Here is a 71,288-nt window from a genome sequence, read left to right as displayed (position 1 = left end):
GATGGGTGAACTGTCATGTAGAAGCTGGGAATTGAACCTTGCCTGTAGACGAGCAGTGCTATCTATCTCTCCAGACCCTAGACTTCATTTCTACTTTTTGTTTTTTCCTGAGACAGGGTTTCTCAGTGTAGCCCTGGCTGTCCTGGAACTTGCTCTTTAGTCCAGGCTGGCCTCGAACTCAAGAGATCTGTTTGCCTCTGCCCTGAGTGCTAGGATTAAAGGTGTGCTTGACCACCACTTAGCCAAATGGATTTTTAATGTTTTACCGAAGTGTACTATGTCTACAAAAAGTACACAGGCCACAGTGTACAGACAAAGATCACCCTGTTCATGGTGCCAAGACTGACCCACATCCCAGGTTCCCCCTTTGTGCTTCATTTTAGATGCTACTTACCAAGGGAGCAGCTTTTCTCTTCTGACTTTTCCCCTGCTTTATATTGTAGAGAAAGATAATCTATAGTATATGCCCTTAGGAGTCTGGATTCTGTAATCCAACACTGGTGGAACCATCCATAGTACATGTGGCCAAGGACCAGCCTCAGATTGAAGAGGGTTCCTGAGAGAAGGGGTATCTGGGAGCAGTGAAACAAACGACTCAGTCAAATCATGGGTTACAAGCTGATGGCCTATGTTCTGCTCGAGACAGCTTTCCAGAAAGCTCTCTCTGTGCTCTGCTTGGGACAGCCTTCTCTTCCTATTCTAAAAACTCCCTGCATAGCTCATCCCTTGCAGACCAAAAGCCCAGTCTTTTATTTACATATCAATTCAGTCATCCACCCCAGGTTCCCTTTTGATTTTCCCATGATCAGCATCCCATGACCCCAGCCCCTTGATTCTTAGAGACAGCAAGTACATTTTTTTTTAACATTGCATAAGAGTTCCGTTATCTGCCTTCCTTTGTTAAGCACAGACAATACACTATCTGGGTGGGATCCTGCTCTGAAATGACCATTCCTACCACCCCTGGACCTAGACCTAAACTCCCTCTGTCCCAGGCTGATCTTGAACTCAGGAATCTGCCTACCTTTGTAAGCATAAACAAACAAAAAAAAACCTCAGCTGGGTGGGATCTTGCCCTGTGATCATCACTCCCCAATCTCTTATCTCCTTCCTTAGTATCTCCCTGACAAGCTGGCTTATAGTGCAGCTGCCTCAGTGCCTTTAGATTGTGAAGCTCATTATAACTATTCATCATCTTATGCAGCCTTATATTTTACATAGTTGAGAAATTATATATTTTTGAACTCATGTATCCTATAGCCTTAAGGGCTATCTGAAGGTCCCAACATTTAACATTTTGTGAGATATAGACATACCCTAGACTCTTGGACTCATGCTGTTTCTAATTAATTTTTTTAAGATTTATTTTATATGTGTGTACACTGTAGCTATCTTCAGACACACCAGAAGAGGGCATCGGACCCCATTACAGATGGTTGTGAGCCACCATGTGGTTGCTGAGAATTGAACTCATGACCTCTGGAAGAGCAGCCAAGGCTCTTAACCGCTGAGCCATCTCTCTAGTCCCTGTTTCTAGTTATTATGGAGTCATTGTTAACAGGGAGAGTATTCCCCAAAAGAGGAACATGAGAATATGTACACTATTATACAAACAAACCTTATGCTCACAACCACCATCAACACTCGTGGAGGCCTATGCCCTGCTGGCTCTGTTCAGTGGCAGGACCATGGCCAAGTCGGACGGGGCAACAGTGATGACTACATCATTAGTTTTCATTGCTTTGGAGCAGTGGTTCTCAGCCTTCCTAATGTTGTGACTCTTTAATACCTCATGTGTGGTGACCCCCCCCCCAACTTTGTTACTGTTATGAATTGTAATGTAAATATCTGATATGCAGGATATCTGTTATGTAACCCCTGTGAAAGGGTCATTCAACTTCCAAAGTGTTCTCCACCCACAGGCTGAGAACCACTGCTTAATAGTATACTCCTTTAATCCCAGCACTTGGGAGGCAGAGGCAGGTGGATTTCTAAGTTTTAGACCAGCCTGGTCTACAGAGTGAGTTCCAGGACAGCCAGGGCTACATAGAGAAACCCTGTCTCAGGGCCTGGAGAGATGGCTCAGCAGTTAAGGGCACTGACTGCTCTTCCAGAGATCTTGAGTTCAATTCCCAGTAACCACATGGTGGCTCACAACCATCTGCAATGCAATCTGATGCCCTCTTCTGGTGTGTCTGAAGACAGCTATACATATACATTAAATAAATAAATAAATAAATAAATAAATAAAACATCTTTTTAAAAAATAAGAGAAACCCTGTCTCGAAAAACCAAAAATAAATAAATAAATAGATAGATAGATAGATAGATAGATAGATAAATAGATAAATAAATAAATAAATCTTCGGGTTGGAGTGATGGCTTAGTGGTTAAGAGCACTGACTGCTTTTCCAGAGGTCCTGAGTTTAATTCCCAGCAACCACATGGTGGCTCACAACCATCTGTAATGGGATCCGATACCCTCTTCTGGTGTGTCTGAAGACAGCCACAGTGTACTCATACAAAAAAATAAATAAATTTTAATAGTATTGTACATGTTCAGGCTCAGGTTTTCAATGCCACAGGTATTGAAATATAGCATTGTCTGCTTGAACTCCCTGCCGTAATGGAAATGTTCTATGACTGATACTGACGGCAGTTACTAGAGTCATCGTGACCATTCAGCACTTTAAAGTATGACCAGTATGGCTGAGGAGCTGAATTTTTGTTTGTTTTTAAATATCTTCATTATAAATAGCTCCACACAGCACTGGCTGCTTATTGGCCAGTGTCTTAATTGCTTTTCTATTGCTGCAACAAAACAACAAGGCCAAGGGAACTTATAAAAGAAAGCATTTAACTAGGCTTATAGTTTCAGAGGGTGAGAGTCCATGATGGTGGAGCAAAGGCACAGCCACAGGAACAGATGAGAGCTCACATCTTTATCTGCAAAAACAAGACAGAGAGTATACTGGGAATAACATGAGTCTTTTGAAACCTCAAAGTTCACTCCCCCCTCCCCCAGTGGCATGCCTCTTCCAAAAAGGCCACACCTCCTAATCCTTTCCAAACAGTTCCACTAACTGAGGAACAAGAATCTAAAGATATGACCCTGTGGGGCCATTTTCATTGAATCTGCCACATCCAGCATAGTCCTCATACCTGACTTAAAGGAAAGGCTCTGCATTTCTGTAGGGTGTGCATCCAGAAGCAGAACTGCAAGGCTGTGAAGTAGCCATCCGTTCAGCATTAGAAAAGATGTTGCTGTCATCTCTCTGACTGAACTGGGGCGGCAATTTCTGTTTTCCTAGGTGCTTAGTGATTAGGGGATAGAGAAGTGGAGTCACCATTTAGGGAAGATAAAAGGAAAGATTGCTTTGCAGTAGGCAAGAGGACGGCAGACTGCAGGCGTTCCATAGCACTTGGCCACTGGCTGTATTCCCTTGCTGTTTCTCTGCTGAACAGTCCCCAGATTCAAACCCAGCGCCATTTTTCAGGAAGCTCTTCCCTTATTCTTTTATTAACTTGGTTTGCATTTTTGACAGTTTTGACATGTATAGGACAGATTCCGATCACTCAGTCCTCTTTGCCCCTTTCATCTCCCCTCCCTGCCATCCCTATCAACCACCCTCCCAGCCCTTTCAGATTCATGACCTTTAGGCTGGTTTTGTGAGCCAGTTGGTTTCACCAGGCTCTGTGTGACCATTAGATTAGAACTGTGCATTGGAGCCTGGCTGGGTCATCAGTGTATACACAGCTGAGGACAGTGATCCCCTCACTCCCTGAATCCATCAGTGGCAAACAGTTTAGCAGTGAGGGGCAGTATTCATCTATCCATATCTGGCTGTTGATGGCCTATTCCACATAAGCGTCTACAGCTGCTGTAAGGTGACTGTTGCAATGGCTGTGTCTTGCCCATGACTGGTATTTTGAAGCCCTTCTCCCTGTCTGTCTTCCACAATGTTTCCTATGCCTTTCTGGGAATGATATAAATAACTTGTTTAGGGTTGAAGACTCATCTGTCACTTATTTGAAGCTTCTTGTGCAGCCATGTGACTGTGCATTCATTACCTTTCACTAGAAAGAGACTTCTCTAATTAAGGCCAAGACATAGCATTTACCCATGGGATAAACATTTAAAAGGCAGTTTGACACTGTTTCAATGACTTCATTTGTCATGGGTATTTGACCAGATTTACAGCACCAGGTATCAATTTCCTCCTATGGAGTGGGCGGGAAACACAACCAGAGCATGCATGGTTGTTTACCCCCATGACATTAGTTTCACTGTGGCACAAATGGACACCTCTTGCAGGACGGTTCATAAGAGTCATAGCTGGCAGCACCTTTTGTTCTTACATGTGTTTATACATGTTTCTATATGTGTATGCACATGAGATTGGCATGTATGTGGAAGTCAGAGACAACTATGGGAAACTGCTTTTCTCCTTCCATCATGTGGGTTCCAGGGATCAAATTCAGGCCGTCCAGCTTGCCAGCAAGTGCCATTACCCACTGTGGTGGTTTGAATAGGAATGGTCCTCATAGACTCGTGTGTTTGAATCCTTGGCCTATAAGAAGTGGCACTATTAAGAGGTGTGGCCTTTTAGAAGAGGTTTGGCCCTGTTGGGAGAAGTGTGCCGCTGTCGGGCATCATTGAGGTCTCTTATGCCCAAGCTACACTCAGTGTGGCACACAGTCTCCTGCTGCTGCCTGTGGATCGAGATGTGGCTGTATCTTGTTATATTCAGTGTGTGTATTAGAGGGGGACACACATGCCATGGCAAATATGTGGCGGTCAGAGGATAGCCTGGGGCAATGCCTTCTCAGCTTCTGCCATGTGGGACCCAGGATTGAACTCAGAGCATCAGGATTAGTGTGAATTGCCTTTCCTCACTGAGCCAGTTCATCAGCCCTCGTGGGACGTTAAACCATCACTTACTTTCATGAGTAAGCTATACTTGTGGAGAGATGGCTGATGTCACCTAAATAAGAGATCCAAGTTGACACCAGGGAAAGTGACAGTACCTGATATGTGTGCCTGTTACATAAGTTTCCACACGCACACTGTCACTGTGTATCATCACAAACATGTCTGACATCACCAGGCCCACGAGGAAACCATTATGCAGTCCAGCCTTGGAGCACAACAAGAGATCTGGACTAAAGGATGCACAACTGGATCTTGTACTAGGAAAATTGCCAAAGGTTTGGAGAGGGGTTCTGAGAGAAGAGGTGTCTGGGAGCAGCAAAACAAATGACTCAAAGTCATACCATGGGTTACAAGCTGGCGGCCTATGTTCTGCTTTCAGAGAGCTCTTTCTGTGTGTTCTGCTTTTTCTTGCTATTCTGAAAACTCTCTGGATAGCTCATCACTTGCAGATCAAAAGCCCAGTTTTTTATTTACATATCAATTCAGTCAGTACCTAGGTTCCCTTTTGATTATCCCATGACCCTAGCCCCTTGATTGTTAGGAAGAGACAGCAAGTTCCAGCTCATCCAGTAAGATAGCTGGGTGGGACCCTGCCCTGGAATTACCATTCCTACCATGCCTGGGACCTAAACTCCCTCTTTTCCAGGCTGACCCTGAACTTAGAAATCTGCCTGCTCCTGCATCTTTCTGACAAGCTGGCTCATAGTGCAGCTGCCTCTGTTTTTCTAGGTTCACAAAGCCCCTTATATAATTCATACTGCATCCTTATATTTTGCATAATTGAGAAATTATGTATTTTTGAACACAGTGTTTTCAGCATTCTTTCCCACAGTCTTAAGGGCTGGCCTGAGGGTCACAACATTCAACCATTTTGCAGAGACATTCGACACATCCTCACTGTCCTGGACTTATGCTGTCTCTGATTATCATGAAGTCATTAACCTTGGCAGAGAGGATATTCCTCAAAGGAGGAACATTAAAATATGTACACTATTATACAAACAAGCCTTATGCCCACAGCAACCATCAACACTCCTGGAGGCCCATGCCTGCTGGCTCTGTTCCAAGGATAAGACCCCCGTCATTCTGTCCCTTACATGGCCGAGCAGAACTCAGGATGGCCCCAAACTTGTGGTGATCCTCTTGCCTCAACCTCCCACCTGCTGGAACTACAGGTGCTCCCACTTTTAAAACTCATACAATATTCAAAAAATTGTGGAAAAGGGGGGATCTTCTTGGAGACACATACTGCCAAGCCTGAGGTAAAGCATCATGATAGCAGCAATTTCAAGTGGTTGAGGGGAGGAAAGGGGAGAGAGAGAGAGAGAGAGAGAGAGAGAGAGAGAGAGAGAGAGAGAGAGAATTTAAAAGGTAAAATAAACTACCAAAAGAACTTGGGAGCCCTCTTTAAAGTAGACAGAGTTATACCAGAAACCCTGGCATGCTGGTGCACACCTGAAATCACAGCACTCGGGAGATTGAGGCAGGAAGACCACAATTTCAAGTCTGTGTATCTGAAAAATGGCAAAATAGAACAAAAGATTAGAAATGTATCATTTCCGAAGGTTTCTTTCTGAACCAGGTTCTCTCAAGCAGAGAACAGACCCATGTGTTTTGTTTTTGCCCTGATTGTTCACAGAAGGCTGTTTGCAGCCGCGGCCCTTCCTCTCCCTGGCTGTACTTTGTGAGAGGCTGTTGGAATCTGGGTGCCACCACACTGGGCCCTCACCAAAAGGAAAGCTGGAGCAGGAGGCCGGGGCTCAGCCCTTCCTTCTTAGCAGGACAATGCCTGAGGCAGCAATGCCACTGCCAGCAGGAAATGCCTGAGAGAAGCCTGGTGGCCCAACGCCCAAGAGGACTAGAGCTTCAGGGCTCTTGTTAGGTTTTCTTTTCAGCGGAGTCTGAACCACGGCCAAAAGGCAGGGTCTAAGCTCCTGGGCTGCTGCTGGACTCTGAGTGGCCTGGAAAAGGGGTGTGTGTGTGGCGGGGGAGGGGGAAGCTTCCAGGGAAGGACGATGGTATGACGGCCAGTCTGACAGACTCCTGGCTGCAGGTGACAGGTTTTACCCTCAGCTGACACCAAGTGCTGGAACTTCGGGAGGGAAAACCAAGAGTTTGGCTTTTGGCCAGTTCAATTAGACACAAGCGGAAGTAGCACGTAGCCAGCTGAGCACATGAGTCCAGAGAATGAGAGAGGGAGGAGACAAGCTAGACAATGCAACCTAAGGTTGAATCAGGAAGAAACAGAAAGCCTGTGCAACAAAGAAATGGATGGGGAGCGGTTACAAACCCACTCAGAGTCCTACCGCATGCAAGAACCAGGCCAGCCTGGGCTACATAGTAACACCTTTCCTCACAAACAAGCCAAGAGTAAACTGGGATGTGGTGGAGCACATCTTTGAATGTTTGTATGTTTGGGGTTTTCTTGTTTTGTTTTTTTAAGACAGGGTTTCTCTGTGTAGCCCTGACTGTCCTGGAGCTCACTATGTAGACCAGGCTGACCTCAAACTCAGAGATCCATCTGCCCCTGCAGATGTGCTGGGATTAAAGGAATGTGCCATCACTACCTGGCAAAGGTGGAGTACATCTTTAATCCTAGCACTGGGAGACAGAGACAGGCAGAACTCTGAGCTCAAGGCCAGCCTAATTGAGTTTCAGGTTTGCCTGGGCTACACAGTGAGACACCCATGGGGAGAGGGGCAGGGGACAAGGGAGGAGGAGGGGGAGAGGAAGAGAGGGAGAGGGAGGGGGAGAGTGCATACTTGGTAGGAAGGTTTGACTGGAGATGAGCACATAGGAGACAGAAAGAGAGACAGTGCAAGAGAGGGAGGAAGGGAAGGAGGGAGGGAGGGAGGGAGGGAGGGAGGGAGGGAGGGAACAAAGAGCTGACCCCTGGGTCTTCCTACCATCACATCAGCTGAGTTTTCTCCACTGTCTTAGAGCCCTGCTTCGTTAGGATGGCAACAAGATTAACTTCCATCGGTGGTACGTGTCCCCTCTTGAACCGCAGGGTTTTTAGTGTCACAGGAGCATGAAGGCAGGTGCCTTTGTCTCATTTTTAAGTAGGAACATTTTAAGGATAGGTTCAGTTCTCTGCTCCAAGTCCCAGCTACAGGGAGCAGAGGGTGAATTCCAGTCCATGATGTCAGTGGGGATGTAGTAGATACAGTGCCACAGTCATGCATGTGTGTGCCTATTCGTGTTTGTGTGAGCCTGCCTGTGTGTGTTTGTGTGTGTGCCTGTGTGTGTTTGTGTGTGTGTGCATTCAAGTGTAGAGTTCAGACAATATGTTGGGTCAGTTATCTCCTTCCTTCCATCAGATGGATCCCAGGGATTGAACTCAGGTCTTCAGGCTTGGCAGCAAACACTTTCGCCTAGTGAGCCGTATTACTGGCCTGGTCTGGTTTTTTGTTTGTTTGTTTGTTTGTTTGTTGTTTTTGACAGGCAAATTGATTCATCTTTCCTCTTGTTTCCCCTCCTACTCCTGTCTGACAGAATTCCACTATGTAGCCCATACTGGCCTGGGACTTTTGATTCTCCTGCCTCAGCCTCCTGAGGACTAGGACTAGTTTTATGCAACCACACACCTTGGGTGACACTCCTCCTTATACCTATGTGTGCACACACACAATAACTACATTAAAGCAATTTTTAATTTGGTCCAGCCTTTTGGGCTAGGGGCGTATGCTAAGCCCGAGGGAAAGTGGTAATACAGGGGAAATCAGATTTAGAGCTGGATGCGGTACCCCATGCAGGCCTGTAATCCCAGCACTTGGGAGGTAGAGACAGAAAGATCCGAAGTTCAAGGTTCTCCTCAGCCATTTAACAAACTGCAGCTAACCTGCCCTATGTAAGAGCCTGTCTCCACAGCAGAAATAAACAGTGGTGGTGGGTAAGGATATGGAACCACAAGGCTTCCCTACCTCACTGCCTTGTATGATGGTTCTCTGAAAGAATGGAGGACCCCCGAGGGTGGAGCACCCACACCGGAGGAAGCAACTGTTTTATGTACATTTGGTTGGCCAGTTGGTTGGCTAGTTGATTTTGTGAGACACCGGTGTAGCCGAGGCTAGCCCGTAACTCTTGGCTTATAAAATAAGTAATTTTGTTTCTCACCAGAAGCCCAAAATCAAGGCAACTAACAAGTATGGTGTCTGGTAAGAGCTCACTCCCTGGGCCATAAATGGTACTGCCTTGATGTGTCCCGCACGCTCATGACCAAATCCCCTCCTAAAGATCCCCGTCGTGATACCACCAAGTTGATGATTATGTTTCTTCTCCCCACCATCATCACCCCTGTTGGGGGCCGACTTTTAGCAGAAAGCGGCTATCAGCTTTGCAGCCATCTTGAGCCATATACCCTGACATGTGACTTGGATTACAATAGCCTACAACAGCTGAGCACACTCTGATAACATCTTGCTTTAGATACCCAGGACTTTCCTTGGGTGTGTGAGATTAAAGGTGTGTGAGATTAAAGGTGTGTAACTTAGAAGTGTAGAGATCAGAGTTAGAGACAAGACCTAAGGGCATGATTATAGGTGTGACTTAGAGGCGTGGCTTAGAAGTGAGACATATAAAAGGCAGAGACAGAACAGATCAGAATCAGACTGAGGAGACAGAGAAGCAGGCACTTGGGAGAGAACTTGGAAGAAGTAACTTGGAACTTGGAGGCACTAGGGACTAGGAACTTAGGACTTGAGACACTTAGAGGAAGAGAGACTAAAGAATAAACGGGATTGAAACACACTCTGGTCTCCATTCTTCGAGTCTGTCCTCACTCTCTCTCTCTTGCTGAACCCCGACCCGCCGGAGCGGCAGCTTGGGCTGGGATACAGTGGCCTCCAAACGCGGGGCAGCCAGGGACTCAACATTTTGCTCGGGCCACGACATTTTTTGGCCGCCTGAACGTGGGGCTAGTGCGGGTCCCAACACACCCCCATGTGCCAGGGTTTCTCTGTGTAGCCTTGACTGTCCTGGAACTCGATCTGTAAACTAGGCTGGCCTAGAGATCCTCTTGCCTCTGCCTTCCCAGTGCCAGGATTAAAGGTGCACGCCACCACACCTGGATTTATGATTACGTTTCAGTATGTGGAACTGGAGTGTGCATGACCACAGCGTCTCTTCGCAGTAGCCATCCTTGTGGGTGGCTCTGACACAATCCCAATACCTGCAAGGCTGAAGCTGCAAGTCTTTGAGTTGGAGGCCCACGTGGGCTACACAGTGAGCTCCAGGTTAGCCTGGACCCCGTGACAAAACCCTGCCTCAAAAGTAAATAAACAGTGAAGCCACAGTCATGCTGTGCTTTAAACAAACTTAATGAAGTCGAAGACAATTTGAAAATATTCTGACGGTTTGCTTTAGTGAAACCTGAATTGTGAGACACCGGGGCTGGATGGGAGCGGCACAATTCAAATTTAACCCCTTTCTGGCAGCATCTAGGGAGCCGGGGTGGCGCAAGGCGTGCCCTTGTCAGCTTCAGCGGAGGGAAAGGAGGAAGCAGAGGCGATGTGTACCCCCTCCGTCCCCCACCCCACACTTCTGTACTGCACCTTTCCAACCAGGGACAGCGCGCCTCGGGGTTCCCTCCATCTCCCCACGAGCTCTGGACCACGCCAGAGTATTGTCTGGCTTGGGAAGCGGGGCGAACCCGCAAAGGGACCGGGTGCTGGCGGGGCTCTCCTTTGTGCGGCGGCCGCGCGTGGCTCCACCGCTAGGGGGCACCCCGCTCCCCGCAGAGCTCGACAATAGGCGAGGCTGGGGGAGCCGCGCGGTCCGGGAACTTTCCCGGGGGTCGGCGGACGCTCGGCCGGGCCATGGAGGAGGGGGCTAGCGCCGCGCCCCCGCTCTGGAACTGGGACTACCTGGAGCGCTGCTTCGCCCGCCGCCGCGTCTGCATCTCCTTCGGCCTGTGGATCTGCGCCGCCTGCTGCTGGATCGCTGCCCACACGCTGTAATGGGGACGGGGACCCGCGCGAGGGGTGGCGGGCCACCCGCGGGGGAGACCGGGCGCCACTCGCCTCGGCTCCTCTAGGAAACCTAGGGGGAGGGGCGCAAAGGGGACGTCCTGCAGGTAGCTCAAGTCCGGGTTCGGATCTGACATGGCTCTCTGGACTGGAGTGGAATCCTTTCTGGATTCCGCGCATCGGGGAAGCTGGGCTGAGAGCCGGCAGCAGGAGGCTGGGTGGTGCGGTGGATGTGGCTTGGATTGACTTCTATTGTCAGCCTTTTCCTGGTTGTTGGCGGTGTGAGGGGAGCAAGTGTAAGCCTTTGGGTCTCCTGTGAGTGAGGATATGTCTCATAAAATGAATGTGAGGAGTAAATCAGGCTCGGCAGGCAAAGGACTTAATAAGTGCTCATTAAACACCATTACCGCTCTGGCTCTGTCACCTACACGTAGGGACCCTAGCAAGTCCCTCGATGTTTTCTACTTTTAATTTATCCAAAACTGGCAAGAGGTGTGGCAGTGGCGATCCGACTCTGGCCAGTTTTTGCTTTTGTCTGGCTCGCAGTGGTTTGGCCAGATAATCCCTGTAGCCTGGGTTCTGTGAGAGTGTTAGCCCCAGGTCTGCAGCCACCCTGTCCCCAAGCACAGAAATTCAGAGACAGTTTCCAGGGTGGCGCCACCCAAGTATACCCAGGTATACCCAGGCAGGAGAGAGTGTATAACATCCCTCTAACCCCACTCCTTGTAACCGGCTCACCTTAGCGCTCAGTGGACAACCAACCCCCTCTGACTGTCCATAGTGGTTCAGAGAGTGTGCAGTGCACTGCTCTAGAGATCGGAGCCCAGTACAGACACCCCAGGCCTGAGCTGCATGTCTTGCTCCCTGCCTGCCCCAGTCCCTAAGGTAGGTTCTGATATGGATCAGATGAGGAGCCTGCTTCCTGAGTGGATAATAATCCTGCCTGTCACACAGGCAGGCTTCAGGGATTGAGCTCTCTGAGGTAGAGGCTACAGAGTAGGAAGGCTCTGCACGTATGCCTCCTTTGTTCCTTAGCCACCCTATGCAGCCAGCGCTGGTAGGCATGCTCACCCCTGGAACCAAGGCTTACAGAGGTTAAGCAGTGCACCGAGAATGCCTGACTTTCACCCGGCCTGAGGCTAGACGTGCCTCTCTGTTCTTAGGGCACCACCACTCTTGAACCCCTCTCCCCATGTCTGTCTGTAGAGAATGGCGAACTTCAGGGGGTGGAGTGGGTGCTAGGTTAAGGTCAGTTCGGGAGTCCTGGCCTCTGAGAACTTGACTGAGAGCACAGGGCATAGGGCAAAACTCCCAGCGAGAAGCCAAAGGCCTGCCACCCGCTCACATCATCACCCCAGGCTGCAAAGGTTGAAATAAAGTATGCTAATTTGGGCCCAAATCTCTTACTCCTTGAGCTTGCATTGGTTTTAACAGCCTAGAGCTTAGATTTATAGCTGATGGTTGACACCCTGAGCTTCAGGCTTGGGGAGCTGGCAGGCCCAGAGATGTTTAAGGTGCTGGGTACCAGCTTTCTTCTGTAACTATGATCCTTGGGACTGATGGTCAGAACCTAATCTACAGAGTCAGAACCAACCATTCTGCCTGAGCAGATGAAGCCGAAGTTACTCCCAGCCCATTTCTCTATAAAATTCAGCACGGTGACTGAAACTCAGTGTGGTGGTGACAGCATTGGTGATATTGCCAGAGAGGCCCCACCCTCTCTATGACCCAGGTGAAGGAAGCAAGAGGGGCTATAGCAGAAAAGCCCAGCAGTTTGGAGACCTAGGGGAGGAGCCCAGAGCACTGGCACCGGGCTGTGACTCAGCTTGGTGTCCCTGCTTTGTGAATATGCTCAAACTGCTCAGCTGGAAGAGGCTGCCACCCACTGCACAGATGGGTAAGGTTGATCTGACGCTAATTTAAAGAAACAAATCGCCTTTTAAATTTAGGTAATTACCACTATAGTTAGCTGTGGCGCTAGGGTGGTGTTTAGAATCTGTCTCCCTTTCAGAAGATCAAACCTGACAGCCAGCTTGTAAGGGAGGAGAGGGGTTGTTACATTGACCCCACCTGATTTGGAAGAGGAAAAGGAAAAGAGTCCCTATCTCTCCTTAAAGTGAATGCTTACTATGCAGTGCAAGCTGGCCTTGAACTCAAAACCCCACTGCTTCCATTTCTCAAGTGCTAGGATTAAGGTGTTTCAAAACATATTGAGGCTTGTAAGAATCTGAGGTACATACCCCTTGCCCAGCTGTCTCTGTCTCCCCTTTTGTAGAAAAGGATGACATCTCTGCAAGGAGATCTTCATTTCCTGGCAGAGCCTTGTCCCATAAACCAAGCCCAGAAACATGTGCTATACCTGTGAGGGGCTATGTTTTGTACAACAGAGGTGACAGCTGCCTTTTCTAGGTGTCTTCTCTGGCCTAGCCTCGAACTCACAGCCCCTGTGTTCTGTTCATGCCCCTATGACCTCAGGATTCTCTACCTGAGATGCACAAAGAAGTGTGTCAAAGACCAGTCAACACTGTACGCTGCATTCTGCCTCCTGACGAGTCTGTGTGACACTGTGGGGGCGATTCTGGCCAGACAGCTCACGATCCAGGTATGTCCTGTGCAAGCCTGGCTTGTTCCTCTGTTGCAGTCATGGACACCTCTGTCTTTCCCCTCAGCCTTCAGAGCAGTTTCCTCTCAGAACCTGTACCTGGTCCTTTCTGTTCTCTGAAGTGCTCTTTCTCTCAGTGTCCACATGGCTCAATGTCATCACCTCCTTCAAATACTTGTTCAAAGTCACCTTCTACAGCAAGACTTCTGGGGCTTAGAGCCATCCCCTGTGTGAAATTGCAACCCGTCTCTTGCAAAAGTACTCCAGTCTCCTGGTCTGTTTTTTCTTAGCTTACCACATGGCTAAGTTAATTTTCAATTGCTGTGACAAAACACCAGGACCAAGGTAACATATAAGAGAAATCATTTAATTGAGCTTATGGTTTTACGGGATCAGAGTCCAAGATTGCAAAGCAAAGACATGGGGGCAGGAACAGCTGAGAGCTCACTTCTTGATCAGCAAATAGGAGGTAGAAAGAGACACTGGGAAGGGCATCAGTCTTTTGAAATATCAAGACCCATCCCCAGTGACACACCCCCTCCAACAAGGCCACACCTCCCAATCCTTCCCAAATAGTTCCACCAACTGGGGACCAAGTGTTCAAGCATGTGAGCCCATGGGAGGCCATTCTCATTAACTCATTAACCACAGTGAGTTACTCTCAAGAACAAGGACTCACTGTTGTACTGTCACTTCACACAGCTCATAGTAGATGCTCAACAAATGGTCATTATCATTACTATTTACAGAGCTGAGACTCGGCAATGGCTACCCATTCCTTCACCGATGGTGATGTGGCATTTGGTGCAGGGAAACTAGCAGTTGCTAGTTTCTCCAAAGTGGAGGTCCTCAAACATAGGCTCTCTAACCCTAAACACATTCCAAGAAATATTTTTGAGCCTGGCTGCAAAAACTTGTGATTTTTTTTTTTTTTTTTTTTTTTTTTTTTTCTTTGCGGTCACACGGGCAGAGATAAAGGTGGGCAGCCTTGTGATCAGGACACAAGTCCAGAGGTTTGAACTTGCTTAGAACAGTGCTGTGCTGGATCTGAAGCAGACTCCTTTTCCCTTTGGCTTGTGGGATAGAAGGAGGCTCTGTTCATGCCCAGTAGAAATGGCTAGCTGGAACTTGGTTAAATATTTAACTGCATCCTTGACACTAAGGTCCCGCTGTGTATTAACTCACTTGCTCCTGAATCTCTCCTGTGATGTGGGTCCTGTCATCTTCCATTTGCTACAGATGTGGAAACTGAGGCACAGTGAAGGTTCTGTAGGGTCACCCTCTAGTAAGTACCCGGGCCAGGATTCCAAAGTCACAATGTGCACTCCTCCCGTCGCTGACACTCTTGTCTTGGGTCCTGTTGACTGTCTCCAGGCCTTGGTCCAAGCACTTGCCAGGAACTGTCTCCGGAAACCTACATGCCAGTCTCTGAGGCAGACCTTGTTGTGTGCCAGTTTTGCAGATGGGGAAACTAAGGCTCAGGGACCGTCGGTGTCTAGGATGTAGCTCCACAGAAAAGGCTGCCTGTATCACAGAGTGTAGAGTAGGAAGCAGAGGGGTGGATTCTCAGCCCATCTAAACTGCCTGACAACTGTGCAACTTAGAATCAGGCATTTGAAAATCTGTCTCCTGACCCATCATAAGATCCCTCTCCGGGTTGGTGGAAGGCATCGCCAAGCTAATAATATAGATAGACAGCCTTTGTGTAGCCCATGTCATAGACAGGATCCCAAGGCAGCAGTGTTGTGGTGTTGTGGTTACTGTGTGTGTGTGTGTGTGTGTGTGCGCACTCACTTGATCTCTGTCTCCATTTCTTCCAGGTGTTCACTGGGGCCTACCTAGCAGTTGTAGACTTCATGAACTTCATGTTTATTCTGTTTCCTGTCTGTGGATCCAAATCGAAGTCGAAGTCCGGTGAGTGTGCGTATGTGGCCATCCCTTTTGCCTTCATTCATTCGTTCATCCATATGCTTGGTGCCCATTCCTGAACCAGATCCCTCAAGACACAGGCAAAAGAATGAGGTACCTGCCCTTGGCCACATAAAATGATGGGGCCCTAAGCAGTCATTCTAGCGAGCACTTGGGAGATAAACTCTCAGGGAGAGATGAGCTTTAAAGATAAGAAAGCTTGTGACATCAGGCCGAGTGACACAGACAAGCAAACAAGAATGGACCAAGGCCAGGAGCAGTGATGGCTTCAGGGGACAGTGTGCAAGTCTGGGCGACCAAGCCAAGCTCCATAATTTCTGGAAATAAATGGCAGAAACAGACTGGATCACTTCTGTAGGAGTGGGGCTGGAGGCACTGAGACAGGGCGAACAGCCCTGAGAACGTAGCATTGGGGGTTCCTGAGAAAAAAAAGCAGTGTTCTTAGACTCTTGTCCAAAAACAGGATGGTCACATCAGTGGGTCATATAACACGTCCTCAACCCCAGTCTATGTAGTTCCGAAGATAAATATTTTTAAAAATGCTCAGAAGACTGTATTTTAAAGAAACCTGCAAAAACATCCTCTCTCTCACTGCTGTCTCTCCTGCTTACAGAGTAGGTGGCTTGACACAAGTCACTTATCTGTGTCAGGGACAGAAATGACTAGAATGTGGTCATTGGGAATATAAGTCTAGGAGAGGTCCTATTGTTTATCTACTAGCATTGAAAGATTCCTTCCAAGAAAGATAAGCAGCATCCTCTTGCGGGGAGGCAGGCTCTGGAAGAGGAACTTGACCATGGGGACTTGAAGGGGGTCGGGATCTGCTATAGCAAGACTGGAGAGCAGAGGCTGGAGTACACCAGTTCTTCCCTCACCGGCCATCTTGTGAGCTCTGTCTTCCAGAAGCATCATGGTATTTCCATGCAGGTCAGAGCAGCAGGGAGAGGAGGAGAAGAAGGCATCTTAGAGTCAGTGTGTTTGCCCTGGTTCTGCCACTGAGCCTGGGTCCAGGCTGGGCAATCTGGACTACTATCCCCAAGGCTTCAGCCCCAGTCCGAGGGCCACAACGGAGGCTTCTAGGAAGCCTTCTTCAGGTAAGGCTGAATATATGTAGGTATGGGGTTGTACAGGTCTCCTTTACTTCTCTCCTTGTGTGTTTACTTGGTGCTCTGGGAGAGGGTGAGGGTTCTTGACACTGGAAGGAGGAACCTTCTAGAAGTAGAAGAGATGGCATCAGATCCGTTGCTCCTTGGAATGTGTGCACAGTCTCTACACATCTGTTCTTTCAGGAAAACCCAGAAGTCTTCGGCTACCTGCTGGGTGCCATCGCTGCCTTTGGCTCCTGGGCATCCCGGATCCCTCCATTCTCCAATATCGTGAGACTGGGTTGGGGTTGGGGCTTTAGGACATCTTGGGGCATTGGGAGATCCTGGAGGTGTGATGTCCCTGTGTGGAGCACACATGTGCTTACAGGTTTTTCTGAGGAGCCAGTGTATGACAGCAGTGAGGGGCATATATGCATGTGTCTGTGTGTGTGTGTCTGTGTGTGTGTGTGTGTATGTGTGAGTGTGTGTGTGAGTGTGTGTGTGAGAGTGTGTGTGTGAGTGAGTGTGTGTGTGAGTGTGTGTGTGAGTGTGTGTGAGTGTGTGTGTGAGTGAGTGAGTGTGTGTGTGAGTGAGTGAGTGTGTGTGTGAGTGTGTGTGTGTGAGTGTGTGTGTGAGTGTGTGTGTGTGAGTGTGTGTGTGAGAGTGTGTGTGTGTGAGTGTGTGAGTGTGTGTGTGTGTGTGTGTGTGTGTGTGTGTGTGTGTGTGTGTGTATGAAGGGCCATGGCTAAAACAGAAGAGTCCTAGGACCTACAAGAACCTTCCAGGAAGGCTGGGCATTTCTCCTTACAGGAAAAGGTCACAGGGGTGGAACAAACTGGAGGCTCACGAGAGAACAAGAAAGGCAGGCACAGGAAGTCCAACAGGGTTAGCTATCCAAGGTCTTGTCGGCAGATATTTCCAAATATCTGGGCTGAGGGAAGACTTACCAGCCAGGCCTGTGGATGCCGAATGAGACCTGTCCCCAGGAGCTCCAAGTCCCATGGAAGACATAGATGGTGGTGAGAGGATTCCTTGCTGTCTGAATAGAGGAAGCAGGTGTTTGGGTTGGGAAGCAGGAGAGAAGGCCCCTGTGCTGTGACTGAGTGAGGGCAGAAACCATTCCAGTGTCAGGTGGTCTCTCATAGTGGTTCAGAGGGTGAGTGGGACCAGTGGAGGCAGCAGCTAAGGAAGGGATGTCTGTACCCAGGGGAGCCACCATACAGGGCGGTGCCTGAGTGAGCTCTGGGATTGGTGTAGAAATTACCCTACCAGGTTTTCTCCATAGAAGATTCCGATGTAATGCCCCTGCCTCCGTGACAGGACCAGTACCATCCCTGACACTAGAAAGTGAACCGGGCCTGTCATTTAGAAGAGAACCACTGAAGAGAACCACTTTCTCAGGAGCCCCATGCTTTAGTAGCAGGGTCAGAACAAGAGCTGAGAGGCAGGCAGCTTGTGACTGTGCATGGAGAGCCAGGCTATGCTTTGAGGTCTGAGCCTGGAAGTCCTGAGTCCTGTCTCCAGACTAAAGGAGGAGACAGAGATCCTGTTCTGGCTACAGCGCCTCTGGTTGAGCCTCCAGGAGGGGGATGGAGCATCACATGACAGGGAGACCTTCCACGGTACAAGGACAGTGTCCTGGCTGCCTGTTCCAGTTTCCTAGGGCCTTTGATGGGATGGTCAGGCTGGGGACCTCACAGGCCCTTAATGTCACTGAGAAGCTTCCCGTGTGCTGTGGGAGCCGTGCAGAGGCACCATTCGCCTCAGCCTCTAGGGCCAGGGACCAGGCCCACCCTCACATCCAGGTACTCCACAGTTAGGGGCTTGACTGGGTCTCTCTATTTAGGGGCCTTCAGCAGGTAGAGGCCAGAACAATGGCTGGGGGAAAAACTAGCTGAGATACATGGGATAGGTAGCATTCCTGACAGGCTCTTGTTTGTTTGTTCTGTGCTGAGCATTTAACCCCGGACCTCACATGTACTAGGAAGTCAGTCTACCATGGAGCTACAGCCCTAGTCCGTCTGAGTATTCCTTGGGGATTTAAAACCAAAACGAGTGAAAATCAGCCAAAATATACTTTTCTCCCAAGATTTGTTCTATTCCTTAGCCAACACCTAAATAGTTCTAAATAGTTCACTTAGCAAGCAAAATTTAAAAACCAGATCAGACATGTTTTATACTTGTGAATATATGTAAACTTAAATATATTATGCGATTTAGTACAGTCTTGTATATGCACATATAAATGTATATATAACATGACTTTAAAAATATTTATTAATTTATATTTATTAATTTATTAATTGTTGGAGACATGGCATATGTGTACCATGGCTCAGGTTTTACAACTACAGGACAACTTTCAGGAGTCCTTTTTTTCTTTCTATATGTGGGTTCCAGGCACCAGACTTAAGTTGTCAATAACAGGTGTCTTTACCTGCTGAGCCAGCTCACTGGCCCTAAAGTGACCTCCTGCCTACAGACAACTACTAACATCAACATTGCATACGTTCCTTTTGGTGAGCCAATGTCTCCATTGTTCATCCTCTCAAAATGTCCCCCTGGCTTCACAATTTCATAATGTCATTTCTCCCTTGACTTCCCTGTTTGGTGTGCTTCCACAGGGGAATAGCTGGGCAATGGCTCGTGGTAACTTTCTCCCTCACCTTCCCTCGCTGGAACTTGCATTTCCAAGTTCCTACCCCCTGTCAGAAGGGAGGGTCCCAGCTCTGCTCCCAGGAGTGCTCCGGATGCGGGAAGAGTTTCATGAATCCCTCCGTGTCACAGGGAGGCGCCAGGTGTTACAGGATCCAGAAGGGAGTCAGTACTCCATAGGCCAGAAACAGTAAGGAAAGGTATCCATGTTAAGATTAAGCCATAGTCTGAGGAGTTTGCCAGGCAAAAGTAGCAGCTTGAAGAACAGCTCGATGCCTAGCAGGAGGAGTGTCCTTTGTAGGTGGTCGCTTAAGAGGGCTTGCCATATGCCACTGAGAGATCCAGTGTCCTCCTGCCCGGCCCCTCCTCTCTCTGCACAGTGTCGGGGGAAGTCACTCTCCTATATCCACCTGTGGACGCGGTTCCTGTCAGCTCTGGCTGGTCTCCTCTACGCCTCAGCCATTGTGGCCCATGACCGGCAGCCTGAATACCTCCTTCAGGCCACACCCTGGTTCCTGATTTCACTGGGCCGAGCAGCACTGGACCTTGCTGTATCCTCCCAGGCGCAGTGCCCTGGAGGCTGGGTTACCTGCCTTCCTCGCACTTAGCGTGCCCTCCTTTGGTCTTGCTGGGCAACATGGTGGCCCAGCAGTCCAGTCATTAGAAGCCTGGGACATGCAGACACCACTTCAGTGATCCACAGTTCAGGGCTTGCCCAGTTCAATGACAATTCTTTGGCCTAGAGCTCTCTAAAATAGCAAGGGAAAGTGAGAGGCTCTGAGCCTTCAGAGCCAATGGGCCTAGCTCCAGGCTCCATTCTGTATCTTGCCAGGCTTCTCTGGGTGAAGCCTGCCCTCCCGAGGAAGAGGCCCTTGTAGAGATCAGAGCTGACAGCAGTGCCTTCAGCTGGTGGCTGCCGATCCTACTTGGCTCCCGGGGCCCCAGAGGTGCTGCCGGATATGCTGTCACCCAAGTGACCTTGCACAAGTGTTTCAAGCTGAGCTGGAGGCTGTCGGAGGTGCTGAATGTGACCCTGTTGTTGTGGTGGGAGACTTTAAATTACCCAGAAGTCCAAGATCAAAGCAGGCTTTTTTTTTTTTTTTTTTGGTTTTTTTGGTTTTTTTGGTTTTTTCGAGACAGGGTTTCTCTGTGTAGCCCTGGCTGTCCTGGAACTCACTCTGTAGACCAGGCTGGCCTCGAACTCAGAAATCCACCTGTCTCTGCCTCCCAAGTGCTGGGATTAAAGGCGTGCGCCACCACCGCCCAGCAAAGCAGGCTATTCTTAAAGGCTCTGCTGAGAGGCTGTCCCCCTCCCTTCTGATTACCTGTGACTTCCAGAATTCTCTAGCTGTGCTTTTTCTTTTCGAGACCAGTTTTTACTACATAGCTAAGTTCAAGGCTGGCCTTGAACTCCAGATGCCTCAGCCTTGTAAGTTCTGGGATGGTAGGTGCGTACTACCACATCTGGCCCAGCCTCGGAACTTCAGCGTCTGCTTGTCTTGGACGCCTTGCTCCTTTTGTGCATCTCTGTGTATGTCTTCCCATCTAAGAACTCCAGCCACTCCATGTAGCCTCACGGTAGTAATAATCCCCTTTGGCTCTCCTTTCAAATGAGGTCACAATCTGTGTTTTCACACGGACACTCTCCTCCCCACTGCGTGTGCTATCATTATAAGCCATGTTTTCCTAATGTTTTCATCTCACAAGCATTTAGCAGAGAACAAAAAGAGAGAAAAGTTGATCAGGCCCTGTCTTTAAGATAATCTCTGTCCGCCTGGGACGGGGCGACAGGGCAGTCTGCTCGGGAGCAGGAGTGTGAAGAGCGCCACCTGGCGGCTGAAACTCTTCACTTCCGTGTACCTTAACTCCCACATCTCAGATCATCTTTCTGTCCTGCGTGATAAAGAGCAGGATGAGCCGAGCCTTCGGATTTGCTACTTCGGAAGCCAGAGAGAGTGCTGACACACAAGCCCTTTTGACCTGTGCAGAGAAGGAAGAAGAAAACCAGGAGGCCAGGACTGAGGACAAGGTCTCTCTGGGTAGAAAATGTCTGGTTTGTTGGCGGGGTGCGCAGAAGCGGGAAGTACTGGGGACAGGGGCTTCTGGAAGTCTTTCTATACTTGGTCTCTTAAAAACTACTTTTTATGTCCAAAACTTATGCGATCCGAGGTACAATGGGATCCTCCTTTTTCCCAGTTGGCTTTGTGTTGTTGTTTCTGTTCCGGAAGCCATTCCTGTCTCTGTGTAGTTGGATCATCAAGTAGTCTTGTTATTCAAGTTACTCGCTCACAGACCCACATACTGCCGAAGTGAGCGTCTTAATTTTAAACATTGTGGGTTTTCCAGGCTTCGTTTGTAAAGTCGCTTTCCTACGCATCTCTGACATCATCACCACATCCTGACAATTCCAGAGCCATAGGCATGCTGAATGTTCATCCCTGCCTCTGCGTCTGTGTGACGCTGTCTCTGGAAAATTGTTCTAGGTCGTAAGGACCCATTTGTATCAGAGACCACGGCACTTTAATTATCGCTGCTTGGAGGCTGGTCTTGCTAACGTCTGAGGAAGTGTTGCTTGTGATTGTGTCCAACATTTACACCTACAACTCACCACTAGCGAGAGTCCATATGTCTGAGTCCATATGTCTGTCTCCTTAGGTTTTCAGGGTTGGGGTCCGCCCTGTACCCCAGCCTCTGGTCTCTTTATGCTTGATCCAAACTGGTGACTTCTAAGGTACCATATCCGATCCTAACTGGGTAGTGCATCTTCATCAGAAGACCTGCATCCAAGTCAGCGTGGAGGCTCATGGAAATTTTAAAACAAGCAGCTCCTCTTTTACTAATTTTGGTGGGCTAAAGTGCCCCAAACCAGGGGCTGCTCCTGGGCTCCTCTGCACTTCAGGCTCCTCGTACAGAGCGAGGACACAAAGGAGGCTGGGATTCCTTTTTACTTATATGATTTGAAAAGAGGAAAGGGGGGGGGGTCAGTAAACAAATAAAAAGTAAGACTGCTCCCTGGAGCATTCTAGGCTCAACAATGTAGCCTGAGCCAACAAAAATAGAAGGAATTGGTATACATAACAAAAACCAGGGTGGGTTGTTTGGGCTCCCGGATCTGAGTTTACAGTAAAGACCCACCCCTCGTATACACACACGCGTGCACACACACCTGGAGCAGAGAATGGGACGTTTAATTCCTCTACTGTAGCGACTGTGGTAAATTGTGCCTCCCCAGAGAGCTCACAGTACAGAGGTCTGTGTGACCCTGGACAAGCAACAAGAAGCCTTCGAGTATCTGCCATGATGCTTGTGGGTGTATCCAGCATGTTGACATTGTTACCCCCTCTTGTCATCCACAAAGTTCACCCTTAGGAATCATACAATTAAATTACAAACAAAACAATAAAACCCACACACAAAAATAAACCTACCAGTGTGTAGGTAAGGTCAGGACCCTGTGGTGTGTACTCATTCCCAGTTGTTGACCGTGCCCGGCTGGCTAGCTATGGACTGAACATACCTGCTGAGAGCAAGTCCTAAAAGTGCGGACCCTGGACCAGATGTTCCTCCCCTAAAACCAAGGGTGGCTTCTAGCAAGCTTTTCCCAAGCTAATACTCAAGTCAGACCCACTACCTTGAATCAGACTTTATTCCATGCCTGCTGCGGTGGCTCTCAAATTCTGAGCACGTGAAGATCGCTGGGAAGCAGCTTTTTCTGAGGCAGGGTCTCACTATATATCCCTAGCTGGCCTAGAACCCACTATGTAGATGAGGCTGGCCTTGAACTCATAGAGATCCACCTGCCTCTGCCTCTTGAGTTCAGGACTAAAGGCATGCACCACCATGTCTGGCTTAATGGTTCTTTTGAATGAGACTTTTCTTTTAGAAGGTGCCTTCTGGCTTTATAATTTCTCCTCCCCCTTGCTTCTCTGTTTCCTTTTCAAAGAACTCAGATTGGGTGCCTCTGACCAGCCTGTCACACTGCAAGCCCCTAAGGACAATGACAGCAATCAGTCGCTATATGGAGCTGACCATTGAGCCTGCACAGCAAGTGAGTACCTCCCGGGTCACTACTGGGTATCCAGGATGGTGAGAAGAAAGCCTGGCAGGCTCCCTGAAAGAGGTGTTACTTCAGCTGCTGGGATCCATTTGGGGTTCTCCAGAGTTGCAGTGGAGGGATGCTGATTGGAGGGAAAAGTTCTTTTCCCTCTGCTTTCTTGGTACCATGACTAAGAACTGTGACTCAAGCTGATAAAAGAGAAAAACTTTCAGTTACCTATACATGGGTGTTTACAGAGAAAATTGTGGTTCAAGGATGTGAGGCTTCTAAACCACTGCAGGCTCAGGAAAAAAAGCCTAGGGCTTTTGAAGTTGGGCCAAGTTAGGGAAGGAGAGAAAGGGCATGGCAGATCAGGGTTGTCTTCCCATGCACTGAGAGTCTCGGGTGACGACTGTCCTGTGGGAAAAACCCAAAGTTTCCTCGACAAATGTGAATTACTATACAGAAGGGAAAATGCACGCCGTCAGCCCATTTTTAAGATTTTTAGTTTTGCCACGCGGCTTTAGTCCCAGCACACGGGAGGCAGAGGCAGGTGATCTCTGGGTTCGAGGCCAACCTGGTCTACAGAGTGAGTTCCAGGACAGTCAGGGCTACACAGAGAAACCCTGTCTTGAAAAACCAAACCAGCTTTTAGTTTTTAACTTATGTAAATGTTTTTCGTTGTATCTTTTCCCCATAGATACTACCTTACTCCCTAAAGATATTTTCATACCAGTGTATACTGTATGGATGCTGTGTGTATCCTGTGAGTTCCCCATCCCCTGTATTAGTATTTGATGCATTGCTGAGACAAAAGTAAACAACTTCAGGTAGCTAGGGTTTATTTTGGCTTCGAGTTCGAGGATACAGGTCATCACGGAGCGGTTGAGGCAGCAGTGACTGCGCATGCACAGCCAGGAAGCAGGGAGAGCCAGATGCTTGTGCTCTGCTCCCTCCCTCTGTTCTGGGCAGTTCAGGTCCCACCCCAGGAATAGTGCTGACCACTCTCAGGGTGGAGCTTCCCACTGAGCTGACCTACCCTTCACATGCCTGCCCAAGAGACTTGTTTTCTAGGTGACTCTAGGTCCTGTCACCTCGTTGACAGTCAATATTAGCCATCCCACCGCCCCTTGCTCCCTGGCCCTACCCCCTCCCAGCCCCTTTTCCCTTTGTCTCCTTGGGCAGTTGTACTTTACTTCTATGGGATAGTTTTCTTTATATACTCATGTCATATACACATACATGACTATATGTGTCTTTATAAAATCAAGGAATCTCATAGAGAGGAAATGTAATAATTTACCTTTTTGAGACTGATCTTAATTCTCTTAAAGTGATTATCTCAAGTTGCCTGTTTTCCTGCAGATGACCGGATAGTGGCTTTCCTTACGCCCCTTCCACTATGTATATAAGCTACATTGTCTTTACTTATGCAGCTGTTCTTGGACACCTGGGTTTGGTTCCATAGCTTTGCATGGTGCTGCGGCAAACACTGATGTGCTGGCGTCTCCATGGCGTCTTTCAAGACTTAAGCACCAAGAGTGCTGCAGTTGGATATGTGCTAGATCTATTTTTAGTTTCCTGAGACTCTTCCACACTGACTTCCTGGTGGCTAGACTAGTTTAGATTACAGTGAATGTATACGGGTTCCCTTTTGTCTGTGTTTTTGTTAGAATTTGTTTTCTTTTTCATTCTCTCTCTCTGTGTGCCTCTCTCCCTGTCTCTGTGTCTCTCTGTTTCTGTCTGTCTCCCTCATCTCCCCGCTCTGTGTGTGTGTGTGTGTGTGTGTGTGTGTGTGTGTGTGTTTTCCTCTGAAGACAGGGATCCTACTGTGTAGCTGTAGCTGGCCTGAAACTTGTTAGGTAGACCAGACTGACCTGGAACTCACAGAGCTCCTCCAAATCCACCCTGTTCTACAGGAGGGACTTGAGCACCCTCGGTTTCTGTATCCATGGGAGTCCCAGAAGGAGTTCCCTCAGCTCTGAGGAATGACTGTACTTTGGGGCAGTTATAAGATGGCAAAGAGTTTGCCTTGTTTTTTGCTGGCTTTTACCTGTGTTTAATTTAAAATAATCTATATACAAAAGAGACATGTTTTGGTCCCTCCCAGAATGCAATGCGTGTGAAAGATGAAGAGACAAGGATAGGAGCGCCAGCTGTGGTATCTATCTAGCTGCCAGTCTAAGAGTGGAGGCTGCATGGGAGGCTTCGGGGCTAAGCTCAAGGTCTCCTGTGCGTGTCTGAAGCATCACTAGGCGGCAGATAGGCAGGGAGAAGTCACTAAAAACAAGGTGGTCTTGAGAAGAGGTGGAGAGATTTTGGGCTGAGGCAGACAGGGAAGCAAAGGGTTGTAAGTAGAGTTGGGGAAGGGACTGCAGGGCTCTGGCTTACCTTCTGGGTCCTCAAGGGGGAGAGGGTTGGGAAAGAGATGACAGGAAGTTCACCCCCTTATCCCACTATTCTAAGATTTCTTGGCCTGGTCACCAGCGACTTCCCATATGGCCCCTGGTGCTGATTCTGCAGCCCCAGCACTGTTTTCTGTCACTTCACGCTAAGGACAAGCTTTGTTGTTAGTGGGATTGCCTCAACCCTAACCGGAAGTGCTCCCTTCTCCCGGTGTGCTCTTGCAGACCCCAGTTCCATTGCCCAATCCTCCCTCAGGCTGATTCTAAGGAGGCTTCTGTTCCTCGCTCCTTACTTCCAGTCCCAGATGCCCAGATACCCCACATGGTGTCCCACATTTACCACATCCACACGGCCTCAGGCTTTCCCTGCCCAGATAGGCTCCCGCTGTACCACAGGAAGTGCTGTCCACACAGGAAGTTCTGTCCCTATCTATGCCGTGATTCAAGCCCCAGATTCCCCGCTCTCTTCCCCTTGCACCGTCCTCTTTCCACCCAGGCCCTTTGCTGGTCCCGCAAAGGCTTTTTTAAAAATAGCCAATGAGGGGCCTAGAGAGGTGGCTCCGTGTCTTTAACTGTTCTTGCAGAGCAATTCTGGGCATCTACATGGTGGCTCATAACGGACTGTAATTCCTGCGTAAGGGGATCCGATGCCCTCTCTGGCCTCCAGGCACACAAGCAGTACACACACAAATGGAGACAAAATACTTGTACCTATGAAATAATAAAATACATTAAAAAAAAAAAAAAACAGTTAATGAAACCTGTACTGGAGAGGAGAGGCAGAAGATTGCTCCAATTTCAAAGTCAGTCTGGGCTACACACTGAGTCCTACTCCGGGGACAGGTGAAACCCTGTAACAAGCAAAACAAAAATAATGCCCGTGCTATCTAGCAGCAATCCAGGCTGCACACACGCTGTCTCAAAAGGGAGGAGGGCGTGTTGTTAAGGCAAACAACTGGCCGCTATTTAACCCTGCTCCAGTCTGCTGTCTACACTAGCAACCAGTTTATATTATATTTATATTATATATATTATATATAGCTCTTGATTTATATTTTGGTTTTGCTTTGCTTTTGGGTATTTTGTTGCTGGTGGTTTGGTTTGGTTGTTGTTGTTTGTTTGTTTGTTTGTTTGAGTGTGGGGAGGGTGGAGGGTGTCTGTAGGCTAAGTTGTCCCGAAACTCACATCCTTCTTCCCCAGACACAGGGATTATAGGTGTGTGCCACCCTTTTACAAATATAACTTACATTTTTCAAAAAAAGGGTTTTTATTATTATTATTATTTTACGTGTATGTGTGTGCATCTGAGGTATGTATGTGCACCACACGTGAGCAGGATCCCATGAGGTCAGAAGAGGGTGTCAGACCTCCTGGAGCTGGAATTACGGGGTCGTTGTGAGTGTGACCAGTAGTGTGGGCCCTGCCCTACTATGTTATAGGCATGGTAACTTACGAGGACTTGGGGCCTGAGAGCTGGGCTTTACCCTTTGCTGGGTTATTTAGATGTTGGGTGTGAATCCCTCTGCCAATGATGGCATTCTTTCGGAGTGAATCAAAGAATGAATTTGCCGTGAGGAGCCCACTTCGGTCATGAAAGCATTCTTCTGATCAGAGGGGAAGAAGAAGGGGAGTGGAGGAGGGAGGGGGGAAGGAGGCAGGGGTGTGTGTGTGGCTTAGGAACGATGATTTTAAATCACAGCACTTATGAGGAGAAGAATTGCCGAAGCTTTTTCTGGTGTGGGCTGTGATTGACTTATTGCTGACTTAGCGAGCACCTGAAGACCTGGATTCCAACCCCAGAATCACAGAAAAAGAGGAGCGTGGAATTGTGTTCCTCTTCAGTCACCTCATACCTCTGTGTCTCGAAGGAACCACCCTCCCCAAATCCACTCACGAAGGATGTGTGCCTCCCTCATTCTCCCCTACGGAAGCCCACCCTTCAGCGAGTTTCACCCAGGCTCTTCCATCTGTGTCCACCAGAGGGCGAGAGGCCCTTCTGAGGCACTGGCCGTCCAGCCTGCGCCCCCGGCAGCTGGCTTGGCTGACTGGAAACAGCAAAACCAGCATTTTACCTGGTCTTTATTATGAGCTTCGACACTGGCCCAAGCCCTTGCCATAGATTAAATTCAGTGCTGACCCTTGACGTATTTTTCTCATTTTACAGCCTAGGAAACAGGCAAGGGGTAGGGATTGAGGCAATGCAGGGGAGAAGGGCTTCAGTAACTGCTCAAGGTCCTGTGGCTTGCCGGTGGTAGAGCCAGGACTCAGGAGGTTCAGGACAGCCTGGAGATGGGCAGAGGGGCCATGGCCATGAAGCCCAACAGCTCCACCCTCAACAGAGACGTTGGAAAACCCTTGTTCATCTGTTGATTCGGGTGTAATCCACCCTGGGAGACTCTAGGATTTATTCTGTTGCCAAGGAACCACCTGCCTCCCCCTGCCCCCACCAGTTCCACCCACAGGTTCTATTTCAGCTCTCTTCTTCTGAGGGCAACAGGGTGTCCTTTATCCATGTTCCAGGGCTGCATCCAGAACCCTGCCTCTGTTACTTTGCGGACTTCCTCCACCTGCCCCACTGACTCACGTGGAATATGGTGCACGCAGTCCACCTAGGGCTGAACCCTCATTATTTGGGGTCAGGGCACTTATATCATGTCCCTTTGTCATTGCTGTCACTGCCCTCTTTGACTGGCTCAGAAACTGAGACCCAAAGAGGACAAATCTACAGAGATGTAACACAGTTAGCAGAAGATGACCTTTCAGAAAGCTTTGGTGTAGGCTGTATGCATTGGGTTGTCATGCACATGACATAAAGGGGTCGGTTCTGTCCTTCTCCCATGTGGATTCTGAGGGATCAAACTCAGGTCATCAGGCTTGGTGGCAAGCACCTTTTGAGCCATGTCGGCAGACCCAAACTATAGCCCAGGCTGGCCTTGAACTCATAATCCTCTTGCTGCTTCCCCTTTAGTATATCCAACCAGCTGCGCCACCTCAACCCTTTGCTTTTCGTTATTGTTGTTGTTATTGTTATTCAGAGTCTCTTGTAACCAGTCTGTCCTGTAGCTCACTAAGCAGCTGAGTGTGAACTCCTGTCCTCCTGCCTCTGCTTCCCAAGTGCTGGGATTGAGGGCATTCTCCCCACCCTGGCCAAAGCCCAAGAGGTGTCATGGCACTGAAAGCCCAGTAGATGGCATTCTCCCGATCTCTGAGGTGTCTCCAGAATCCTAGTCTGAAGGATAGGTTAGGTAGGTTGAAGATAGAGAACAGATCCCACCACAAGTACCTTCCCCCCCACCCCACCCCCATGTCTCCCAGTTCCCTTACCACTCTCTTCAGTGCTCTAGTGTAAGCTTCAGTGGTATGTGCTTTGGGCAATAGCTGTTGTGGCTACAAATGCCCTCCCCCGCCCCCAAATCCAGAAATTCCTAACTATTCTCTGCGTACCCTGACATTTCAGATGTCTGGCTGTGTTTGTTACTTTTCTATTACTGCAAGAAAACACCATGGCCAATGCAAATTCGAGAAGGAAGGATTTATTTAGGCTTTCAGATCCATAATGGTGAGGGCAGCGGTAGCAGACTCGACGGCTGGAGTGGGCCACTGGAAACTGAGGCTCCCACTCGGACCTGCAAACCCAGGTGGAGAGGGAAAAGTGACAACAGCAGGAATCTTAAACCACCAAAGCTACCTCCAACCGATGCACTTCCTCCCACAGTTCCACACCTCCTAAACTGCCCCCAAAGTGTCACCAACTAGGGACTGAGTATTCAAAAGCCTCAGACTATGAGGAACATCTCAAACCACTGCACTGGTGGGACCTACCATAGTCAGTGTAGACTGGAAAAACAAGAGATTTCAAACCCCTGAGTACCCTTCAGTAAGGGACTGGCTAAACAGACTGTGGACATCTATAATGCTACTCTTAACAACCCCCTATAGCTTGTCATATAGAACCATATCTAAGGCATATTGTTAAGTGAAAATAAACCTGTAAGATACTATGGAGTGTGCTATACTGGAAGTAGGGGCACACATATGTGTGCCCTTGAGTGTGTCCATGTGGGATGTCTGGAAGGATACAGGGAACTTGAGTGCTGACACCTTTGGATGCTGAGGATGAAGGGTCCGGGGGACACTGCAGCCCTCACATTTGTGCCTGTGGAATACTGACGTGTAGGGATGCTTTGCACATTGAGAAGTGACGTAAACCAAGTACCACTGCCCACCCTTTCCTTCGCTCCTTGCAGGCAGGCAGTAGCGCCACCAGGCTACCCGGTGACGGACAGATGAGCACTGGAGATGCCTCCCTGCAGGAGCCTCCCTCATACCCTCCCATTCAGGTCATCCAGGCCAGAGTGGCTTCCAGCAGCTCCTCCGAGGTCTCTTCCATCAACTCCGACCTGGAGGTACAGGGGCTGCCTTTGGGTGGGTGCATGGGTGTGTCACCTGCCAACACTTGCTGGGGCCTCCCTCCTTGAGATCGAACTGCTTTGTAACCCTGCCTTATTAACCTCGAAATGGCTAATCATGAATGAAGTGCTCTGCATGGCTACATTGGAGCTTTGCAAACTTGGCAGGACTCAAACAGTTTTGTGGTTGGACTGGTCAAGGGAACGCTGAATATTGGGGTCCAGTCCTCATAGATGACTTGCACATTCAGGTCCTTCCTACAGAAAAAACAGAAAGCATGAGTAAGAGATCTCTTTAAAGCCTCAGTATTATACTTTAGGATTGACAGTTTAGGCTGTATTGCCAGGATTCATGTGGCTTAGGCATGAGGATCATGAGTTCAAATCCAGCCTGGGCTATATAAGAATGTGTTAGAAGGAAAGGAGAGAGGGAGGGGGGGAGAAAGGAAGGCAGGAAGCTTGGTACCAGTGTTTTTCCAGCCCATTTGACCATAGAAGAGTTTCTTTACCCCAAAGAGCAGAGGCGTGTAATGCTGGTGCTGACCCACTCGGGCAGGGCCCATGGGAAGCTGCAGGCCCAGCCTCCAACTTCTTTGTATCTAAACAAAATGTACATCACATCGAGGATGCACAAACTTGAATGCTTCCTGTCGCTCTGCGTGCCCAACCCCATTCAGCAAGGGAGTTTCCGTTTGTCTGAGGACAGAGGAGACCAAGGGCAACACAGGCTCACACATAAGCTGGAGAAGGATGCTGTCTGGCATTTTTGGTGAAGGAATGAGTGAGTTCTGTGTCCCAGCCTTTTGCCTGTTGAAATCCCGTCTGTGAAATGATGATAGTGAGCAGTACGTAATGTTGATCTGTGGTTTGGGTTCGGTTTGATTTTTAATGCCCTTATTTGGCAAAATAATCATTATCTACTCAGAGTCTGAAAATTAGTCAGACTTATACAGGATTCAAAAATTCCAAACCCAAGGAAAAAATTCCAAACCTCAGAACTTCTGACTAAGGGGTAAACCAGATCCCTTAGTGTGATTTTCCAGACATTTCCAGCCAGTGTACCATGCTATCTCTGCTCATATCTAGCATTCTGTCCTGGTCATTTTTTTTCTGTCCTAGGCCTCTGGACCTTCCTTTCTGGGGTCCCCTTTGGCCCCATTCCCATGGGTCAGAATTCTCTCCAGAGGCCGGCTTGTGTGACCCTCCCCTCAGGACCAGTGGCTCCCTCCTCCCGTTGCTCGTTTTCCTACCCACCCATCACAGGTGGCAGTGACCTGGTGTACCACCTCGTCTTCATCTGTCCCTTACTCCCTCAACAGCTGCTGGTTGCGAGCTGGGTTGGAGTTAGGACTTGTACACCTGTTGAGGCTATCTTCCTAAATTGAGTCTGAGAATGTGTGGGACACCAAGAAGCCTGGAGTGGCAGTCTCCACTGAGGCCTGTGGCTAAAGGGATGTCAGGGCATAGCAGAGACACAGAGGCCCATGGGGGAGGAGTAAGGAATATTTACTCTCTGGAAAGGGAGGCACCTTGCTCCATCCATTAGTGCCTGGTGGCGGCCGTGTCCAGCATCACTGGAGCCTGTCCTTGCTGCTGGTCCTGGCTGTCCCTCTGCTCTGTGGTATTCATTCTTCCCTCATTTATAGTCTCACTTTTTAAAGAAAACCATTACTTGAAAATATGTACATCCAGGGGCTGGAGAGATGGCTCAGTGGTTAAGAGCACTGACTGCTCTTCCAGAGGTCCTGAGTTCAATTCCCAGCAACCACATGGTGGCTCACAACCATCTGTAATGGGATTTGATGCTCTCTTCTGGTGTGTCTGAAGTCAGGGACAGTGTGATCATATACATAAAATAAATAAAATCCTTATATGTACATCCAGCCAGGCTGTGGTGGCCCACAACTTTAATCCCAGCTCTTGGGTGGCAGAGGCAGGTGGATCTCTGTGAGTTCAAGGCCAGCCTGATCCACAGATCGAGTTCCAGGACAATCAGGGCTACACAGAAAAATCCTGTGTCAAAACAAACAAACAAACAAACAAACAAACAATATGTACATCCCTGGTGTTTTGGTGTCTCATACCTGTAACCCTGGCACTCAGGAGGTTAAACCTGGAGGCTCACCAAAGGTTCAAGACTGGCCTGGACTACACAGTAAGACCCTATCTCAAAACAAAACAAAAATTTAAGCATATATAAATTCTAAGAGTCCAAGCTAAGCAAGTGGCTCCAGCTGTTTCTGCCCACATTAAAGGACTAAGGTATAGAAGCTTAGACACCCCAGCTCAGGACACCTGCTTTACCTCCTCCACCACACACAGCCAATGGCACAACTGCCAAGGTCCTATACAGAGACTGTGAACATGGGACCACTATCGGGTCAGACAGGGCTGGGAGCTCCCATAGAAGTTAACACACAGCGGGTCCTGACCAGCTCTGGGTGTTTGGTCCATCTGTCCATCCGTCTATCTGGCAGCTTACATTGTGCTGGTTTTTTTTCTGTTTGTTTGTTTGTTTTGTTTTGAGACAGGCACTCACAGTGTAGTCCTGGTTGGCCCCAGCACTTGATAGGGTATGGGCCTTGAACTTGAGGCAACCCCCCTGCCTCTTCTTCCCAAGTGCTGAGACTACAGGTATGCGCCACCATGCCTGGCCTATTTTTTTTTTTTTTTGGTTTTTTCGAGACAGGGTTTCTCTGTATAGCCTTGGCTGTCCTGGAACTCACTCGGTAGACCAGGCTGGCCTCGAACTCAGAAATCCACCTGCCTCTGCCTCCCAAGTGCTGGGATTAAAGGCGTGCGCCACCACCGCCCGGCCTGGCCTATTTTTAAAAATAATAAAAATGAGTATGATGGCTCAAGCCTAAAATCTCAGCATTTAGGGCTGAGACAGGAGGATTACAATGAGTTCAAGGCCAGCTGGGGCTATATTGTGAGTTTCAGGTTAGCTTGGGCTACTGTGAGACCTTGTCTCAAAAAAAAAAAAAAAAGCAAAATAATATCATATGCCTATAGTCCCAACCTGGGAAACTGAAGCAGGAGAATTGGAGCCCAGGATTAAGACCAGCCTGGAAAATATAGTAAGAACTAACCTTAAAGGGTTAAATAAATGAATAAATGCAACGCACTAAATGTTCTACATTTTTGGGGGCAGAAAATTGGGGAAACATGAAGAGAGTAAAGATGGAAATTCAGCTCAAGCGCCAGGCCCGCTAACGGGCACTGACCTCCTTCCTCAGAGTCGTTGGTTCTGAGAGCCCTGTTCCTTGAATTTCTTGGTTTGTTTGCTACTAAGTGAGATCAGGAGGTGTCTGTTGGCAGATAGTGTAACTGTATACCTCACCTCGGCAGCCGGTCAGTCATTCAGCAAACATGCGTGGGCATTTGAAGGAAACAAGCATAAGGACAGAGGGACAGGCCTGAGCCTGCCCATAGGCAGGCAGCTACAGTGCCTCTTGGCCATGTTGACTCAGGCCTTCTGCACATGCCTTCGGAACTCTCGCCTGAAAGGTGGAGGTGTGGGGGTCAGAGTCAGGCCTCAGAGACCATATCCTGTGCCTTTAGCCTCTCTTGTCCCTAAGGTGGCATCCTTCACAGACTCGATGCCATGCAGTTCGTGGCATCCAGGGCATCCCTCTTTCCTCTTCCCTCCTGGGATGCCTGTCCCTGACTGCTCCAGAGTGTATTTTCCTGATCCCGATGGCCTGAATCTGTCACTGACCACACGTGTGTCTGCTGGACCTTAGATGAGAGAGTGTCTCTGTATAAGACTTTGGCAGTTGTGCCATTGGCTGTGTGTGGTGGAGGATGTGAAGCAGAAACAGGAATTCTGAGCTGGGCATCTGAGCTTCTATAACTTCTACACTCCCACTGTCCAGGCTGTGGGCCAAGGAGATACTTCCTGTCACCTCTCTCAATTTCCTTCCCTTCCTTCCTTCCTTTCTTCCTTCCTTCCTTCCTTTCTTCCTTCCTTCCTTCCTTCCTTCTGTTTTTGTTTTTATTTGTTTGTTTGAGACAGGGTTTCTCTGTGTAGCCCTGGCTGTCCTGGAACTCACTCTGTAGCCCAGGCTGGCCTCAAACTCACAGAGATCTCCCTGCCTTTGCTTACTGAGTGCTGGGGTTAAAGACATCACTGCCTGGCATTTTCCTAACTTTCATAGTGTGGTTTTAGATTCTTGGGCTGTGTCTACTAATGTGAACACTGGCTTCCCATCATGCACTTGGGGAAGTGAAATGAGGGATAATTCCATCACATGTTATATGCACAGTATTCTAGCTCACCTGGTACTTCTATGCCCTGGTCATCAGAATGACAGAGCGCACTGATTGTGTTTCCTGTGAGAGGCCCTGGCAGGGTCTAGAAAAGACTTCCCAGCACTAGTGATCTTAAATGGCCCCAAAGGCAGACGTCTGAGGCTAGACGAATTTCGTTAGCTTGAGGAAACATAGGAAAAAGCCAGGGATAGTGTCTCCCAACTGTAATCCCAGCCATTGCCGGCTAGCCTGGGCAGTGATGGCTGGAATACAAAAGAAGAGGAAGAGGAGGCTAAGCCAAGATTCAAACCTAGCATTTGTGTGATCTATGTAGACTCTCAGCATTTTCGGGGGAAGGCACGCTCACACACTGTGAATCCACACATTATTCACGAGACCCATTCGACACAAGGTACAAGGGCAGTGACACGCTATAGTGCCATCTGAAAGCACTGGGCCTGCCCTAAGATCAGAAATGATGGGAAGGCCAAAGTCCCAGGCAAGGTTCCATGTGAAGGAGTCTTGACGCTGTAGAGCACTGTTGAGCCCCTGATGCACAGATACCTTGGAGCAAAGGGATGGGCGATGGGCGTGGCACACAGGGGACAATGGAGACCCCAAATACTAAGTACAGCTGGAAGAACTCACTGTGCATAGCTGTAAAGGTTACAACTGGAAGAGGTGGCAAAGATTGTGTCCACTGGGCCAGTGTGGTTGTTTGTTTGTTTGTTTTAATGAAAGTGACCCCCATAGGTTCATAGGGAGTGGCCATAGGCTCGTTGGAGGTGTGTGGGGATGAGCTTTGAGGTTTCAGGCGCTCAAGCCAGGCCCAGCATCTCTCTTTTCCTGCTTCCTGCAGATCCAGATGTAGAACTCGTGGCTTGTTCTCCAGCACCATGTCTGCCCAGGTGCTGCTTCCCGCCATGACAACAATGGACTAAACTTCTGAACTATAAGGCAACCCAATTAAATATTTTTTTATAAGTGTTGCTGTGGTCATGGTATCTCTTCACAGCAATAAAATCCTAATTAAGACAGCCAGTTTCCCAAACTAGAAAGAGTTCCCTCAGGAAAGCTTAGGGGGCAAGTCACCAGCCAAGAGGGTCGGTGTCCTTGATAACTGCTGGGTAGTATGCTAGTAGCAGCCTAGACATGCTTTCTCTCTCTCTCTCACTCTCTCTCACACACACAGAGAGACACACACACATACACATGTGCACACGCCCCCCACTATGCACACACCCACCTGCTCTAGAACACTTTCACTCCTGTGGCTCGAACCCCAGAAGCTATAAGTCAACCTTGACCAGAGGACTTGAACATCGCTGCTTGCAAATTCTCATGAGCATGTCCCTTGTGTGCCACGCCCATCCCTTTGCCCCGAGTGTCTGTGCATCAGTATGACTGGAGTCTAGGGATGTAGGATTCTGCACATCATTTGCACAGACAGTAACCCCCTCCAGGCGGCCCTTTCCTTCCAACCTTACCATGTTTCGGAAGAAGCTGTGTCATCCTCACAAAGGAAGTCCATCTGCTGTGGGCTGCGGTTTGCTTTCTCTGAAATAGCACAGTGAGCCTGTCCAGACCTGTTGGAGAAGTCTGCCAGTCAGACGACCCAGAGCAGTCAGGCCTTGCTGGAAAGCCTTGCCCTTCCATACAGCACTTCCTGTCACTATGGACTGCTCCAGGCTATACAGCACTTCCTGTCACTATGGACTGCTCCAGGCTATAGAGCACTTCCTGTCACTATAGACTGTTCCAGGCTATAGAGCACTTCCTGTCACTATAGACTGCTCCAGGCTATAGAGCACTTCCTGTCACTATAGACTGCTCCAGGCTATACAGCACTTCCTGTCACTATGGACTGCTCCAGGCTATACAGCACTTCCTGTCACTATGGACTGCTCCAGGCTATAGAGCACTTCCTGTCACTATGGACTGCTCCAGGCTATAGAGCACTTCCTGTCACTATGGACTGTTCCAGGCTATACAGCACTTCCTGTCACTATGGACTGCTCCAGGCTATACAGCACTTCCTGTCACTATGGACTGCTCCAGGCTATACAGCACTTCCTGTCACTATGGACTGCTCCAGGCTATACAGCACTTCCTGTCACTATAGACTGCTCCAGGCTATACAGCACTTCCTGTCACTATAGACTGCTCCAGGCTATACAGCACTTCCTGTCACTATGGACTGCTCCAGGCTATACAGCACTTCCTGTCACTATAGACTGCTCCAGGCTATACAGCACTTCCTGTCACTATAGACTGCTCCAGGCTATACAGCACTTCCTGTCACTATAGACTGCTCCAGGCTATACAGCACTTCCTGTCACTATGGACTGCTCCAGGCTATACAGCACTTCCTGTCACTATGGACTGCTCCAGGCTATACAGCACTTCCTGTCACTATGGACTGCTCCAGGCTATACAGCACTTCCTGTCACTATGGACTGCTCCAGGCTATAGAGCACTTCCTGTCACTATAGACTGCTCCAGGCTATACAGCACTTCCTGTCACTATAGACTGCTCCAGGCTATACAGCACTTCCTGTCACTATAGACTGCTCCAGGCTATACAGCACTTCCTGTCACTATGGACTGCTCCAGGCTATACAGCACTTCCTGTCACTATAGACTGCTCCAGGCTATACAGCACTTCCTGTCACTATGGACTGCTCCAGGCTATACAGCACTTCCTGTCACTATGGACTGCTCCAGGCTATACAGCACTTCCTGTCACTATGGACTGTTCCAGGCTATACAGCACTTCCTGTCACTATGGACTGTTCCAGGCTATACAGCACTTCCTGTCACTATAGACTGTTCCAGGCTATACAGCACTTCCTGTCACTATAGACTGCTCCAGGCTATACAGCACTTCCTGTCACTATGGACTGCTCCAGGCTATACAGCACTTCCTGTCACTATGGACTGCTCCAGGCTATAGAGCACTTCCTGTCACTATGGACTGCTCCAGGCTATAGAGCACTTCCTGTCACTATGGACTGTTCCAGGCTATACAGCACTTCCTGTCACTATGGACTGCTCCAGGCTATACAGCACTTCCTGTCACTATGGACTGCTCCAGGCTATACAGCACTTCCTGTCACTATGGACTGCTCCAGGCTATACAGCACTTCCTGTCACTATGGACTGCTCCAGGCTATACAGCACTTCCTGTCACTATAGACTGCTCCAGGCTATACAGCACTTCCTGTCACTATAGACTGCTCCAGGCTATACAGCACTTCCTGTCACTATGGACTGTTCCAGGCTATACAGCACTTCCTGTCACTATAGACTGCTCCAGGCTATACAGCACTTCCTGTCACTATAGACTGCTCCAGGCTATACAGCACTTCCTGTCACTATAGACTGCTCCAGGCTATACAGCACTTCCTGTCACTATGGACTGCTCCAGGCTATACAGCACTTCCTGTCACTATGGACTGCTCCAGGCTATACAGCACTTCCTGTCACTATGGACTGCTCCAGGCTATACAGCACTTCCTGTCACTATAGACTGCTCCAGGCTACAGATCCTATTTCCCTCTGTCACAGCCCAGGAAGGCAGGGCAGGGAATGTGAGGCAGTCAGAGAGGAGGGACTGTAATGTCAGCTGCTCCATGGTAAGTGCTATATAACTGGTCATTCCTTTGTCTCCTTTCTATTGCTGTAATGAGACGCCATGACCATGCAGGCAGGCTGGCATGTGCTGGAGCAGCAGCCGAGAGCTCCCATCTTGAGGCCCAAGCACAAGGCAGAGCAAGACAGAAGCTCAATTCCAGTGTCACACCTCCTCCAATGAGGCCACACCTCCTCCAATGAGGCCATACCTCCTCCAATGAGGCCACACCTCCTAATCCTTTCCAAACAGTTCCACCAACTGGGAACCAAGTATTCAAATATACGAACCAATAGGGACCATTCTCATTTAAACCACCATAGTCAAGAATACTGTATGAATTTTAAAAAGACATAGATCTGATGTGGCTCATAGGCTGGTCAGGACCTCAGATTCAGTCCCCAGCAACAAACATAACAATATGGAAACAGAAAGAATAAGAGTTTGGGGAAATATGGTGTAGGATTTTAAAGTTTGTGAGAAGCAAAAAGGGAAATCCATTTAATCCAATCTAGGGGAGAGGAACCTATTTTGTCTCTCTATGACCACCAGTCTCTGCCAAGTTCAGTACCATCTTCCCTCCCGGTCTTGAGAACTTCTCCCTACATATAGGAGAAAGTCGTTGGGCAGGTGGTCCTGATGCTCCAGTTCCCACAACCTGTCTTAAGCTTAGAATGTGACCTTATTTCCTTAATGCTTAGCCACTCTCCACTTCCTCAGCAATAAAAGAAATATTGCCACATGCTGTGTAGAAAGAAAAAAACTAGTGCATGTTCTTGATTTTGGAAGCACAGGAAAGCATGCTATAAGAAGCTTGTGCGTGGAAACTCTATGCTATGGTTCACAGAGGTGACACAGTAATGGCCTTGAAAATAACTCAAGAATTCGTGGAGCCAGGTGTGGTGGCAACACCTGGAGTCCAGTCCTTGGGAGCTGGGGGCTGGCCTAAATGACAGACATGTCAAGATCCCATTCCAAAGGGTAAAGTCTGTGGAGATGTTTATTATTGAGTGTAAAAGAGAAAAACATATTTGCACAATTTAATCTTATTGTAGTGTAAATAGTATATACATTATGTCATCATTATACGTAGAGGATGACTGTGATAACTGTTCTCAGAAGGCTATTCAATAACTTTCAGAAAGAAACTCTCCCAAAGACGGAATATAGAACATTGTATGTATGTGTGTGTGCACAAATGTGTGTATGTATGTGTGTGGTGTGTATTTTAAATTTTTAACTTTTATTTTATATGTACGAGTGTTTCCTGCACGTATGTCTGTGTACCACATACATGCAGTGCCTGAGGAGGCCAGAAAAGGACGCTTGTATCCCCTGGAACTGGAGTTACTTTACAAATGGTTGTGAACCACCATGTGGTGCTGGGAATCAAACCTGAGACCTCTAGAAGAGAAGCCAGTGCTCTTAACTGCTGTGCCATCTCTCCAGTCCCAGGTGTGTGTATATTTTGGGGGATAGAGTCTTAAGTAGTCCAGGCTAGCTTCAAATCAATATGTAGATGAGGGTGACCTTGAAAACTTCAGAGCCTCCTGATCTCCACCTCCCTAGTGCAATCTGGGATGCTATTTTTTTGAAATTTTTACAAATAAACATGTTTGTTTTTGTTTTGTTCTTGAAACAGAGAAAGACCTAAAACATTTTATTCATTGTTAGTCTTTTGGGAGGAGAGAGCTCCATTACAAAGATTTGAATTAAGTGAGCTTCTTAGGAAGCTGTCATCAGTGGCTTAAAATGATGACTTGAAGGCCAGGTGTGGTGGTGCATTCTTGTAATCCCAGCATCGCAGGCTAAGCTTAGACTGATCTACACAGAGATTCTTGTCTCAAATTAATAACAACAGCAAACCCTAATTACTCCTTCCAGCAGAGGGCGCTCTCCTTCGCTCTCCAGCTGTCCCTGGTATCAGCGGTGGAAAGAACGTTTTTAAAGTTTCACTTCAACTCAGCTGGGACACTCAAGCGTACTTATTGGTTTGCTTGGCTTGAAATAGACTTTTCATTTTGGAATAATTTTGGATGTACAGAATTTTTTTCAAAATTAGTACCGATTTTCCGTTTGCCCTTTGCCCAGCTGCTCTATTCACGTCTTACATAACGTGCTTCATTTAGCAAAGCTAAGAAATGCACTGAGTACGTTTCTACCAGCTGGACTCCCGGCTCTGTTTGCATCTCAGCAGTTTTCCACCAGCTGGATCCGGTCCAGGACAGCACTCTGCACTCGGAAACATTCCTTAAAGAAACAAGTGCATCCTAACTGTAACGTGGCAAATTGCCCTTTACATTTTGCGCAAATGTCTGTATTTTTTAAGGAAAAACAACGTGCACTGAAATTTAACTTCTCTTCTTATTTCCACAATTTAAAGTTATGAAGCATTCCCGGTCCCTACCTTACATCAGTTTTAATAATTTGTACCTCTTCTTATGAATATTTTCCACAATGCTCCCCCAGAAGAAGGCCATAAAAAGACGGACGTAGCTGAGTGCTTTCATCCTGCAGGCCTGCCCTGTGACAGCTCTCTGTGCTGTCACTTTGTTTCTGAGTAATGCTACCTCTCCTCTTAGGGAAAAGAAAAGGTGAACACCAGTAGGGAGGACGCAGGGAAGGATAGAAAGGGACAAATATGAGCAACAATTATATATATAAATTTATATTATACAAAGATATATTATATTTTTACATATAGTATATTCTATATACTATAAAATATATAATATAACCATACATAATTTTTATATTATATTATATTATATTATATATTAATAAATTATATATATATATATATATATTTCAGCTTTAAAAAGAAGGGGTGGTACATGCCCATAACCCCAGCACTGGGTAGGCTGATGCAGAAGGATGACACATTTAATGCCAGCTTCAGCTTCTGCTATATACTGAGAGCCTGTTACACAAAATTAATTGAAAAAAATGGCAGCTCAGGGTGTAGCTCTGGTAGAAGTAATAATGCTTGTGCCAGGTTTAGTGTCTCAAAAATCACAGCTCTTGGGACTGCCTCACTTTGAGGCCAGCCTGAGCTATAGTAAAAATTCAGGCTTAACATGTACAAGGCCCTGGGTTTCGTGGTAAGTACCCCGTCCCTGCAAAATGAGATGGAGGTTAAGGATTCTGCAGGACTTAGCTGGGGCTACGTGGAGATAGTATTAGGTTTAGTCATGACATTACAGTTAGAAACATTCTAAAGCATTTGCAATCAAGTGATTTACTTTCAAATATTTAATCAGATGACAGGGGAGCAGGCTGCTTCCCTGGTGGTCATTACTTTTTGCTTTTGTGTATGACTGAAAACCTTGTAACTGAAGCATTTGGACAGTGAACATTTAAAGAGCTGAATAGTCCAGGTGTGTCAGCACAGCTGGTAATCCCAGCGTTTGGGAGACGAAAGGAGGAGGATCGAGGCCAGCCTCAGCTATGTGGTGAGTTTGAGGCCAGCCTCAGCTACATGAGACCCTGTCACAATTAATAAAGTAATTGACTGATTAATTAATTGAAAGAGTTGAACAGTAGAAGCTTGGCATTCATGTACCAATAGCCTTAAAGCCATCGGCTGCTAGCTGGTCTAACAGACATCCTAACAGACAAGTAACCTATCAACCTAGGTCTCTAGCTCTTGTGTCAGAAATACAATGTCTCCCAGGCACCGAAGGAAGAGCCAGAGGGATGGAGGAGCCTGTGCTTGCCCCTCCAGGGACTTGAATCAGACTTGAAGCTTGGAGTAGAACCAACCATGCAATAAACACTGAATAAAAATGAATCCAAGCTGCTTGGCAAACCCCATATTTCAAGGTGGAGATTTTATGTGCACCTCTTTCTTAGTTTTATGAGTTTGCATTGGATCACCTCAGCTATGCAGTTAGTGAATAGAAGAATTACTGTTATTATTACTATTATCAGAACCACTTGCGCCCGTCATTTCTAATTATAGTAATTATTGTGTCTCCGTAAATCATTTCCCCCAGAACCCACAACCCTGCATAGCAATCATGGCGTTTGGGTTTTTTTTGTTTGTTTGTTTGGTTGGTTTTGTTGTTGTTGATCATTTAACTAACTTACTAAATTAACTACTCTGCTAATAGCGACCTCCTTCCTCCTTGCTGGAGCGTTGTCCCTTTCCCCAACCATCCAAGGCTCTGACTCAATAAGCTGTTGCTGTGCTCTGCTCTGTGGCAAGGGCGCCATCTGTCCAACCTGTTTTCTGTCTCTTTTTATCCTACAGCAGAAGTATTGGGAAGCCCTAAACTCGGAGCAGGTATGGACAAATGTTTGCTCTCTTTCGGGAGGAACTTCCACAGCTTGAGTTTTCAATTTCTGTTCTTAGACTTCCTTGGGCGGAGCGCACGACAATTCTTTTCATTTAAAAATCGAAAAGGGAATGCAGTCTGGAGATACGGCTTAGAAGTGTAGGACAGCTATAAGCTTAGGAAAGCTTAGTGCCAGTACTGCCAAGAAAATAAATAAGAAAGATCAGGAGACACGTCTGGGGGATCTGTGGGGCCTTGGGTGGGTGGGGCTCTCTTTTCAGTCTTTTTTGTACCAGGGAGTATTCAGAGTAGATTGGCTCAAAGGAGGGGCTCAGAGAAGAGATGTGTGACCCAGTGAGACAAGAGATGTGTGACCCAGTGAGACACAGTCCGGGTGGGTCTGGGAGCCGTGGGATAGCTACAGGTCACAAGTGGTCTGTGGGGTGTGTCTGCAGCAGTGGTTATGAGAAACAGCCACACACTCTCGGCTGTCTGTCTGTGTCCTCAGGCAACTGGCAGTCTCGTCACTTACAAACTAGAGGAGCATATTTCCCAACAGCCACCTGTGCCTGTCATCCTTAGCCCAGGAGTGTTCGTGACACATGAATACATCACCACTCACCAAATTAAACTATGTGGTTTTTTTTTTTTAATTGCTCAGAGCATCTCAGCATGTTATCCTACAGATTCTGAAGTCAGAGACTTCAAATACCTTCTAGGATTTAATCCACGTTAAAGGGTTCACTTGCTCTAAGTGTCGGACCGTTTCTGTTCATGGGCGGGTGAATCCATCAGGGTTAGCACTAATTACTTAAGAAGCGTTTGAGGAGTTGCAACAGTGGCTTTCAAACATCGGAGTATCTAAGAAGTTCTGTAATAATTTGTTAAGATGACAAACTGTATGTCTCGTCCCACTGTCAGTGTCTGCAGAGCCCCTAACGACTGGTGGCATGGTGCTTTTAGCATTGTTGATCCAGAAAACGTTCTGAGATCTCTGATCCCGGACTTTGGTCTGTGCTTGCCAACAGTACTCATAAAAGGTGTCCTGTCCATCCTCAGAGGACAGAGCAGGTCCCTGCTTCTGCCATCGAGCACATGGTTCTGGGGCTAAGGGCCACTGAGTTATTTCATGGAGAATCTTAGACGTGTGGAAAGGATTTGGTTAAAGGTGCCGAGTCTGCAACCAAAACTATGCAGAAAGTTTGCAGAACCCCAGACAGGTACCCCAGAGCGCTAAGCTGCATGAACCAAGTTATGTCAGAGCCAAGTTTGCAGGGTCACTGGGCTGCAGGGGTCTTTTTAAACTCCCTCCCTCCCTCCCTCCCTCCCTCCCTCCCTCCCTCTCTCCTTCCCTCCCTCCACCCCTCCCTCCCTTTCTTCTTCCTTCTGTCCCCCTACCTCCCACTCTCTAATCCTTCTTTTCAGACCTCTGCAGATTTCAAGTTGTCATTTTTTTTTAAGAATTTATTTATTTATTTTGTGTAAGTACACTGTAGCTGTCTTCAGACACCCATATGAGGGCATCAGATCTCATTATGGTTGGTTGTGAGCCACCATGTGGTTGCTGGGATTTGAACTCATGACCTCTGGAAGAGCAGTCAGTGCTCTTAACCACTGAGCCATCTCACCAACCCCTGTCATTTTTATTAGAGTTGGTGATGGCAGTCTTCATCTTGCTGAATCGGCTTTTTAAAAATTGTGTGTGCATGTGAGAGAGAGAGAGAGAGAGAGAGAGAGAGAGAGAGAGAGAGAGAGATATCACATGTGGATCAGAGAACAACTTACAGCAAATCAGTTCTGCCCCTCCATCATGTGGCTCTCAGGGATCACACTCACACTGTCAGACTTGGCAGCAAGCACTGTTTATCCACCGAGCCATCTTGCTGGCTCTGAAATGACTTTGTAGAAAATATTTTATTTTTATTGTTTGTGTATGGACACTTTTTGCCTGCATGTATGTCTGGGTACTACAAGCATGCAGTGCCCAAGGAGGCCAGAAGAGGGCGTCAGGTCCTCTGGAATTGGAGTTACAGATACTTGTGAGTTGCACTGTAAGTGCTGGGAACCAAACCAGTAGCCAGTGCTCTTACCGCTGAGCTATGGCCCAGAGTCAGCCTTTGAGTGTTTACTGTAGACAAGTCCACTGAGCCTCAAGCTGAGAGGAAAGCTGAAGGTAAAGGTAGAGAGCTCTGCTCTGCTCTTCAGGAACTTGTCATCTCCAGGAGGGTGAGGCAGATGTCCAAAGAGAGGCCAGAGCTGTCTGTGTGTGGATGAGATGTGTGTTGGAGGTAACCCCGAGTGAAGGGGGAGAGCTCACTGGGCTAAAGCTCCAGAGAATAAAGCTTGCTGCTGGGGGAGCTGTCCCTTTGGGCAGGAAAGAGAATTTGCCTGTTCTTTTCCAGGAGTGTTATTTATCAAGGAGATTTCAGGACAGGGGTTGGCGAGGGAAAAGATGGGAGAGATAGAAAGGGAGGTGAAGTTACTCTGTTCAGGTTGGCTGTTCTGTCAGCCTTTGACTCAAAGCTTCACTGTATGGGGCTGTGATACCATACAGTGACTCATATGGTGAGGGCCAGAGACTTAACTGAGTGGTACGACATTTGTCTCGCACGCTCAAGGCCCCGGGATCCATCCCCAACACCACTAAAGTTAATAAAACCATATTCTCTCTCTGGATCCTAGAACACAGGTCTGGCTAGCTTGTGTTTACTGACTTGCCCTTGCCTTTGCTGTGGTCACTTGGGGATGGCTGGGTTATAAAAGTTGGAAGGAATGGATCTGTCACAGGAAGATACCTTTTCTATCTTTTCTTCACAGTGGGACCCTGAAGATGTCAACCTTGAAAGGAAAAAGGACCCAGAACTCCTTAGATCCCAGGCTCACAGGGCCTCTTTGAGCCCAGTGGACTTGACCTCTGATGACTAACATCTTCAGGAGCCAGGTCATCAGCTCGGGACTCAAAGTCAGGCATCTGTCAGTAACTAGATGGGGACCAACCTATGATGCCACCCATGTCAGGGATGGAAGCTGCTACGGACGCTTCCCAGGGAGTGAGGGGCCCTGAGCTGTCATTTAGCTTGGTTACTCTACACCACAGCTCAGCATGGAGCCGTGGACCCTGTGGACAGATGTGCACATGCCCCGTTCACAGACGGATCCTGTTTGTAAAGATACGCTTTCTTCCAAACGACATGGGATCTATTTCCATGAGGTTCAAGCATAAACATTTTCTGCTTAATAACGGGATCGAACTCGCCAAGAATTACTATTTGGATCTCAGCAGAATGTATTCTTCAAGACTCAACTAAGCCCAGGTGAAAGAGTCGGTCCACCAGCTAGGAGACCAGGTCATGTGTACAGGAACTGACTTCTGCACACCAATCATCGGCAGGACAAAGGCAACCACTACCTGTTCTGGAGTAGCAGGACTCCCTCCAGTGTGGCAAAGTGTGTGCCGAGGCTGGCTCTCATGTGCTTTAGCCGGTAGCAGAAAGCCTGCTTTGCATACGGCACAATGTGAAGGGTGCTTCACATTCAGATAGCAAGGCTATCTGAGGATGATTTTAATAACATGACCATGAATGAGGGGAAAAGTAAAGGGAATGGGGACAGGCAGGGCCTAGCGCAGGGTGAATAAATTTTGGTTGAATGAGTTAAAAATGTCTCACGGTGGAGAACAGGAGTCAGTCTGAATCCCAGCATAGAGGGCTGCCACGAGGGGACCTGGGAAAAATGCCAACACAGCTCTGCCCCCAGCTGGCCCATGACCCATCTGTGACTCAGCTGCAGCTGCCCAGTTGCTCCTGAGGGCAAGTCCCAACCGTGTGGAGAACGGGGTGCCGGCGGAGATTGGTTGGTCATGCCGGTTTCTGCATAGTTCCTAATCCCCTGGGTGACCTCTAAACGAAAATTCAAAGCTACTTTATTTGCTCTGGGTCCTTGGTTCGCTTGTAAGGTGTCTTGTCGAAGTCAGCATTGCTGTATAGTCTTAACACTGAAGCCACTGTGTGGGGGGTGGGGGGATCATGGAGGATGTGGTGAAATGGAACATTCCAGCCCGGAACATTCAAAACTAGAGGCAGGGAAGAGAGGAAATCTAGTTAAGGAAGGAGAGACCTGACGTGGCGCAATGTAGTTTTCTAAGGAGAGAGCTGGAAAGGAACCAGGCTGTGGAGATTAGGGACTTAGTGCTGAATTCTGTCGCCAGGCAGGACACCAAAGCAGGAAGGTGACTGACTGACTTGCTCAAGCTGACTACAGTTAGTGAGTTTCTCATCCTTGACTTTTCATGAAGCAGAAATGTAGTCAAGGATACAGAGTAAACGTGAGACACATGCTTAAAGTATGTTCCAAAAAAAAAAAGCCAAAAACAAACAGAAAAAACCCAGGACTGTAAGAGGCCAAGGTAACCTCAAAATCATGAACTTCCGACATCTCAGCTTTACAAGTGCTGGGATTACAGGCCCCAGCAACCAGGCCCAGTCTCTCACTTTACAGATGAGGAAACATGTTTAAATACAGTATCCAAAGTATCAGCCCCACAAGTAGAAGTAGCCATAATACATGGTAATGAAGGCCCTGCTAAGCCCCTGGAGTTTGAGGTATGTTACCTGCCGGAGAAGTCTGTATGGTTTAAGGAGAGCTCTCGTTACTAAGTGCTCTTAAAGGTTTGCCTGGAGGGCTGTGGCTTAGTGAATGCTTTCCTAATATGTACAAAGCCCTGGCTTCTGCTTCTAGTACAGCAGAAGGGGGTAGAATGATAGTCACCTGGAATCTGGGACGTGGAGGCAGCAGGAGTCGAAGTTCAGGGCCGTTGCACCTATCTGCGTAGCTCCACAGCAAAAGTAGGCGGGAGATGTATGAGACCCTGGGGGTGGGGTGGGAAGGAGAGAACTGTACAGACCTTGAAGAACTAATCCCCTTAAATCCATCCAGTCACTCCAGAAAGAGGTCACGAGGACCATCTGATGACAGACGCACAGCTGTCACACTGAGAAATGAGTTACCAGTCTAAGGAAGCTCTGGGTGCGGGAAGGAGCATGACCAGTTGTTGGGAGCCGCAGTGATTCGCCATTCCAAGATGGCACGGGCATCCTGTCCTCCCACTAGTGAACAATTGACTGCGCAGTTGCAAAAGGCAGAAAGTGCACCAAAGTCACTGCCCATCCCGGGCGTAATATGGGGTGATGAGTGAACAGCCAATCAGAAGTGAACATGCCACTCTAGGGTATATATAGCAGTGCCTTTCCCGGGCTTGGGGCCTTTTCCGCTTCTGCTGTTACAAGAAGTAAAGCCTCGTCTGTAGTGATACCCGATTACTGCCTCCGTGTCCTTTTTCAAGGGCGAAGGGGACACAAAAGAGGTGCGAGCAACAACCAGTCAGTCTCCTGTGCCGCTCTGAGTAAGTGTGTTGTCCTTCCCCAGGCTGAGTCACGGTTTCCCCGTCTATAACAAGAAAGGCCAAGCATGGTGGCTCACACTTGTTTGGAAGCTGTGACAAAAGGGCTTCCACAAGTTCAGGGTCAGCCTGGCTACTGAGACCCAGTCTCAAAAGAGCACCAGGCAGGACGTGGTGGCTCATGTCTTTAATACCCTCATCTGAGAGAGAGGCAGGCAGATCTCTGTGAGTTCAAGGCCAGCCTGTTGTACAGAGTGAGTTCCAGGACAGTCAGGGCAACATAATGAGACCCTATCTCAAACAAAACCAAACCCAAAACAACCACCACTGAGCAGGGGATATAAGTACAGGTCAATGGTAGAGCACTTGCCTAGCATACACGGGCCCTCAGGTTCTGTCCCCAGCACGAAAAAAGTTAGACTTCCTTTTTTCTTTCATGACTGTGCCAGTCAGCAGTTCACACAAGACTAACATCTTTATACACACTCAGAAAGACATGCTACATGAAGGTAAATTTCATATACACCTTGAAAATCTGTATTTACTTATTTTTTTAAATTGGTTGGTTGGTTTTCCTGAGACAGAGTTTCTCTGTGTAGCCCTGGCTGTCTGGGACTCACTCTGTATGGCCTCGAATACAGAGGTCCGCCTGCCTCTCTGCCTCTCTGCCTCTCTGCCTCTCTGCCTCTCTGCCTCTCTGCCTCTCTGCCTCTCTGCCTCTCTGCCTCTCTGCCTCTCTGCCTCTGCCGAGTACACTGGGATTAAAGGCATACACCACCAACGCCTGGTTTATTTTTGTTGTTTGTTCTTAGCCTGTGTATGTAGTACCTGCACTTCGGAGCATGTATGGAGGTCAAGGTGACAATTTGCAGGTGTCAGTTCTCTATTTCCACTATGTGGGTTCTGGGCAACAAGCAGCTTTACCAGATACTTACCCTTCTCCCCCAACACACACACACACACACACACACTCCACCTGATTAAATTTTATTACCTGTTTGAGATAAATACTCTTGGGAGAAGATATAGCTGAGTGGGTTTGCAAATACTTAACTTGCACAAGACCCCGGGTTCAATTTCTAGCATCAAAAGAGTCAAAACCTTCACAACACTTCATGACACTTCCCAGGTTCCTGCACGTTCTTTCCCGCCCCCACCCCACTCACATTTACCTGTGCAGACACTTATCAACTCTTGTTTCTGGAGTTAAAAGGCCATCCATGGGCAAAGGGGGCTCTGCTTCCAACAAACTCAGATGCACCGCAGTGTTCAAAGCTCTTTAATTAGTGAGAGATGATCTCTGACAAGTTCAAGACGGGCTGGATCAAGCGTTACAGAGACCGCCTAATAACGAGTAGGGACAGGTGGGCCTGTGATCCCAGTTATTCCAGACCACGATAGGAGACTGGCAAAATCCTCAAGCTCCAAAATAGCCTGGATAATTTTTAAAAAATCCAGTCTCAAAGGGTAATTTTTAAAATATGTATGTATGTATGTATGTATGTATGTATGTATGTATGTATGTATAATTCAAGTGGGATGAAGCTACTCTCAGAGGCAAAGCGTGTGCCTAAAACACGTCTGGTTTCAATCGCTAGAGCCGAAGAACGTCTAATCTGCTTTCTATTTGCCTAAATCTGACAGCCAAATACGGCGCCGGACATTGGAACTATGGTTTCAGAACAAGGCAGGTCATTAAACTCCTGGGTTTCTGCTCCTGACATACGGGCACCCGGCGGGCAGCGGCCGGCCTTTGGAGGGGCATTTCTTCCTACTCCTCAGGGTATGGCTGAGGGTCGGCCTCTCCCCTGCGGGTCGCTGCCCCCTCTTCTGACTCCGAGGCTCATCCTCGACCGCCCTCGGGGGATAGCAAGTAGTGTCCTCTAGCAGCAGAGGGCTGCACAAAGTGGGACTGAATCAGGATAACAACTCCAATTGGAACCATTTGCTCCATCGCGGGGCACTTCCGGGAAGGGAGGTGGGGAGCGGCGGAGCATGCGCACCATGCCTCTGCGAGCAGCACAGGCTCCGCCCAGTGGACCTCCAGCTCCTGGACTCCTGGCTTACTCTGCCTGGGCACCCCTGACTTAAGTGTCTCCCCTCCTGGGGGGGAGGGTGCTGGGGGTGTTAAAAGATAGTTATAAGGCTATTGTGTATTATATATATATATATATATATATATATATATATATATATATATAATATATATACTACATACTATATACTATACAATATATAATATATATTGTAGGGCTATATGTTATAATATTATAATATTATATATATGTACACATATATATATATATACACATATGTATATATATTTATTATAGGGCTATTCTGTGTGTTTGCAGTAGCCCGGAGCTGTACTGCAAACCATTCTTCCTAAGTGCATTTAACTTAAAAAAAAAAAACAAAAACAAAAATGCAGGTGCATGATTTAACAAAAGAAAGTCAAATCGTGCCAAAGTTTATAAGGAAAACAACGGCGCTCTGCCCACACATCCCCAACAGCTCCATTTTCAGCTTCCTTTGGGTATTTTGTTTTGCCTCTAGCGACAGATACTTGTGTCTTTGCACAATGTCAAAATGCATTAACAGTAAATTCAAAAGCTACTTGGAAGTCTAGATTTCCCTTGGTAGCACACAATCGGCAAACACAAGTTCTTTTATCTGATCTTAATTGCTAACTCTCAGACCACACACTCACACTACCATGTAACTTGTATATTGTATGTATGGGTTACACAACAGCTACATGTGAAAGGAGGGGGCAGAATCAGAGGTTTCACTGGAGGCAGAGACAGAGGGCTGTACAGATGCAGTTATGGCAGGTGTTATGAAGATGCTAAGAAACACAGTCTAGACATTAGGCTAGAGCCAAGCCATAGGGTCACAGGGTCCAGCCTCACTGCAGATGCTCAGCTTAGAACTATGGGGGCGAGGTGAAGGACCTGATTTGGACAGATGAACAGATGGACCGACAATGTCAATTCTAGCAGTGGAAACTGAGCTGAGCTGGAACTCTGGGGATAGTAGAATCTTGGGTGGCAGCTGAGCCGTGGTGGAGAGCATGCCTTTGACTCGGAAGGAAGAGGCAGGTGGATGTGTTAGTTCCTGGACAGCCAGGACTACACAGAGGAATCCTGTAGTGAGGAGTGGGGCGCTAGTTGAGGAGTCATTGGTAGTGCCCTGTTGGGTGTCCTCTTATGTACTCTGGGTGAGGGCGGTGCATACTCCGTTGGTCTAAGTGTGTTTCAAAAGTTATTGGGCCTGGTTTTACAGATAAGGATTTAATCACACCCAAGTGATCCTACATTCCTAACTCACTTTGAACATTTTATAAGTGATGGGTTTTTACTTGTAGGAATAAGTTCTTGATTAAGTCTGTGCCCATGGGTGTTGCTGGACTCATGCCGGTGTTCTCATGTATGCCAAGGTACACAATCACCCTGCCCCTGCATATGCACTCAGAATGGAGCTGAATGATGCTTGAAATATGACAAGGCTCAGCCTGAGAGCCACTGTTTTGCACACTGTGGAGTGACCTAGAGCAGGGCACAGCACTGATCTCCATGTATGCACCTTATAGCAAGCACAACACTACTCGGCTTCATCCCCAGACATCAACCTGCTTTCCAGCTACAAGGTTGTACGTTTTTTAGCTCGATTACCTCCAGTTTCCCACAGGTCAGGAGTCACAGTAGTTAGACAGGGATGTTGGCAGATCAAAAGGTAAAAACAGCCTATTACTCATTCAGAGATGCTGTGGAGGCTTCCTACCAGGAGCCCCTGGTAATTCCCTAGCTAGACCCCAGCTTCTGAGTTCTCAGGTCATGTGGACCTGAGTACCCGCTGACCATCATCAGCCTTTGGCCAAATCTGGCAATCTCTGCTGCTCTGTCCTGAACTGGATGGTTTCCTATACCCTTTCATCCTGCAAGTGTCCAGTATATGGAGTCTTTCATGCCAGGGGATCATCTAATGCCACAGGGAAAAAAAAAGCTCACAGACACTCGTCACCACCCTGTTATCCCAGGACACCTGGCTGCATATGATGAGAGCCACTTCACAGGTCCTGGAGGGTCTGACTAGCTAGCACTTCTTACTGAATGTGTATTCCCTACAGTTCTGATACTCAGATTCAGGATCTTGACCTTCTCCCTGATGACTCCCTAAGTCTGGACAGGGCTGTGTGGTTCTAGCTTCTCAAATGATTTTCTTACAGGAAAATGATTTTCCTAGGGACACTGAGAAACATTGCATTCTCAGGACATTTTTTGTTTGTTTGTGCCACAGGATCTTGCTAAATAGCGTAGCCTGTGGCTTTCTATGTCAGCCAGGCTGGATTGGAAGTCAATCCTTCTGTCTCAATCACAGTAGTTTTTGGATTACAGGAGTAATACTTCCCCAGGCTTAATCACCTTTAAGCTATTTGGAACGAAGCCCTGGTTCAATCCTTAGCACTTTGGGGTAGGACGCAAAATTACCTATTGGGGGAAATTAAGAATTGTACTTTAATGAAGACATATTTTGCATTAAACTTAAAAAAAAATAACACATGCCAGGTGTGTTGGTGCACACCTTTAGCTTTAACTCTCAGGAGGCAAAGGCAGGTGGATCTCTGTGAGTGTGAGGCTAGTCTTGCACTCCAGTTCTAGGCCAGCCAGAGTTATATAGTGAGAATGCATCTAAAAATGAAAGAAAGAAAAGGATAACTTAAATTACTGTGAAATAATTTGGGCTTGTGCATGAGTGGATTATCTATTCTCATAACATGAATCTTTAAGTTTAATTTTACTAGTTGAATTCCTCATTCTCATGTTTAAAAAAAGGGGGGTGCTGCTGGAGATGAGCCCCCCCCCCGGTTCAATTTTAGCATACATATGGCCACTCACAGGTGTGTGCCACCACCTCTGGCTCTTCCTATAGACGACTCTTTTCAAAGGAAGCTGTTGGAGAAGGTAAAGGCTTAACAAAAGGCTTTTAGTGCTAGCCCTATTGAGAAGGCTCTCTGGGATATCCATCACACTTGCCAGTAAGGCCCTAAAGTCCCCAGGTTCCTTGAAGGAAAGAGCTAGGTGACCAGGGGCCACTTTTTAGCAGCTTCCCAGGTGTGGCTGGGTGCCAAGCAAAGCAATACCGGGGCCAGGACGGGCTCCAGATCCCAGTTTGCCTGCCCCCGAGAAAACAACAGGCCCCGTGACTTGGATGAGGTGCCTGGTAAGAGCCGGATAAGAGGCCTCTGTGGCTGTGAGTGATGAGGACAGACTGGACTAGGAAAGCAGGACAAACGGAAAGCCTGGAGCGTCCAGACAAGGAAATTCTCTCCCTGAATTGCCTTTTCCTATTGAGATAAGATAATATACAATAAAACACAGAGCTATGAACTGAAGCTTCCAACCTCAGCAGAGCAGCCTGCACTTAGGCCTGGCTGAGACATAATACGGTCTACTGGGTCAGGACCAGCTGGCTCTGGCCTGCTATACATCAGACAGTCATGGACCTTAGACCTAGAAGTCTTGACTCCTACCACTTACTCGTTGTGGGATTCTGATTTCCTTTTGTTCTCTCTCTCTCTCTCTCTCTCTCTCTCTCTCTCTCTCTGGCTTTCTCTCTCTGTTTTTCTCTGTCTTTCTCGCTCTGTTTTTGAGGTAGACTCTTACTGTGTAGTCCTGGCTAACTTCAGACTCACTATGTAACCAAAGCTGCTCTTGAACCTCCTGTCCCAGCCTCATGACTGAGATTATGGGTGTAAGCCACTGCCTGGCTGTCGTTATTAATCTCACACATATGTCCACCTCTTCTGCATGCTAGGAAAAGCAAAGACTCCTAAGAAGCAATGAAAGAGCCTTTTAAACTCCAAGATGTCACGAAGAGAAATCCGCTGTCACCATCTCACAGCATAAAGCCTTCCGTTGGTCCAGATTTTCCCAGTTCTGCTTCTCCTTAAAACTCACCTGGTTGTCTTTTTTAATGCTCGAGCACAGTTTTATTATGCGCCGTATGTACGACTAAAATTGTGAGCATGTGGGATTGAGGAGACCCTAAGATGTGTGAGCAGAGCTATACTGTATGTTACCTGGTAACAGAGCAGCCTTGGGCAGGAAATAGTTCTGTACAGGTAATCTAGTAACTTGCCTATGGTCCCAAGTGAGCCAGTGTCCTGGGGGAGCCAGTGCTTAGAGAAGATGGGAGATAGGGCTTAGGTCTGGACTAGGTCAGTTACTTTTCTTGTTACTATGACCAAGTATCCACCCAGAAGCAACTTGAAGAGTTTTTTTTTTTTTTTGGGGGGGGGGTGTATGTCACAATTTGAAGGGATACAGTTCCTCACTGCAGGGTAACCGCTTACCTTGCATCTACTGTCAGGAGGCCCAGAGACGTAAATGCTGGGCTCAGCTGTTTCTCCTTTTCATTTAGTCCAGGCTCCAGCCCATGGGGATGGAGCCAACCACACTCAGGGCAGGCCTGCACTACTTTGTTAAACCTTGCTAGAAACACCCTCATAGAGTCTCCCTGAGATGTGTTGCCACAGTACTTCTAAATCCAGTCAAGCTGACAAAGAAGAATAACCTTCAGTCTGAGATGTTGGCCTTAATGGCAGTATCAGAGAGGCAGAGCAGACCACACCGAGCAGAAAGGGAACAGATAACAGGGAATGCTTAGTGACTGTCCTACCCCTGAGCTACCCCCGAGCTCGGCTTGTTACCATCCGGTCTCCTCGGCTGTAAAGTGAGATAGTTAATATCTTTCCATCACAAGGTCTTGTGAGACAAGGAATGTTGCTTAGTAATAACATAATTTCACGTCTCCCTGTACTCACAGTTACTGGGAGACAGGCCAGTCCTCCAACGGCTGTCACAGTGCAGAACAAAGGTCGAATTCTCTCAAGGGGCCAACATTAAATCAGACTTCACTGGCTAGCCTATGAATGGGGTCACACTTCTGACCCCTTTGCCTTTCTTATCTCTTCATATTCTTTGGCTTTTCTCTTCCTTTATATTCATTCAACTAACACTTTTACAATTTTATTTGTTTTTTATATGCATTGATGGTTTTATCTGCATGTATGTGAGTATATAGGTGCCAGTTCAGGAACTGGAGTTACAGACAGTTGTGAGCCACCATGTGGGTACTGGGAATTGAACCAGGGTCTTCTGGAAGAACAACCAGTGCTCTTAGCTTCTGAGTCATCTTTCCAGTCATCAACTAACACTTTCGGAAGGGTTAGTGTGTCAAGGCCACCCTGCTGGGTCTGGAAGGAGTATGAATAACACACAGTCCTGGGCTGTTTTCAGGAGATGAGATCATATCGCCCAGAGGAGAGGTTGGGCAGGTGAAAGCCAGAGCAGGGAGGCATTTACCAAGAATATAATCTTGGAGTTTTTCTCTGGAGAACAGATCATGATCTCCCAAGTAGAGGTGGCAGGAGGAAAGTCAAGAGCCCAGACTGCATGGGTACATACATGTCTCACACATGGGTGCATACATGTCTCACACATGGGTACATACATGTCTCACACATGGGTACATACATGTCTCACACATGGGCGCATACATGTCTCACACATGGGTACATACATGTCTCACACATGGGTGCATTCATGTCTCACACATGGATACTACATGTCTCACACATGGGTGCATTCATGTCTCACACATGGATACTACATGTCTCACACATGGGTGCATTCATGTCTCACACATGGGTACATACATGTCTCACACATGGGTACATACATGTCTCACACATGGGTACATACATGTCTCACACATGGGTTACATGTCTCATACATGGGTGCATACATGTCTCACAAATGTATGAATAGAACTCTCCTTTCCTTCATGACAGAAAGGCAGTTTCAGCCACGTTCTGCCAGAAGCTTCTCTTTAAGCAAACACGACCATTCCTGGAAATGGGACTGCCTGTTCATCGTGGTTTGTGACCGTGACTAAATTAAAGCAACAGTCCTCCACCCTGGCCCTGCACCAGAATTACCTGTGGCTTGCTCTTGGTTTAGATTTCATTCATGTTTCCTGGTCCAGCCCTTAGTGTATTCTGACTTAGTGACTGGGTTTGGGACCCCATAACTCCATTCACCTTTTTGTAAATTCTGGGTAGAATATTGTTTCATTTTTGTTTTCCTAGTTCCACAGTAGAGGCTGAATGTTTGCCAGTGTGGTGGTGTGTGTCAATAACCCATGACCTCAGCACTCTGGAGGTGGAGGCAGGAGGATCAGAGGTTCAAGGCCAGACTGCCTCATAGCAAGTCCACACACAAATATTTCTAGTAAATGACTATAAAAGCCATATGAAGTGTGTCTATTGACAACCATTACATCCAAACACAACAAGTCAATCGATAAATACAAGTAATAAAACGGCACACAGAACAAAGCAGGACATAGTGAGTATGAATATTAAGAGACCAGTGATGGCTAAGTGAAAACCAATAAATATTAGTGGTGGTTACCTCTGTTGTGACTACTTGCTGCCTCATGGTGTCACTGTTGGACACTGGTCCTACTGTGCCTTCTTCAGCTGGCCCCACGGTCTGGGTTGTCAGGGCAGCTTTGGCCTTTGCCCACCTTGGCTAAGGGCACTCACACTTGAGTGACACGGTAGCGCATCTGCTCCTCTCTGTATATCAGCTGCTTCCAAACGTCAGGCTCCAGCTCACCGCTCACCGAGCCAAACCTCCTCTCTCCGGGCTTTCCCCTCCCAGGGCCCTGAGGTGGCTGCAGCTTTTCTTTGACTACCTTGGAACCTTAGGTAGCAACACGTTGGGATTCTCAGACAGTGAGATTGTTCTTTGAAAGAAAATGCCCCGCAAGTCCTGACTTCTGCTCAGAAAGCTGTACCTAGTGGTTCCTATTAACCCTCGAAATCATTGCTTCTCAGCCGTCCTAATGCTGTGACCCTTTAATGCAGCTCCTCATGTTGGGATGACCCCAAGCATAAAATTATTTCCCTTGTTACCTCATAACAGTAATTTTGCTGTTGTTATGAATCGTGTTTTCCAATGGTTTTAGGCGACCCCTGTGAAAGGGTTGTTGGACACACATACACCGCCCCCTGAAGTCGAGACTCACTGGTTGAGAAGTACTGCTCTAAGGGAGTACCCCTACAAGACTGTCAAAACCTGTACTCCAGACGAAGCAGATACCATACCTGGGACTCCAAGGCAGGTGTTTACTTCTGTAAGGAAGGAGAAAATCTCCCACATGCCTGATCTCTGCTTGGAAACCATGTATGTGATGGGCGGTTGTTTAAAACCTAGCAAAAACCTCTATGCAGCCAGGGAAAGGGATCGGTATGTCAGGAAGATTGTGCCTTATTGGTTACTGAAGGTCACCTGTAGAGAAGGGAGGTTGTGTACTTACTCATTTGCGGCTGCAAACGTCTACACTATGGTCCACAGTAGAACTAATCCCTAATCGAAGACTGGAACTAAGTCAGTTCTCAGATCACCTGCTCACCGGCCCCCCTCCCCGCCTCTGGGCTGCAGAGTCTCTGAGGGTGTCAAGCTCACTGCAGACTCTCAGGTCTAGGCTTCCCACCAGTAATACTGATTCAGTGATATCAGGGGTGGAGGAGTGGGGAGGAACCCCAAATCCTAGTAAGACGTCACAGAACAGTGGGGAGGGCTTGGGCAAGGCGAAGGGCTGCCTACTCGGCAGTGCCTAGCTAAGGGGTTATGCGGCAGGAATAGCTTTCAGATAGGGTCCAATACATCCGAGCTGCCAGCAACGCTGAGAACAAGCTGCAGTTTTCAGATAAATCTTAAATCTCTTGGCAAATAATATATTGCCTGTCTGGCTGTTGGACCATAGTTTGAGATAGAAGAAAATGTGTAGATCCAAACCGGGAATCCCAGCAAGTGTGGGAGCGGAGGTACAACCCCTGGGAATCCAAGCCAGGAAGACAATTGAGCCTCGTGGTCAGCGAGGGAAGCCTGGTGCTCCGATGACCTCATGGCTCTTTTCAGGACACTCCCTTCCCTCCTGCCCACCTCCACCCACAGGCATATCAGACTGACGACCGAATGAACACGAGGAAAAGTGTTCCCCGCCGATAACGCTGGTTCTCACGTGTCGCTGCCCATCCCCAGCCTTGTTCCCCGAATGTCCCCTGATGGCAAGCTGAGCAAGGCTGAGTGAGGTCAGCAGGAACTCACGCTCGCTCACTCGCTTGCTCACTCTCTCGCTAGCTCTGGTCAGACCCAGGAGTGTTTGAAGGTTGCATAAGGGCAAACACCTGGTCATGCCTTGAATTCTTTGTGTGAAACACTCAGCTCTGACAATTCAGCTCACATTTTGTTCCCTGGCTCACCACACGTGATTTTTGTCTTCTGAGCAGTTTTTGCCCGTGAGAATAGTTTCATATCTCTTCAGAAGGGGTCAAAAAGGGACCCCAGCCGATGTTGAGACACACACTTGACTCCAATGCTCCAGTCTCCAGAGCCCACACCCCAGACAGAACCGCCCTCCCCAAGAAGAAGAGGTAGTGAGGGCCTGTAACAGTCAGTCTGCCACAGCTGTGTTTCAAAGCTACTTCAAAGCTACTAATGTACAAGTCCCAGAGCCAGAGCCTCCCTGGTGTCACCGCTGACAGAAAAAGCAAAGGGGTTCATCTACCCCGTTGCTCCCGGCTCTCTTAGGCTCTCGCTTGGTTAAATATTTGGAAATTGACACAATAGCTTTACTGAAGCTGGGGTGGGCATAATGTGGTGGGAAGTCATGTGATTGTCCAAATTGAACCAATTTGTCAAGGACCATTTCCCTCTTACCCATCCCCCTCACCCCCTGCCACCGCCACACCCCACGATAAGATAGGGTCCCCAGAGCACAATAATCCTTTCCTGAGATACAATTTAGAGGCTCCGGAGAAAAGAAACAACAGAGAGGCTAATTTTGGCTTTTCTGAAACTAAAGAAAAACATACAGGCAGGCCCTGTCCTGCCCAAGGAAGCCAGGGTGGGCCCCGTTTTGTCTCTCTAGGGTATCTGCTCAGATCACCAGAGGTTTGGGAGAACAATGCTGAGGGGGTGAGGGGAATATGGGAACAGTCTCTGCCCCCCCCCCCCCCCCCCTGCACAGCAGAGGCCATGGTGGAGCCTTCACTGGGCTCTGTACAGACACCTAAAAATCAACCTGTATTTCAGGCTTAAAGTTTTCTTGAACTGCCAACTCCTCACCATCCTCCCAGTCTAAACAGCTAATAAACTAAGAGTTGGGGATTCCTTCAGACCCAGCCATGTGAGGAGAAGACCCTGATGCTCCTCTGTAGGTCCCCTCCAATTTACTATGTTATTACACAGATGCACTTTTTTTTTCCTCTACCACATTTGGTTTTCCCCTGATTCTTAGAAGGATCCATGATTAGAAACAAATGACAAGTCCAGGGTGGTGTCTCAACACAGGCCAGGTTTTAAAGCACTTACTGAGAGTCTCCTGTCTTTTTACAGGAGTCAGGGGGAGGCTCACACACACACACATCTGTGTTCACACACGCTCAGGATGTCACCCAGGCTGCGGCTCTGCAGACCACGCGTAGCAGAGCTCAGAGGCAAGTGGTGCTTCTGCTACCCATGAGCCAGTGCCTCAGCCACAGGACTAACTGATCTCCAGCCCTTCTGTCCAACTCCAGTCCACCCCCTTGCCACCAGAGGGATCACATAGCATAATGCCAACACCATTTTCCTCCTTCCCTGTAAAACTTCAGTGATGGGGCTGGAGAGAGGGCTCAGCCATTGAGAGCATATATTGCTCTTCCAGAGGACCTGGGTTCAATTCCCAGCACCTACATCTGGCAGCTCATAACCGCCTATACCTCCAGCTCCACAGAATCTGATTCCTCTGGCCTCCGAAGCGACATGCACACACGTGCAATATCTGCATACACACATACACACGATCAAGAATAAAATAATCCTGGTGGTGGTGCAGGCCTTTAATCCTAACATTCAGGAGGCAAAGGCAAGCAGATCTCTGAGTTCAAAGCCAGTGTGGTCTACAGAATGAGCTCCAGGACAGCTAGGACTACACAGGGAAACTTGTCTCAAACAAACAGACAAACAAACAAACAAACAAGAATAAAATAAATCTTTTTAAAAAGTCTGTGCGACAAGTTCCCTCTTACATATCCCCCACCCACTTATGTGATAAGTATTGATACTTCCAAATGTGTTATAGCTCGCTGCCGTTTTCCATGGTGGCACTTATAAGCAGTGAGTTTGGCTTATCCTGAACAATATAAGCACAAGGACTCAGGCGACAGATCAGTGTGTGGACCCCGTTTCCGTTCCAGACTGACTTTGGGTCATCTGCCCCCTGTCTCTGCATATCTATGAACAGGAATCATCACACTGTCCATAAAAAGCAAGCGAGCCAAGGCCGTGTCTGTAAACCTTTCAGCAGCCGCTTTCACGTGCTCAGGAAGCAGGAGTGTGACTAATCCTGGCGTGTTTACCATTCCCTGCTTAAGCCATAGTCTCCCAGGACACTTGGCTCTTTCTGTGGGGAGCAGATTTTCTTGCTAGCAGTGACTTTTGTTGGCCATTTCCCCTCGGTTGTCAGCAAAGCAGCATTTAGCTGAGAACTAAAAGCCCTCTGTTCTAGGCGGGCTTACCGGTGCTCACCTTTAATCCCAGGAGGTGGATGTCTGAGTCTGAATCCAGCCTGGGCTACATAGTGAGTTCTGGGATAGCCAGAACTACAGAGTGAAACCCTGTCTGGAAAAGAAAAAAAGAAAACAGGAAGAAAGAAAGGAAGAAAGAAAGAAAGAAAGAAAGAAAGAGAGAAAGAAAGAGAACTCTGTTCAAAATAACCACGACAAACAAAGAAACAGCTGTCTGTGTCATTTGTTCCCTTCTCCTTCCTTCTTGGGACTGCCCAAGAGAAGGTGGTTCTCACAGGGCATGAGTGGTATACACCTTTAATTCTGCTTCATACTGACTGACTCGTCCCCAAACTCTTTTCTGTGGTGAAATTAAGAGTCCTGGTTTCCTCGGCATTGAGATCTCTAACAACAACTCTTTAGTTTCTTGCAGGTAGCAGCACAGAGTTATCTTTTCAGCTAATGCCCCACTGCTGCTGAAAGACAAGCTTTATAATCTACCGACAAGGGGACTGTGGGTAGGAAGGTGGAGGCTTGTCTGAGTATAGCTGTGCAAAAAGAGCAGAAGCCGCACCATAGAAACCATGGCCCCTGTTCTCCCGAGTTAAAAGTCCCTTCCTTCTTCAGTGACTTAAATATCCTGAAGCAGCTTGTGTCAGCTGCAGAGTTCCATCTAGCACAGGGTCACAGCTGCCTAAGGTGGCTCCTGCCCTCTCGCCATCTGCGGAAGAAGAGAGGACAATCTAGGCAACATTTCCTGCGGAATAGGGCAGATCTGGACCTGTCTGTCCACCCCAGTCTCCCTCATGTGTTTACCAAACTCTTTCACATTTTGTCCACTGGCTGGCCCAGCTTTTATGTCCTGGCACCAGATATCACTAGTGTCCCAGCTTAGCCATTCCATCCGGAACGCAGGAACAGCAGGAAAGCTCCCGGGAGGGAGCGGAGGAGGTGATGAGAAGGAAAAATGTTTGGCTTCTAGTTGTCCCGTGGGTCAGTGGAATGGCTGGTGCTCCAGCTGAGAACTGGCATGCTGGGGTGGGAAGCCCTGCCGCACACAGGGCGGTGTGTCTCCACCACACGGGTCCATTTCAGCCTTTCTGTTTACAAAGAGGACGAAGACCGTTTTTCAGGCTCAGAGGGCAAAGGTCCTTACTGTGTACCAGCTGCGCAAATTCAATGCCTGGAAACCCATAGCAGAAGAAGAGAATTGACTTCCAAAAGTTGTCATCTGATGGCCACACATCCTCTGTGGAGAACTGTGTAAAGAACACACACAGCTGTCCTCCTGCCTCAGCTTGCCAAGAACAAGGATTATAGGAGGCATGAACCACCACCACGCTGGCTCCTCCTCTCATCTTGAGTGTTCATAATAGAGGTGGGTCCTCTGGGCCAGGCACTAAGAGGACTGAAAGGCGAAGGCTGTTAGAAACACAGGCAAAATCAGAAAAAAAAAAAAAAAAATCCTGCTTGGCTATATGAAGCAGTTGATGTTCTGCTTCCTCAGAATCTGACTTTGCTCTCCACCACACCTTCTTTGTTTTTCGAGACAGGGTTTCTCTGTGTAGCCCTGGCCGTCCTGGAACTCACTCTGTAGACCAGGCTGTCCTCAAGCTCAAGAGATCTACCAGCCTCTACCTCATTGGTGCTGGGATTCATGGTATCTACCACCAGTCCCCCAAACACACTTTTCCAAACTGCTTGCCTTGCCTTCCCTTGACTTTCGCAGCATCACCCTCCTCCCGTATCCCGTAAACACCTCTATCAAATTCTCAAGTCCCTTTCAAGGTTTTCTCATCCTATGCTTCCCTCAATGGCCGGCCATTTTCACTTTCCAGTGAAAAGAATTGGCTATCCCGGGAAGCAGGGATGTTTCACAGCTCTGTTGGACAAAACAAATAGGAGTGGCATGCAAGGACTCCCAGACAAGTGAAGTACTGTTGAAAATACAACTCTGGGGCTGGTGAGATGGCATTGCTTCCAAGCCTAATGACCCAAGGTCCATCCTTAGAACACACAGAGTGAGAAGAACAAACTGGCTCCTTTAGGCTATCCTCTGTTGGAGGAGGGTCTTGTGCACTGTCAGTCAGAGGCTGATTTCTGTGCCCTGAGATCTACTTACAGTCTGGACACAGGTATTGTCATGAATATTGAAGAATCTCCTGTATCAATGTGGTGTAAAGACTGATCCCAAATTAACCTCTGATTGGTTAATAAAAGGCTGAACAGCCAATGACTGGGCAGAGGAAATAGAAAGGCTGGACTTCCGAACCCAGTCAGGGCCCCAGTAGAGAGAGGGAGGAGGAGGAGGACACATACATAGACAGACAGAAGACAGATAGACAGATACAGAAATATAAATTAAATATTTTCAAGTATTATTTATTTTTGTGCCAGGCATGGTAGTGCATGCCTTTAATCCCAGCACTCAGGAGGCAGAGATAGGAAGGCCTCTGTGAGTTCAAAGCCAGCCTACATTGTAGTCTACATAGAGGGTCCAGGACAGTCAGAGCTACATAGTGAGAGCCTCACTAGTTGTCTCAAACAAATACAGACAGCTGTCTCTATAAACCATAGGCTGACCTTGAACTCAAGATCTTCCTGTTTCAGACTCCCAAAGCTGGGGGTTGGCCTCCAGGAATAAGCCCTTAGTTTCCTTCATGCAATCCCATTGCATTTCCTCTGCTACAATAAATCATCATAATTTATTAGTTGTAAACTTATTTCTTGCCGTTCTGGAAGCTGGCAAGTCTAAGGTCAAAGTTCCCTCTGTCTGGTGAAGACCATTTCCTGGTTCATTGACAGTGATGACAGGTAGCTTCTTATTGTGTGCTCCTGTGGTAGAGAGGTTCCACAGCTCCCGTGAGGGCCTCACAAAAGCTTTGCATACTCTCCTAACACATAACATAACATAACATAACATAACATAACATACTAACTCATCACTCAGTCTCTCATAGCATCCCCTTGGAGGCTAGAATTTACCTTTTTTTTTTTTTTTTTTTAATTATGGGGGTGTGTGTCTCAGTGTGGGTATGTACATACGTGAGTCCTGAAAATGGTATTGGATCCTCTAGAACCAGAGTTACAAGAAGTTGTGAGCCCTTCCCCAACGTGATTGCTGGGGACTGAACTCGGGACTCTGTGAGATCAGTGCTCTGACCCTTTTCACCCCTCAGCCTTCTCTTCAACTCCTTTTGTGGTGTTCTTGAAATGGGGTCTCACTGTGTAGCCTTGCCTGGCCTGCTGCTTGCACCAGTCTTGCTGCCTCTGCTTCCCAAGTGCTGAGATCTCAGGCATGAGCTATCATGTCTAGCTAGAGGCTGTGAACTGTGGGTGGCTCACAGGAATTGTGGGAGGTGCATGCAGAGCACAGCACAACAGGAACTTGTTTGTGGGTTTATAGCTTTCCCATCCATCAGACATGCTCTGCTCTTCCTCATCCTCCTCTTCCCCCTCCTCTTCTTCTCCCTCCTCCCTCTCCTCCTCCTCTTTCTCCTCCCCCTCCTCCTCCTCTTGACTTCCTTAACCCAGTTAAGCACGCTGCCTTCTGAGCAAGTATAACCAGAGTAGAATATTGGAGTCGTTCTCATTTTTTCCAGTATCTTCCACCCTATAGTTCATCAGTGTCTAAGACTATCTATTCCTTCTCTTTAATTCTTTCCCTTCTGTTTTTATTTTTGAGGTAGGGTCTCAGGTAGCCCAGGTTGGCCTTGAATTCATTCCATAGTCAAGGCTGACCTTAAGTTTTGGCTCCTTCTGCTTCTACCTCCCAAGTGTGGGGATTAGAGGTATGTGCCACCATGCCTGATTTCCTGCTGTACTGGGAACTGAACTCATGTATGCAAGCATTGTACCAACCATGATATATACCTACTTTATACTCCCTTCTATTAGTCAGAGTTTTCAGGAAGACAAAACCAGGGCCAGTAAGATGCCTGAGTGAGTTAAGGCATCTGTACTGAGCCTGAAAAGTTCGATCCCTAGGATAGGAGTGGTGGAAGGAGAAACCCTATTCCCACATATTCCCCTCTGACTGCCTCATGTGCACTGTGGTACACACACACACACACACACACACACACACACACCAGATAGATGTGTATGTGTCTTAAATTTTTTGCTGAACAAGTGCCATACATCTTTAATCTCAGCACTCCGGAGGCAGGTGAATTGTCTGTGTGAGTTCCAGGACAGCCAAGGCTACACAGAGAAACACTATCTCAAAAAAGTTTTGTTTGTGTTTTTAACAGACAGGATTCTATACACCAGTATCTATCCATCAATATTGTTCTGGAGTGGTTTAGAGATGCTGGAGTCTGGGAAGGGCCCAAACATGGAGGATGAGTCTCCATAGAGAATATTATGTTTTAGTCTGTGTCTGAAAGAAGAAAAGGAGCAAGTCCCAGTCAGGAGGCAGACAGGTAGAAGACCACCTGTTTTATTACTAGAGGAGCGTCCCCTGTAGCCCCACTACCGTGGTTGAACCTAGAAGGTCATGGAAGCTAGGCAAGGGCTCTGTCACAGAGTTGCATTTGTTTGCCTGTTAAGGTATGCTCTTCCTAGTGTAGCTAAGTCTGGCCTTGAATCTAGGATCCTTTGCCCTCAGTGTCCCAAGTACCTGAGGTTACAGACATGAGCTCAGCTCTCTGTGGGGTTTTCAGCTGAGTGAAGTAAGCCCTCCTCATTGGAGAAGGTAATTTGCTTTATTCAGTTGGTCCCTTGTGCTGTTCCAAGAATATGCAAAACAGGGGGTTGGCTGGCTCAATCCTTCCCTCTCTTCCCTTCCTCTTCCCCTCCCCTCCCCTCCCCTCCCCTCCCCTCCCCTCCCCTCCCCTCCCCTCCCCTCCCCTCTCCTCCCCTTCCCTTCCAGTTTTTTGGTACTTAAGCACCAGAAGTCTATCTTCTCACAGCTTCAGAAGTGAGCATGGTCAAGACTGAGGAGGCAGCAAGGGTGGTCTCTGTGGAGCTGTCTGTCTGTGGTTTGTAGCTGGGCGGGGTCTTCCATGATCTTCCATCTGTCTCCAGATAGGGGGTTTCTGTTCTGAACACAGAGTGTGGACATTTCTAAAGAAACTTGGTTCATGACAGTGCACTTTCTATCAGCCTTTAGAAGAAATAAAAAAAAAAAAACAAATAATTATGTACATAATGGATGAATGATTAAATGTTCCCAAGGCAACCATGGGGTGACATGATGTTTTCTGTGCATTCATTTGGCTAAGGTCCATTCTCCAGTTATTTAGTCAAACATGAATCTAAATGTTGCTATGAAGACACTTTACTAAGGTGTCTTCCCTGTAAGTTCCTTCATGGCAGACATTCAGTCAGGGAGCTGTTAGCTCAGTCAGTCAGTCAGTCAACAGTCTTGCAATAAGAGGGAAGATTTTCCTGAAGAAAGTCACCACTTGAGTCTGACTCAGTAAATTCTTTAACAATTATAAAGAAATCAAATCTCATTTACATGCCCCCCCCACCACCACCACATACACCAGCTCAAGACAACAAAGCTAAAACGTGCAAAGAGCCAGTCTCGAACATGCAAGCCGCAGACATGCTTCAGTTTCTTTGCTTGGCTCGCCAACAGTTCTGCCCAGTGATGTCTGGAAAGTTCCCAGGGGAGGGGGCATAATGGAAACAATTAAACCTTGACAAATGACCACTTCTTCAGATATGATTTAAACACCAAGAGCCATAAGGAACTCAAGTACTGAAGCCCCTGATAACATCAAGGGCAGGAATCATTTCTCATAAATGTCAGGGGTGATGTCATCTAAACACACAAGTGCCTAGTAGAAGTCCCAGCTCCTCGTGAAGGAAATGATTCTTATAAATAGTTTTGATATGGAGATAGCATTTGGCGTCTTCAGATTTGACTCTTGAAATAGGAAGACCTACCATGGAAGTCATCTGACCCAGGACACGCTGACCCTACTAATCTCGGGCAGGATCAGTGCTGCTCTCAGCTGGTTTCCCTAGGATTCAACAGTGCCCTGCACTCCAGCATTTTGCATATTCAAGGATAACAAAAGGGAAGTTTATTGTTCCAAGTGCTTAAAGATACATATGCTCATTGTAAAACTTTGGATAATACAGTGGAACATGAAGGGGCTTTTTACCAGAGATCCCTCCACTCGGGGACAACTTGTTAGCACTTAGATAAATCTCATGCAATCATTTCTCCACACACATATTTGTTCATAGTGGCATGTCCATGATTTAACAAAAATAGGCATGATTATAAATGAACATCCTCCAGGAGTAGGTCAGGCGCTGACTATTACCACACCCTGGGGAATGAATGGTTGGTGGGAAGCTCCATCTTTCCCCTCTAGGAAAGGGGAGCCTAGGGGGTACTGTGTAGTTGCCATACCCCAGGGAAAGGCTGCAAGCATGTGTCAGTGTGTGGCTCCTCTCCTGACCTTGTGTGATTTCCAAGTCAGCTTGCAAGCTTGCTTCTACAATTCTACCCCTGGCAAGAGCAAGCCAGGATAGTAGCACCTCCCCCACTCGGCCCCCAGTCCAGGATTTAGTCACCCAAGAAGCCTATTGCTCTGCAGCCTAGACTCTACTTGTGCCTCCAGCAAAAGGCACAGCTGTCTTTTGTTCATTACCCGAAGCCAAAGCTTTGCTCACTTTTGTGCTTGGCAGATTACCAAAGCAACTGGGATCCCATCAATGGCCCATTCCCTTACCGTTCAAGTACGATTCAGTTTCCATTGGTAATGCCTGAGTTGAAGGTGGAGAGGCTCACGAACTCACCTGGATTCTGGGGACAGTCTGTCAGTCAAAATTGCCAGCCACTGACTGTGTCTCTGGAGAAAAGGTAGGAACAGCTGTGGTGAATGCCTTTGTACGTATGAGTTTGCACATTAGCTCAACTATCTCCTTTACGTGACACTGCTGTATCTAGAGGAATGTTAAGTCTTGAAGGGACACTGAGGTGCCTGGAAAGGACCAGCTGATCAGCTCCGAGAATGGCCATTGCACAGCAGCTTAGTTTAAAAGTACCCATGTCCAGAGCGCAACCTTGAAGGTTCAGAAATATGATCCTGTTAGAGCCTCAAAGTTAATGGGACTGTGAAAGCTGACTCATGCAGAGGAGACGGAAATAGAAGGTCATGGGAAGCCACGGAACCATCAGGAGGTAACAGGAGGCCCCAGAATCAAGCAAGGGGTGTTAGTTTAGTAAGCTGAGAGATGATGAGCTGGTCGCCCTTATCAGAGTGAGCGACACCTCTCAGGTGACAGCGGCTACAAAGAAAAGTCTGTAAGTCTAGAAGCTAGATGTCCCACAGCTGAGGTGAACATCTCACCCACAGCGTCTGTGGCCCTGGTTCTAAGCAGGCAACAAACGAGCCGAGCCGCACGCGGGCGCACGGCACTGATGGCGCCATTGGTGACATGCGCAGAACAGTCACAGATACCGCCTGAGATCGCAGCTCAGATGTGAGGCGCTTCTGTGTTTCAAATTGCAATGTTTTAAGGGTGCAAAGTTTTATGTCCTTTTTGAAATTTAATTCTGAGGAAGATCTGTGCTAGCTTGACACAGCTTGACTTGACACAAGCTAGAGGTATTTGGGAGTAAGAAGAAACCTCAATTAAGGAGTTGCTTCTATCAGATTGACCTGCAGGCAAGACTGTAGGGTTATTTTCTTGATTAATGATTGATATGGGAGAGCCTAGCCAACTGTGGGCAGTGCCAGCCCTGGTCAGTTGGTTCTAAGTTGTATAAGAAAGCAGGCTGAGCAAGACAGAAGGAGCCAGCCAGTAAACATTGTAGCTCTGTGGTCTCTGCCTCAGCTCCTGCCACTAGGTTCTTGAGTTTCTGCCCAGACTTCCCTTCATAATAGACTATAAGTTATAAGCTGAAATAAACTCTTTGCTTGCTTTGGCCATGGTGTTTACCGTAGCAGTAGATACTGACATCATTCTTCAGCATATAAGTATGAATTTCGTGTTTCTTGGGGTTAGAATGTTTGCTTTTTAAAATTGCTACTTGAGTGTTGAGTGTGGTACTCACACATTTATTTAATCTAGAGGCAGCAGAGGCAGATGGATCTCTGTGAGTTGGAGGTTAGGTTGTTTTACATAGCAAGTTACAGTACAGCCTGGGCTACACAGAATGTCTTTTAAAAACAACCCATAACTAACTATTGATATTTGAGTCACTGATTTGAGGTCCTAAACGAAGAGGATTAAATGAGTTTTGGCATGGGAACAGGGCAGAACTATAATGGCCTAGACGTACTTTTGCTAATGTGGACTGTGTATTTATGCAAAACGGATGTCTCAATATTGACAACTACAAAAACAGGAAAAGATGACGATTCTGTATGTCTTATATCCAGCCAAGATTTAATTCTACAATGTAAATGTAAACAAACACATTTAACTTATAAACATGCAAATCGATGTTGTCCTCCTGTCTTGGTTAGGGTTTTACTGTTGTGAAGAGGCACCATCACCAAGGCAACTTTTATAAAGGACAACATTTAAGCACCCAGGCAGGCATGGCACTGGAGAAGAAGCTGAGAGTTAGACATCTTGTTACAAAAGCAATCAGAAGACTGGCAGATTGGCTCCCACGTGGTTAGGAGGAGGGTATCATTGCCCACTCCCACAGTGACACACTTCTTCCAATAAGGCCACACCTACTCCAACAAGGCCACACCTTCTGATAGCGCCATTCCCTGGGCCAAGCATATTCAAACCACCACACCTCCATAAATGGGAACATTGTAGGTATATAAAGAATAGTTTTAAAATAAATTATTCATGGTTTATTATTAGTAAACATTTGATTTGTCTATGTTTTGTAAATCTGTATGCCAAGTGTCACATAAAAATTTCCTGAGTAAAAAGGGACAGTAAGTGGAAAATGTGACCTAAGCCTTTTGTAGAACCCTTCTCTCTGGCAGTCTCTAGGAACCACAGGTGCACAGCTTTTCTTGCAAATCGACAAGGTACTGGTTAGATCACATCCTAGAGTTTGATTTCCTTCCTTCTTTCCTGCTTTCTCCTTCCTTCCTTTCTGTTTGTCTGGTTGGTTTTTGTTGTTGTTTCAGCTTTACAACTTAATTTGATACCCTGTGGTCAGTACTCAGCCACACCCAGAAACTATAAATTTTGAATGTGAAGAGGAGGGTTCATGGAGACTAAGTATAGAACTTATGGGTGATGTGTCATCCTCTCTGTGCTTCCTGGACAATCACTCCTCACTGACAGGAGACACCCCTGCCCTTGGTGTAGTTAGCTTTGTCAAGCCTGGTATCAGTACATGAGTCAGAGTCCTTATCTCCTTCATGGCAAATTTCCCACTGCCTTCGATCTCTCAGACATGTGTCTTGAAGACCACTGTGGCCACACTTGTGGATGTTGGTGTTTTCTGCCTGGCATCACTATCCGGCTGAACAGTGGTTCTTTTCGCTACTCTTCTTTGTAGGAGCCACTGTTGTAGACACAGCTAGGAAAACAAACCCGATTTAAAAAAAAAACAATTTAACTCTATCTTCTTTTTCTATTTATCCATTCATTTAATTTTTTTTTATAGAATTTATTTATTTTGTGTAAGTACACTGTAGCTGTCTTCCGACACCCATATGAGGGCATCAGATCTCATTATGGATGGTTGTGAGCCACCATGTGGTTGCTGGGATTTGAACTCATGACCTCTGGAAGAGCAGTCAGTGCTCTTAACCACTGAGCCATCTCACCAGCCCTATCCATTCATTTAATAATGGCGGAACAAAGGTTTAGTTCTTTGGTGAGAGTAGCCAAAAATGGTCAATATTCTTGCTCTTGTGGAGTTCATGTTCCGGTGGAGAGAGAAAGACATGGAGCTACAATCAAATAAATGAACTGAACGGAGGGACTGGAGAAGTGTATCAACAATGAAGTGTGTGCTGCTGTCATAGAGGACTTGAGTTCAGTTCTCAGCCCTACATCAGGAGACTCATAACCACACGTCACTCAGTTCTAGGGGATCTGACCTCTGAGGGCACCTGTATGCAAGTGTTACACAAAAACATATGCAGGCAAACACACACACACACACACACACACACACACACACACACAAAGAACCAAATGAATAAATATGTGATTTTTAAAATTAAAGCACGATAATTGTAACAAGTGATCAACCCAAGTTCAAGAGGAAAAGAGCTGTTATTTGTGGTCTTACAAGCAGCATCTCCAGAGACAGAATCTGGTAGCTTTGGGTCCATGTTGTGAGGAAGGTCAGAAAGATGAGAGTCTCTAGGTTAAGGACCAGGGCAGGTGGCCAACAGAAAGGAAATGTCCACCAAAGAAGACTTCAATAACTTCTCGACATGCAACTCAAATGTCTGGATAAAGTACTTACCCTGCTACTAAGGTCAGTCAGCCAGTCTAGATGCCTATGGACAAGACTAGAGGGGGCCAGAGTTCACGTTCCAGGCAGCTGCTGGAATCTTCTCCATTTGGGCAGGGTCTTCCAGGGTGTTTCCATTTCTCTTAACACAAGTATGATATCAGTCAAGTAGGCCAATTGTTAGCTGCAAAAGTCTATGAGTAATCTGTTAGGTGGTGCCATTTGCTATGATATATGGAATTTGCCACTAAGTATGACAACTTTAATTCAGTCCCTAGAACCCACATGGTGGAAGGAGAGAATTAATTCCTACAAGTTCTCCTCTGACCTCCATACAAACTCGAGTACACGCATCACATACACACTCTGAAAACAAACGAATAAATAAGTGAAGGCCTGTCACGGTGTCACATGTCCACCCCACCACTGAGGAAGAAGAGGTGGCAAACTTGTGAGTTCAAAACTAGTCTCAGGCCGGGCAGTGGTGGCGCACGCCTTTAATCCCAGCACTTGGGAGGCAGAGGCAGGTGGATTTCTGAGTTCGAGGCCAGCCTGGTCTACAGAGTGAGTTCCAGGACAGCCAGGGCTATACAGAGAAACCCTGTCTCGAAAAACCAAACAAAAACAAAAGAAACAAACAAAAAACTAGTCTCAGTTACATAAAAAGAAACCAAACAAACCAATAATAATAATAATTATAATAATAAATCCCCAAACTCTGTTTCAAAAAAC

The 71,288-nt window shown here is 47.5% G+C and overlaps 1 protein-coding gene across 5 annotated transcripts; it reads left to right on the top strand.

Annotated features, from left to right (window-relative positions):
* Positions 1–10,649: 10,649 nt before the first annotated feature.
* Tmem44 (transmembrane protein 44) lies at positions 10,650–47,497 on the top strand. 5 transcript variants are annotated; one of them, XM_076942771.1, is made up of 11 exons: positions 10,651–10,886; positions 13,375–13,501; positions 15,322–15,415; positions 16,358–16,524; positions 16,720–16,806; positions 19,551–19,721; positions 21,050–21,199; positions 23,114–23,218; positions 29,859–30,017; positions 42,158–42,190; positions 43,223–43,429. In XM_076942771.1, the coding sequence occupies exons 1-11, from the start codon at positions 10,750–10,752 to the stop codon at positions 43,301–43,303; spliced, it is 1,311 nt and encodes a 436-aa protein (XP_076798886.1). In that variant the 5' UTR covers positions 10,651–10,749; the 3' UTR covers positions 43,304–43,429. The 5 variants fall into 5 exon arrangements, with proteins under 5 accessions (XP_034371716.1, XP_076798886.1, XP_034371714.1 ...); XM_034515822.2 differs by lacking the exon at positions 43,223–43,429 and adding an exon at positions 45,000–47,497 and having other exon boundaries at positions 10,653–10,886; XM_034515823.2 differs by lacking the exons at positions 42,158–42,190; positions 43,223–43,429 and adding an exon at positions 45,000–47,497 and having other exon boundaries at positions 10,652–10,886.
* The last annotated feature ends 23,791 nt before the right edge of the window (positions 47,498–71,288 follow it).

This window comes from Arvicanthis niloticus, chromosome 12 (genome assembly GCF_011762505.2).
Source record: "Arvicanthis niloticus isolate mArvNil1 chromosome 12, mArvNil1.pat.X, whole genome shotgun sequence".
Lineage (NCBI taxonomy): Eukaryota > Metazoa > Chordata > Mammalia > Rodentia > Muridae > Arvicanthis > Arvicanthis niloticus.
The sequence above is the reverse complement of the archived record's forward strand: the minus strand, read 5'-3'. Positions and strand labels throughout refer to the sequence as shown.

Bases quoted from the DNA above. Each gene is read 5' to 3' on its own strand.
- Tmem44 (XM_034515822.2), top strand. From the start codon at position 10,750: ATGGAGGAGGGGGCTAGCGCCGCGCCCCCGCTCTGGAACTGGGACTAC. The intron at 19,722-21,049 runs GTATCCTCCCAG...CCCACATCTCAG, and splicing joins GAGCAGCACTGGACCTTGCT to ATCATCTTTCTGTCCTGCGT. The intron at 21,200-23,113 runs GTCTCTCTGGGT...TCCTTTTCAAAG, and splicing joins AGGCCAGGACTGAGGACAAG to AACTCAGATTGGGTGCCTCT.